The sequence below is a fragment of the Lacerta agilis genome, chromosome 9 (assembly GCF_009819535.1).
Source record: "Lacerta agilis isolate rLacAgi1 chromosome 9, rLacAgi1.pri, whole genome shotgun sequence".
NCBI lineage: Eukaryota > Metazoa > Chordata > Lepidosauria > Squamata > Lacertidae > Lacerta > Lacerta agilis.
The window spans coordinates 51,250,363-51,322,451 of NC_046320.1; the positions used below are offsets into that span (position 1 = coordinate 51,250,363).

Sequence of the window (72,089 nt, forward strand, 5' to 3'; positions counted from 1 at the left end):
CTGAAGACCTAGGAGGACATGTCTGATTCACCACCAGGTTGCTGGGCTCCACTCATCACAATGCTGTCCTTATTTTGATATCCTTTTTTGCTTGTTTCAAAACTAGTGTGCTCTTGGCGGAACAAGGAAATTTTGCTTCCTCCTTTAGAATCATGATTTCCCTCGGACTTGCAGCAGCGTTCCCTTGAGGCATAACTTCAGCTAGGCCCTGAAAGGGCTCTCCGGAAGAAGCCTTGGAATGGAAAATATTGTTCATAATTAATGTTACAGCTTCTTTTGTTGCGGCCAATGGTTTTGGCAAGTAAATAAATAGGCTGAAATCAATAATGAACGTTTCTGTAGGAGATGACATACAGTAGACATAGGAAGACACACAGCACAGTCTCTGTGAACAGGCTCATTTTATTGAACAGAATTCTGGTGCTGAACAAAACAGATGCATTGTTAGGCCTCCAAGGATCTTTCTTAGTTGCCTGGTGCTGGGATGAGGAATTGAGCAAAATAAAAATTGGGCTGGAGCCACAATAGATCCTGACTCTACAGCAGCACCATAAAGGGGGCCTTTTGTCATGGATCTCCAAACTACAACAGGGGTGGGAAACCCATGGCCCTCCAGGTGCCTGTTGAACTACAACTCCCATCATGGCCAGCCCACCTGGGGCTGATGGATTTGGGAGTCTGGAGGGCTACAGTGTCCCTATCCCTGCATTACATCTAATTTTTCGTTAGAATAGCAATGTGACAGTTCTACAGGATGACGCAAGGGCGCTGCCTTTGTGCCTTTTATGCAACAACCAATCATTTGAAAATCTGCCAAAAATCTGTTAGCCACTTAACTTTTATCAGGCTTCCTGAGAACTTGTAGACACAGGGCAAGGTCGGGCAGGAGAAAAAAAATGCTTACTGGGCACAGAACAGCTGTTTAGAAAGAGTGCACAGAAAGGTCAAACAATATTGCTACTTCAGCTCGATAATTCAACAACCAAGGCTGCAATAGTACATCTACTGATCTGGGAATAAGAATCACTGAAACCAGTGTGAGTTATTTCTGAGTAAACATGCATTGGGTTACATTGTTATATATTTGGATTAATGAAAAATGAAAGGCAAGATGCCCCGTTTCTGTAAGCAAGTTCAATACTACATAAATTTCAAGGAAAACCATCAAATTCAATGGCCAAGTTCAAATGTAATTACAAACCATGGTTAATATTAAATAAGGTTTTGTAACCAACAACAAACAATGGCATATAAAGCATGGTTAAGCCACTGGGCCAGATTCGGATGCTTGAATTAAGCCATGGTTTATAAACCATGATTTAATGTTATGTGCAAACCAAGCCAGTGTAATCTATTCTTCCCATTATCTGCTTCAAGTACTTTGGTCAGGAACCATTTAAAGGCAAGCACCAACATTTTGAGCTGGACCTAGAAGCAAACAGGTGAAGAGCTTTTGGGACTTGCAAGATATGATCAGTGTGAGCAATGCCTGTCAAATGCAGCAAGATTTCCATCTATCTGCATTATAATACTTGTAGTGGTGTAGACTAACACTGGGAAATACATCCCACTTCAAAGCAGTGTGATTTTTTTAAGCACAGCAAGAATTTGATAATGTAGACCAGCCTCGCCCCTACAATGTTTTAGACTACAACTCCCATCTGACCCAGGCATGGCCAATGGTCAGGGATTATGGGAGCTGTAGTCCAAAACATCTGGAAGACACTGGATTGTGGAAAGCTGATGTGAATATAGATACTCATGCTCATTACAGAACTGAAAAGCTGCATAAATGTGAATATCTATTTCTCAACATTTAAGTGATGTGATCCATGACTGTTACAAAGGTGACCTGCATGAGGCCATTCTTGGTCTCCCAAGAGTGCTGTTGAAAGAAAGACATTCATTTCTAAATAATTTTACCCTCTCTTTCCAATACAGTACTCTTTCTCAAACATAATTCTTGCCGGGCAGCATTTAGGAAGCCCTGTTTGGGCTATGTTCTATGCTTCTTGCTGAATTTTGACACCTTTCCGTCCATAACAGAACTTCCTAGCATCCACTCAGTTAATCAAATTTCCCGAGGCTTTATTATGTCCATCTGTGTAAGTATTACAACATCTTCCCTGGTTTTACTTAAGACCCTGGTAACATGATGACATAATGATGGCAATTCACTCTCCCCCTCTGTGATTCCTCACAGTAACATTCACCTCCTGTCAACTATGTCCTGCCTACTGGCATGAGATAAACAACCAGCTCAGCTTCTTCCAAGAAATGGATATGTCTGTCATGTCTAAAGCCTTAGGTGAACCTAAATGTTTCCCTGTTAAACTGCTGCCCCACTTTCAGACATGACACAGTAAACAAGTACTTGCATTCCTCTAGCTTGCAGTTAAGCACACATTTGGAACAACACATGTACTTTTAAATCTCTCTATGGCCATAAGGGGGGGGGGAGGTTTATGCCACTGGTTAAGTCCTGAATGTTGCATATTATATACACTGAATTTTCAGGGGTGAACTAATAATTACATTACTGCACAGATGGGGAAACTTGTTCACCCTGAGGACTGCATTCAGTTCTGGGGAACCTTTTTTGAAGTTAGATTAGACTGATCTTTTCGGCCCTGTTTTCCTAAGTCTGAACGAGTTTCTCCTGTGCTAATCCATAAATCTGATCTGTCCCATTAAAAGGGTGTACATTCGCATTATTCTTGTGTGCTTACTATCTCAAATTAGGAGTGACTGGTGGGGAAAGGTATGTTGCCTTGAACCTGTTTCCTGGTAGCAGTGTCACTGCTGCACACCAAGGTGGAGTTAGATCAGGGAAGTACGATGTGGCTGCACCAGCAGAGCCAATCTGGTGCTCTCAGTGATGCCCTCACATCACTCCAACCTTGTTGCCACTCTACCCAACAACCACACCATCCAGTATGTGGCGATGATGCTCCTGCTGGAATGCTATGCCTGCAGGGCTGTCCCTCCCCACTCTTGCTTCAAATATGCATTTTTGTATATGCATTAGATGCATTTTTAAAGACAAAAACACTTAGGCAGGAATAACCAGCAGCATAAATATGAGATGAGGGCACCTTGTGAAAAGGATCTAGGTAAGGGTCTCTGTAGACACAAGCTTAACATGGGTCAACAGTGTGATACAGCTGCAAAAAAAGCCAAAGCTATTCTAGGCTGCATCAACAGAACTATAGTGTCCAGATCAAAGGAAGTAATTGTACCACTCTATTCTGTCTTGGTCAGACCACACCTAGAGTATACTGTCCAGTTCTGGGCACCACAATTTAAGGATACTGACAAGCTGGAATATGTGCAAAGGAGGGTGACCAAAATGATCAAGGGGCCTTGAAAGCGGATTGGTTTAGTCTGGAAAAAAGGAGACTAAGAGGCTATACAATAGCCATCTTCAAATATCTCAAGGGCTTGTCTCATGGAACAAGCTTGTTTTCTCCGGCTCTGGAGGCTGGGACCCAAACCGATGGCTTCAAGTTACAAAAAAGAGATTCCGACCAAACATCAGAAATAACTTTCTGACAGTAAGAACTGTTTGACAATGGAACAGACTCCCACAAGAGGTGGTGGACTCTCATTCCTTGGAGGTTTTAAAGCAATGAATGGGTGGCCATCTGTCATGGATGCTTTAGTAGAGAGTCCTTCCATCTCTACAATTTGTTGATTCTATGAGTTGCAAAATTCAGGGACGTGCAAATACTGAAGGGTAACTGCATTCTGATCCACATATTAGTCTCAAAATTGCAAATCAGGTTGGTTTGCTGAAAATGCAGACTGAAGAAATCCTTAAACATCCTTAAAACATTTGGACAGGGGAGACTTTTTGTCACAAAGCCATGCCAACACTTTTGTCTTCATCTTTCACCTATTCATATAATTTCATTGCATACAAAGTGATGAAATGGCATATTATTTAATTCTATTTTTTGCTTGGGCAGTGTAAAAGTTATTACTCTGAGAAACTGAGTGCCAGTTCAAAGATGGGGAAAGAAAAAAGAGCCAAACCACCTGGTACACACCACTTGCATTATCTCCTATTGAGCACCAATAGCTCTCCACAGTCTTAGGCAGTTGTCCTTCTGGTTCTGCTACTTGAAATCCTTCAGCTGATGATGATGCCAGGAACTGAATCATTATGTAAGCAAAATGTTGTGTTCCACTACTTAGGATCTCACTAAGATTTTTGTTCTGTAAAATTCTGGTCAAAGGGACTGAAAAGGAAGTGCTTCCAATGAAGCTTAGCTTTTAATCTAGGATTCCAGCTTGACAGACTAGATCACGCGTGTTTAAGGGCCTATCCCTCGTCTGACAAAGGATGCTATAATAAGAACTCACAGGAGCATGTGCTTATGAAGTCTATTGCTGTCAAGCCAAATCTCTGCTGCCAACCACTGAAATCAATACATGGGGCACTTGAGAAGGAAGGACAACTCCAGTTGTAAGACAAATATTAGAAGGGGCAGTCAGAGAAGGAAAAATAGATTGTTAAAAGAAAACACACGACGGGCATCAATGGCGAACGTGCTCCTCTGCAATCTAGTTCATATCCAGTTTTTCATCTTACCAATACTGGTGGTATCCATTAAGACTGAAGATATCACACTTGCAAATAGTAGGTGATATCCATTGTTAGGGAACCCACTACAGAAAGAGCTTCTTCTTTTTAGCCCTCCTGCTTGCTTGCTGGGCTCTGGGAATCACCTTTAACAAAACACATCTCCCATAATTTTTTGGGGTAGTGCTTAAATGTACTGTGTGAATGTGGCGCTAATCTATTTTGCTTCCTCTTTTCCTTGGAATCACTTGTTAGAATGGAAAATTACATTCCCAACTTAGAAGTTACTACAGGGGCAATGACTGTGTGGCATCCAGGCAAAATTTCCAGCAGGATTTGGGTTGTGACGCAGGCTACTCCTATAACTTACTATGACTACAAGTACCGAGTAGAAAAGTTAAATTTAGTAACATTTGTGATCTTCTGCTCATCATGAGACCTTCTTGATAACAAGAGGGAAACTCTGGAATTGACTTTTTTCTAAGTATTGTGTAAAAAACAACAACAACCCCATTGCTAGCAAACACCAAATGACAGGCATTTCTACATGGAATCAGGACTAATCACCATTGCTTTGTGCATTACTGCAGCTGTTCAAACTAAAAAGCGATTTAAATTAAAAGTAAGGTAAAGGTAAAGGGACCCCTGACCATCAGGTCCAGTCGTGTCCGACTCTGGGGTTGCGGCGTGCATCTCGCTCTATAGGCCGAGGGAGCCGGCGTTTGTCTGCAGACAGCTTCCGGGTCATGTGGCCAGCATGACAAAGCCGCTTCTGGCGAACCAGAGCAGCGCACAGAAACGCCGTTTACCTTCCCGCTGGAGTGGTCCCTATTTATCTACTTGCACTTTGGCATGCTTTCGAACTGCTAGGTGGGCAGGAGCTGGGACCGAGCAATGGGAGCTCACCCCGTGGCAGGGATTCGAACCGCCAACCTTCTGATCAGCAAGCCCTAGACTCTGTGGTTTAACCCACCTGGGTCCCAAATTAAAAGTATAGTTTGTAAAAAATAATGCACCAATGTACATGAAATATATCAGTTCTGCCTAGAAACTTTGATATTCTACCCATATTTAACGAAAATGTATTTTCTACCAATACCTGAACAGTTTTGGCAATAGTAGGTAAATACATTGTACAGTTATATTTTTATGTAAATTGCACACCTCCATGCATGCATACATATGCAGACATGTCCGAAGTTCTCATCCTCTTGGAACAGCTGGGTATTTTATTATGGAAGACATTAAAATCAGCATTTTTAAAAGTCTACCTATGCATCATACTGACTTCCAGTCCTTTAAATCCAAATTGCATTTTATAATTTCCAATTTTGGTTTATGTGCTACTGGAGAGTGCATATTTTATAACTTATTCCTTCTTAAACTATTCATTTTCTACACAGGTTGAGCAAATATGAGTTAATCTCCCTTCAACTTCAAACTTATCTCAGAAAACAGAATGTTAAATAGGGGGAGGGGGAGAGAACAATTATTGAAAGGATTTACATTATTACTCAGGAAGGTACCCACCCCAGTCTACCAAAACTGTACTTAAATCCCAGTTTTTCAATAGTTTGTCATCTTACAAAGCTCCGTCAATCCCCCCTCTTTGCTTCTCAAAGATCTTCGCTGGACCATGAACCAAGGAATGGGTAAGATATTTGTATTGCTTAGCTGGTATAGGATTTTGAGGGCGGGTGGGAGCTTAACACTTCCTTTATTTTCCTCTCTTTTTTTAGTGTGGGTCTGTGGCAAAATTGCTGTGCTTGCTGCAAAAGCCTTGAGCACTTAGGGAAACTTTACTTCCATATTCAAGTACATGTGAGTAGTTTCCCTTCCCCTCCATCTGTTTACCTAACACTTGCATGATTTTAAATTACTTTCCTTCCAAAGAATTGTAGCCAGTTAACAGTGTCTTAATATAAGGCCCAAGCCTCTTCTTAAAACTCTGCTTGCTTGTTTTCTAATTCCTGAAGTCTTCAGGATAGGGGAAAGCCCTTAGCTGTAGGGAAAACACTATTTAATGTCTCTAAAGGGTAACACTTTATTTAGAGAGGTTAGGTTCCTTTGGGGTTTTTTTTTAATAGGAATAAACGGTGCCAGTACCCACCATGAAGTTGTTACAGTAAGTGCCACACTTTAACATGGGGGGGATGCTGGTACTACATACCTTTGAGTACCCCCAGAAAAAGCACTGTTAAAACGAATATAAAGGACCCCTGACAACTAGGTCCAGTTGTGTCCGACTCTGAGGTTGCGGCGCTCATCTCGCTTTATTGGCCGAGGGAGCCGGCGTACAGCTTCTGGGTCATGTGGCCAGCATGACTAAGCCGCTTCTGGTGAACCAGAGCAGTGCATGGAAACGCCGTTTACCTTCTCGCTGGAGCGGTACCTATTTATCTACTTGCACTTTGATGTGCTTTCGAACTGCTAGGTGGGCAGGAGCTGGGACCGAGCAGCGGGAGCTCACCCCGTCGCGGGGATTCGAACCGCTGACCTTCTGATCAGCAAGCCCAAGGCTCAGTGGTTTAACCCACAGCGCAACCCGCGTCCCTTAAAACCAATATGCTTAAGCCTAATTAATGTAGGACTTCACTGGAACCCCCAAGTATGAGGCCCAGGCTCTGAGCTTATGTTCTTTTTAAAAAGTAAGTCAGTAGCCCTCCTAGAAAGAAAGTTATGCACCTGCAAATATGCAAGAGGAACCCTTCTAAAATGAGCCATTCTGTAGGTCGTTTTAGTCAACGAGTGAGGTCAGAGCTGTGATTGATAAGTGAATTGTTGGGACACTGGGCAATAGGACTCCCTTGGAGACCTTAGGAACTGCTCTTTTCCACTTATCCTTTAGTGCACTTTTCCTGCTTCTGCCTTATTTTCTAGTCCTTGGAATCACTTTAGTTTGCTTTGCTTTCCCCCCAGCAACCAGGAGGCATCTTTCCAGTGCTGGGTTCACCTGAGATCAGAGACACTCTAGAAATTATTTTCTGAAAATACTACTGCAAAATAAGTGAGGGCAGATGGCCCTCATGGCAACAATTTTATGTTATGCCCCCCCCAAAAAAGAACAGCACTGTCTCAAAATGTGCAGCTAACTCATCCAAAGAGGCTGGCAACCCCTTTGGAAGGATGAGCTTGAAACCGCACAAATGTGAGCTAGCAGACACCGTCTCTGTGTGGGAAACTGGCCTATCACCAAAATCCTGAGGGAACACAGTAGTGCTTTCTTGCCAAAAGTGAAAGAGTTGGCTGGGTGAGGCTGCTTTCTCAGAAAGGGTCAAGGTGACAGGGGGGGGGGCATGCAATAGGTTTTAGGAACCTCCCACCAAGGATGCAACACTTTCATTGGCTCTTTTCAAAATGTCAGTGTACACAAGTACATGGACCACAGACTGATGTAACTAGAGTGGAGGAACATTTGGGAAGGTGCCTGATGTTTTACGTCAGGTCTGATGGGCATTATTTCAAAACATCTGGAGGGCACCAAGTTGTTGCCGCGTTCTAAGTGGCTGCTGGGTTTAGCTAAAATAAAAACACCCAGATGTGTATTTCTAAACATCTGATATAAAGGGTAATAAACCAAACTTTTTAGGGAGACCATAGGGAGACCTATGGATTTCTGTGTCACCTAGTTTCCTCAGTCGGTAAAGCATTGAGGGTTGTTAGTTTGAGCCCCACATTGAGCAGAAGATCCTTGCATTGTAGGGGATTGAACTAGATGACCCTCAGAATCCCTTCCGATTCTACAATTCCTTATTTAAAGGTAAGGGACTCTGGGGTTGTGGCGCTCATCTTGCTTTACTGGCCGGGGAGCCGACGTACAACTTCGTCATGTGGCCAGCACATGACTAAGCCGCTTCTGGCAAACCAGAGCAGCACACGGAATGCCGTTTACCTTCCTGCCAGAGTGGTACCTATTTATCTACTTGGACTTTGACATGCTTTCAAACTGCTAGGTTGGCAGGAGCAGGGACCGAACAACGGGAGCTCACCCCATCGCAGGGATTCGAACCACTGACCTTCTGATCGGCAAGCCCTAGGCTCTGTGGTTTAACCCACAGCGCCACCCGCGTCTGCAAATTCCTTATTTACTTGTTATCAAAATCATACTTCATCTAAATGGGGAACCGATGCACACAGCCCTATTCCTTAATCTTCATAACCCTATCCTGGGGTCCATTCCTTAGCTCCCGCAGGGGTGTGGCAAAATGTTGGGAGAATGTGACCAAGTTATAAAATGTTGAGAGCTTGATAATGTATAATATGTGCCATTCAGGCTGAGTGTGAGATCTGGCTTCAGGACAAGGGGGTCAGATTCTGTCACCTACTCACCTAAGACTCTTCTGCAGATAGGATATAAAAGATGGATAGACTACATGTGTACATAAATATACTACAATGGCTTGTGGCTTTTGTTGCATTTATCCCCCTTGTTTTGTTAAGATAGTGTGATGACTTACAGTTTTATGGAACAGATTTGAATATATGTATACATTCAGTATATTCTGCCATGACATTTCTTTCAAATGTCAATGAATCACGAAAGCTAGTTCTGTTGGGTGGAAAGTATTTCTGGCATTTTGTAAACAAGTATCTAAAATGGCATGGGCTTGATGAGTTCACCAAAAAAGTATTTCAAAGAAAAATGTGATCATCTTAAAATTCAAGTGAGGGAGATGCTGTTTGTGACATCCAATAGCAACAGACTCGTGTGTGTGTGTGTGTGTGTGTAAAGGGACCCCTGACCATTAGGTCCAGTCGCAGACAACTCTGGGGTTGCGGCGCTGATCTCGCTTTATTGGCCCAGGGAGCCGGCGTACAGCTTCCAGGTCATGTGGCCAGCATGACTAAGCCGCTTCTGGCGAACCAGAGCAGCGCACAGAAACACCGTTTACCTTCCTGCTGGAGCAGTACCTATTTATCTACTTGCACTTTGACGTGCTTTCAAACTGCTAGGTCGGCAGGAGCAGGGACCAAGCAATGGGAACTCACCCCGTCGCGGGGATTCGAACCACCGACCTAGGCTCTGTGGTTTAACCCACAACGCCACCCGTGTCACACACACACACACACACACACACACACACTAAATACTCAAGGATCCTTGGGCAGTTTCTTTGAAAGAGGAAAATAAAAACAGGCACATGAAACCAGTGCTTTTCTAAGGCCAGTATCAATCTCTGACCTCCAACTTCATACACAAGCTGGTAATGGCTGGGTATGAGGCAAAAACTTATCTTCTCTAGTCATTTGTAAGCAAGAAATAGCAGGTGTGTTTTTGTGTGTATATATTGCACATTAACCTCACCCCCCCCCCAAAAAACTCAGAAACACTGTTTTAGCAACTGGATTAAATGCTCACGAATCTTGTGTCATATGCCTTTCTACCTCTTGTGGTGTAATCATGTAATTTAAGCTGTTCCTGGCAGTATTGAGTTTTCAGTCCCTTGACCTTTTGGCTGCCTGTTGGAAACTTACCGGTTTTATCCTGTCTGTGATGGTTTCAAGTTCAGTTACACTGATGGACTTTCAATGCATAAAGAATAGCCTAACTGGAGTGGTGTTGGTGGGGAGAAGATCTAAAAGACAGTAGACTACCTTAAATCAAATAGCTCAACATTTTTAATATGACCAGTTTTATAATGTATATTTAGGAAAGACTCAGACCCGAAACTACATGTTTCCTTATACCTTTTTTCCCCCCAGGCTCATTTTAAGGACCTTAAATTGAACTAGCACAGTGCAGACTCTTCTTTGGCCCATGTTACCTCTCCAAGGAAGAAAACAGAGTTTCATTTGTCTATAGCAAATGTATGCAAGTTTTAAGAATGCTCAATATTTCCTTGCAGCTTTGCTATGTAAAATCTTTAGGTCTATGTAAGTACTAAATTGTTCCCGAAGAAAAGACAAATGGAAAAAGGAAAGATGGAGAAGATAAACAGAGTAGTGTTCTAGGCCCTAGTGGCTATTTCTGGGTTTCCTTTTAGTCAGGATGGGTTACATTCCTAATAAAACGAATACTCTGAAAACCCAGGAGGTCGCAACCGTGGGAGTAGCAATCCATATGTTCCATCATGTTTCACTGTACACCTTTAACAAGAAATCCTTTCAGCACGAAGGGAAGAAGTCACGTCATACATCATTTCCTCGACATCTAATCAGCGCAGCACAACAATATTTCTTAGCCTGCCTGGGTTGAAGGCAGTTCTAAGCTTACAGCACAAATACCAAAATATCAAAAAGCAATTCCCACTGGGGGGATTCGACGATTCTTCTGAATTCTCCAGACACCTGTATATCTGAATCAAGCCCATAACCTTGGGGCTGGGAGAACCCAACAACAGCAATGATTAAACCGGTACACGTAGGAAATTCTCGAAACTGTATTACAAGTACTAAAAAGAACAATACATTTAAGGTTTTATTTATTTGTATTTAACTATGTAGGGCTGCATTTTAACAGGGGAGAAAGAAAGAAAAAAAAACTTGGGAATTTGCAGAGGAAAGGAAAGCTCCCACTGAAGCGGATGGGAGGTATTTCCCCCTGTGCGAATTGTTAGTGGAAGGCACGTGGTTCAAACTGGGACCCTAGCAGGTCGCAAAGGATTAAGTTCCCCTTAACAACCCTCCCCACCCCGATCATGTAAGACCATAATGGGCTCTTGAGCTCTGAGCGGTGGATTCAGGAACACGAAGAGGCAAAACACCATGCAGGGTTCAGCAGGATTTATTTTGAGTTACATATGTAAGCAAAAGGCACAATCCAAAAGTTGGACTGAGCACTGAGAGACTGGCGCGTACTCATTATAAGGCAATACAGAAACCGAAAATAGAAAACCGAAAATTGGCTCAAGGTTCACATGTTCCCTAGGAGGGTAACCTCCCTAGCCTCCCCAGTCTGGGAATGTGTACCTGGCGAGCTTTGAATATACTTGGCAGGCTTCCAGAAATATAGCAACATCACCTAGCTTGTGAGCACACAGATCCGCTATTGTATGCATGTGTGTGTGCCTAATCAGCAAGAAAGCATAACTTCAATTAACCGGCAATAATACTTATTGCATTAGATAGGAAATACAAAAGCATAAATCAATAATACCCATGCAGGGGATGAGTCTACTAACTAGGAAATACCTTACATCTTAATGGACTGAATATAATGTTAATACAGGTGGCAGGAGCCAACTCCAGCTGCATTCCTCCTGTCTGCTCAGAAAGCGCATGCATCCCGTCCAAGGCTGAGAGCCCCCCTTGCTCACACAACTCAGAGCTGCCCCTCTCCCAAAGACCCATAGGAACATTACACAAATATGCAATCAATACATACCAATACATGTAAGGATACCCAACTCCAACAAGCCTGATGCCTCCAGTATGATCAATCAACAAGACCAGCTCTTAAGCCCATTAAAGGCTAACCACAATTAACGGCACATTCCTTAAAATGGGCTTTCCGTCCCCCTCTCTCGTGATGGTGTTTCTATGGTAACAGCCAAGGTGCTATTTCTGTATTAACAGGCCATTGTTTAATTCCAGACCGTACACCATTATCAAAACTTTGAAGCTGCTGGCCAGTTTTTGGCTGATTTCCCAGAAATAGTTGAAGAAGCAACATTAGGCACATTCCTTTGTCTCTCTTAATATTACAAAAATACAGAAAATATATTAATGCACAAATGCTGTGAATGATACACAAATAGACAAGCTTAGAAAGCAATTAAGGCATTCATAATCAATATGGGATATTTAGCTATTTGAACTGTCCCCTTCATTCCCTCCTTTTCTCTTCAGACAACTCGGACTTTCCAAGTACGAGTTCGTCTGACGGATCCTCCTGAGCCAAACTGCGATACAGGGTCATTTTATAGGGATCAGTTATCCTTTGCACAGAATCAGAAATACACTTTTGGACACATTGGGCTAAACAAGGGGCCATGTAAATGGATAACAAAATAACAAACAGATATGGTCCTCGGCCATGGAGACCAATTGTGAGCCACTATCATGTAGCACCTTCTCTCCATTTATAGGGATAGTAACATCATTAACTCTCCCGCAATGGTATGCATGTTCGTATTTAAAGCAATCAGGTTCAATGGGATGGGTATCAAAGGCATTTTTCACCTTTTGCATCTATGGGGCCTGACATGCGTACCAAGCAATTTCCCTTCGGGTCCCTCCCCGCAACCTACGCTCCTGTAGGTGCTTCAATAGGAAAAGAAATACCACCACCATGTAAAGTATAGTTAACATGATGCTAACACCTAGAAAACTCAGTGTATTCTCTCTTTGCGTGGTGTTCTCGTGGGGCATCATTTCTCTGCTCTCCACCTTTGGGGATCAACGCATAGGCCACACGTACCACAGGAAGATTTCCTGCTGTTGGAAGTATTCCAAGCAGCTTAACTACTGTTTCTTCCTGACCCTGGGTTCCTGGAACCTCCACCTGAGGGAGTGACCCTTCCATTTATTGACGAGAGAAAACTGACTTGCACCGTACACACCTCCTTTCTAATTCCTGACTCAGATGGTCCTGGTATATCGCTTGGCCCCTGTGGCTATAGCGATTCCTGTAGAGCAATACACCTCGTGTGTGATGCCCACCTTCCGGATTAGGAGGAACGGTCTATGGACCCACTCCTGTTCCCCAGTGGCCCTATAGGCCCTGCCTTGACTGGTTGGACAAACCAATGGTAGCACTGTCCTGCTGTCCAACTGTCCTGATACCGTTCAGCTGCTGATGTTTCCCAGTTTCTTCTGCCGTGCGTAGAGGTGCCAGCTTCCCGGGTGTGGCACCAGCAGGGCTGTCGTCTCGCGGACATCGAGAAATAATCAGGAATCACTGTCCAATCTGCTTCAACTTCCTTCACACGCGGACGGTGGACCCACGGGATGGTACCGGTAACTTTCACTGTCGTTGGAATAGACAGGAGAACAGTACGCTGCCCTCGCCAGGCCTCGCAGAATGGGGCGGTATGTTGACCCACACTCGGCTCCTGGTTCGATAGCGGCAACGGTTCCACCAGCACACAAGGCGTTCTAGCCTGGGTCCACCTGTTCAAAGACAAAAATCTGAGACAGTGATTGCACATCATGCTCAATATCTATAACATTTCTCGAAACAGCTGAAACTATTTCCGTTGTCTCTTCAGCACAGGATACTTCAGCTGCTTCTTCAACTCCTGAAGTTTCTTCTCTAGCTGTAATTGCTTCTGTGGTTACTTCTTGCTGCGCTGGAGCTGCACAAAGTACATTTTCCTGTTGATTTTTTTTTTCTGTTTCTGCTACTAGCACCTGCTTCACTGCCTTCTGTGACAGAACTCTTTCCTTCCTCTGATAAAGCACCAGAGTCCGAGGTGAGGGTGCTTCCACCTTTGGTCTTTACTGATGCAGTTGCTACTATTCCTGTGAATTTCGCTTCAGTTGCTAGCTCTCTGCTTCCAACCTCTTTTTTTTCTTCTCCTTTTTTCTTCTTCTTCTCGGGGGATCCACAGTTGACTCACTTTTCACAGTGTCATCCTCTGTTAACTCGGCCTTAGTGCGTTTTGATCCCAAAGTAAGCACATCTTCCTTGTCATTCTGCAAAGATCCTTCAGTTGCAGTTACAAGCGTGACATCCTTCGGTTCATTACTTTCTGGAACATCAACTTCAACTTTCTTCCGTGCCTGCCCATCTCAAGGTATGGCTGGCATCTGCTACATCCATTTGGATGACATTCACTACCTTTAGATCAGGTGCCGAGACTTCAACTACTCCCCTTTCCATAGATCTCTCAGCTACAGCTTGCTCTGTTGATGTTCTTAGGGCAGGGTCATCTTCTACTTCATTCATTGAAGGCCCCTCAATAACAACTGCATAAACATCTTGCATTTCCCTCTGCTCAGGAGCTTCAGTCCTGTCACCAATTACAGAGGCTTTATCAGAATTTACCTCAATACATGTTGCAAGGGAATCTGAAGTATCTTCTACCTCAGAGTTGAAACCGACCTCATTCTCCACATTCTGCAGGATCTCCTTTAGTCCTGGCTGTACGGTGGCTGCGGCTTCCGTTTCCATAATTCTTCTGACTGTTCTGAAAAGATCTCCTTATGCACCTTCTCAGGAGGAAATTTCACTTCCACTTTGCGCCCTCCTTCTCTGCAAAGACCTTCACACCAGCCTTGAGGGCTGCCTTTTTATGGGGGCTTCTGTTTTCCTTTCCTTAAGAATAATATCACCTTCTGCTGTTTCTACAGAGGATGCCATTTTCTTTGCTTTGTGGAGTCCTCTGCATCAAACGTCTTTGCAAGAACCTCGCTCCACTCTTTCCTTGGCAATCTCTACCGCAGACTCTATATCCACCTTCTCTGCAAGAACTTCTGCTTCCACCTTCACATCTGGCTTCACTGTGATGGCCTCCACACAAACAGATGCATTTGATTCTTCTGCCTTTGTGAAAGGCTCCAAGTACTCCTTTAAGTCTGCTGTCCCAGCTTCCACACTCCTTGGGAGGAACTCCATTTCCACCTTTGGACACGGCCATCCGTTTCTTTTCTCCACACATGGATCTCAGTCTCTGCATTCTGCTTGTAGACCTCCACTTCCACCTTTCTTGTGGGCAAGTCTTCTTCTACCGTCTCAGCACGGAGAGGTTCAAGTTTTTCATTTACCATTGCCTTTGCCTTTGCCTTTGCCTTTGCCTTTGCCTTTGCCTTTGCCTTTGCCTTTGGAAATACTGGTTTCTGATTTCAACTACAACATTCTCTGTGCTTTCTGGTAGTAAGCCAAGTGCGGCATGTTCGGCCATACCTAGGTCACTGACTTCAATTGCTGCATTCTGCACTGGAACTGCAGTTATCTTGCTTTGGATAGGTGCCTCAAACACAAAAAAACTTCGGCCCAGGGAGGCTCAGCTTCCTTTTGCTGCCCCATCGGCCGCCCTATTCCCTTGGGTCACAGGTTCCTTTCCTCTCTGGTGCCCTTTGTAGTGCCTCACGGCTATCATCTCAGGGGTCCAAACGGCTCCCAACAGTTCTGCTAGCTGGTTTCGGCGTTTCACATTGCGCCCATCTGATTTCAGCCACCAACATTCTTTCCATATAGCTTCATCCTCGTTAGTGTGAGGAAAGCATACTCAAAGTCTGTATAGATGTTTACAGTTCGTACATTGGCCAACCATAGTACTTGGGTGAGGCCACTAATTCAGCTGTCTGAGCTGACGTTCCCGGATCCAAAGGACCTGCTTCAACTGTTTCATATTTCGCTAATCTCCTCCCATTCTAAACAAAGCTGCTTTTATCGGAGAATGAAATTTAGGCTTGCAGCTTTGTAGGAGATCTCGACCCAACAAAGGGATGGGACACTCTGACATATTTAGGAATTGATGGGTCAGCGTTCGCCCCCAATCACGCATTCCATGGGTTGTAGAAAAGGTTTTACTTGACTGGTCCCTGTTGCCCCTGTAACTTTGATTGACTGCTGGCTGATTGCTGTAGTTGCCACTGGAACTACTGAATTCTCCATAAAATTGACCACTTGGTTCCCTATTTACATCTGGGCCATGAGTTCAGGGGAACCCTAAAGTGAACCTGGTCCTCCCTATTGCTGGTTCTCAAAACTTTGCCAGCCCCATGAGTACTGGACCTCCTTGTCCGCTATTCCATCGGTCTGTATGAGAGGAGTAGCGACTTTCACTGGTTCCTCTTCTTCCACTGGTTGGTTCCCCTTGGTTTCAGCCTTCGCCCGTTCTCCTGTTCGGGCCATCCCTTTTCCAATCCAATGGCCTTCTCGGCTGCACAACGCACACTGGTTTCTCCCTATACCAGTTTCCGCGCTCTCTGCCTCTTCCTTCAGTTGCACGTCCTCTTCCCTCAGTTGCACGTCCTCTTCCCTCAGTTGCACGTCCTCTTCCCTCAGTTGCACGTCCTCTTCCCTCAGTTGCACGTCCTCTTCCCTCAGTTGCACGTCCTCTTCCCTTCCTCATTTCCTCTTCTCCTTGTTGCTTCTCCCCTATAGCCCGTGCCAACATATTCAATTTCTTCTTTCTGTACTTCTCTCGTTTCCTTTCCTTTTCCTCATCTCTATTATCATATACACGCTGAGCAGTTGCTATCGTCCACTCCAATGAATGGCCTTCTAAACCACCCTTCTTCAGTATTTTCTTGCGGATATCTGGGGTTGATTGGGCTATGAAGGTAGTCTTTAATAATATCTCATTATTCCCCTCCTCTGGGTTTAGGGGTGTCCAGATTCGAAATGCCTCCTTCAGTCTTTCCAGGAACATGGCAGGACTTTCATCAGGCTTCTGGATAATTTCAGAAACTTTTGCCATATTGGTGGGCTTTCGGGCATCCCTAATGAGCCCTTGGATCAAAGTGCTCCTATAAGATTTGAGCTTCTGCCTGGCATCTGCCTCATTGTAATCCCAGTTGGGATCTGTGAGGGGATATTGAAGCAATCTTTCTCCCTCGTCTACTTTGTCGTCTGCCAGAAGGCGACGAGCCTCAGTACGTACTCTCTGCACTTCTTCGCTTGTTTGCAATGTCTGCTGGCAATCTTCCCAAGTAGGGGTAGTATTCAGGTCAGTGGTAGAAAGTGGGATATGCTGGAAAGTACTAGTTCTGGGCAGGGGTTCCCCTTCCCGTGGGGCAGGCCCAGGCGCATCCCATGCCTGGCGGAGCGGCATTAAATTAGACGTTATTCCCTTCACTCTTTCCATTTCTTTTAGTCTCCGCTGTTCCTCATAATTTAGCACCAGCTCGCTTGTGCTCAGGAAGGCTCTTAAATACTCCTCAGATTCTTTAATTTTTATCTGAGCCAGCCTCAAAAGCCCATCAGACCCACCTGCAGCAGCCTGCCACCTCTTCATGATCAGCCTAGACCTTTGGTAATTTACTGCAGTGTCCTCTGGGGTTCTGGCATGGATGCCAGGGGTACATGGCAAATCCCTCTGGTTGTTGGTTTAACTCATGGGTGGGATACACACTTTTCTTAGGCGTTTGAAGAACTGCCTTGGGGTCTGTTGCCTCTGTCTTCCTCCTTGTTCCTCTACTGCCCTTGGAGCCTGGCCTCGCGGCGATTGACTCGGTGGGGGTTGGAATGGAGCACTGGGAACATAAGGGTTGTCTGCTGAACAATGTCTACATCTGTTCTGTCGAGATCACTTGCTACTTGCAACCTGTGCTTTCTCTCCAGAGCATGGCATTATCTTCTTTTGCATTGTTCCTTCGGGTTCTGGTCTATTACACCCTTTCCATATATTACATATGGAATCTGATCCAAACGTGTTTGGATTACTGCTGCCCACAGTGGGTTCACTTTCACAGGATCATAGGATCCTCAGATGGCCATCCGGTGTCTAGTGTTGGCCAATTCCACTTCACAAAGACTTCTCATCTTTTCTTTGTCTAGCTTGATACCATAGGCATTGCCTTTGTTAGCTAACTTCCAGTTGTTCAAATGCACTGGAGCGGGGTCAGTGGGGTTGAAGAACCTCCCCCCATTTCCCGCGCCTTCAAACGTGCTTGCACACACACCCTCGCACCCGGGGTTCGTGGCCTGGGCAGTCTCCTGCACACAGGAATCTCACTACTTGCCAGTCCCGTCTCTGCCAAGGCAGAGATCCACACTCAGTTTTGGTTTCCTCTACGGTCCCCCACTCATACACTCTTTACAACCACACAGGCGCCTCACACACCACCTTCCCAACCTATCTCTGGTTCCTTCTGGACGTTTCACCTACGTCCAACCCTTTTTCCTCCTTTGGGAGCAGCGTTGGGTCACGTCTATACCTGTGCGTGCCCACTAGCCTCTCCCAGTTTCTAAGACATCAAGACGTCCCAGTTCCCTTTCCTCTTTTGAGAGCAGCGTTGGGTCACGTCTTATACCTGTGCGTGCCCACTAGCCCTCTCCCAATTTCTAAGACATCCAAGACGTCCTAGTTCCCTTCTGGGTGTTCAAAACGTCCACCCTTACCTAGGGAGCGGCTTTCAGTTGTCTTATGGACTGATCGGGTCCACTCGTACAAACCTATGTGCCTGCCTCCCAGAAGAATGATCAATTCTTCTTTCCCTATCCCCTCTCCCAGGGGGATCCTTACTTACCCTTCCCGCGGGTTGCCCTTCAGCGCTGCTCCTTCTCCTGTTCCTCGCGTCTGTTCCTTTGCGGCAAGGCGGTGGCCGCAGCAACGGCTTTCAGTTTCCCAGCCAAAGCTAGCCGGTGTGCACAGAAACTTTCAAGTGTTCCAACGACCACAAGCCACACCAGAAAAGGCACAGACCTGCCTTCATGTCAGCATCCAACACTCAAAGAGCCCCAGCCCACCCAGGGACGCCAAATGTAAGACCATAATGGGCTCTTGAGCTCTTGAGCGGTGGATTCAGGAACACGAAGAGGCAAAACACCATGCAGGGTTCAGCAGGATTTATTTTGAGTTACATATGTAAAGCAAAAGGCACAATCCAAAAGTTGGACTGAGCACTGAGAGACTGGCGCGTACTCATTATAAGGCAATACAGAAACCGAAAATAGAAACCGAAAATTGGCTCAAGGTTCCATGTTCCCTAGGAGGGTAACCTCCCTAGCCTCCCCAGTCTGGGAATGTGTACCTGGCGAGCTTTGAATATACTTGGCAGGCTTCCCAGAAATATAGCAACATCACCTAGCTTGTGAGCACACAGATCCGCTATTGTATGCATGTGTGTGTGCCTAATCAGCAAGAAAGCATAACTTCAATTAACCGGCAATAATACTTATTGCATTAGATAGGAAATACAAAAGCATAAATCAATACATACCCATGCAGGGGATGAGTCTACTAACTAGGAAATACCTTACATCTTAATGGACTGAATTAATGTTAATACAGGTGGCAGGAGCCAACTCCAGCTGCATTCCTCCTGTCTGCTCAGACAAGCGCATGCATCCCGTCCAAGGCTGAGAGCCCCCCCTTGCTCACACAACTCAGAGCTGCCCCTCTCCCAAAGACCCATAGGAACATTACACAAATATGCCATCAATACATACCAATACATGTAAGGATACCCAACTCCAACAAGCTGATGCCCTCCAGTATGATCAATCAACAAGACCCAGCTCTTAAGCCCATTAAAGGCTACCACAATTAACGGCACATTCCTTTAAATGGGCTTTCCGTCCCCCTCTCTCGTGATGGTGTTTCTATGGTAACAGCCAAGGTGCTATTTCTGTATTAACAGGCCATTGTTTTAATTCCAGGACCGTACACGTTATCAAAACTTTGAAGCTGCTGGCCAGTTTTTGGCTGATTTCCCAGAAATAGTTGAAGAAGCAACATTAGGCACATTCCTTTGTCTCTCTTAATATTACAAAAATACAGAAAATATATTAATGCACAAATGCTGTGAATGATACACAAATAGACAAGCTTAGAAAGCAATTAAGGCATTCATAATCAATATGGGATATTTAGCTATTTGAACTGTCCCCTTCAATCACAATCTGGATCAGTTAGAGATGGGCGCTGCACTGGCACACTGTATAAAAGAATCCTTCACTCAGGGGATAGATCTAGCTTGGATATCATCCAGTTTGGCCCTTGAAAATATGGATGGAGAAGGAAGTACTCACAGGATGATGGAGGATGACGAGGGGATGGTGGTCAGGAACCAGAGCAGCAGGACCCATCACCAGAGCCTGAGGGGCCCCTGTCTCCACAAACATGGCAGGCTCTGAGGCGTAGGGAGCAGTGGAAGCGGCACTCTAAGAGGCTGAGGCAGGCAAGGGCCCACAGCCCAGTTCCCTGGCCAGGTGGAGCTCGTTAGCTCAGGGAGGAGGGGTGTGATTCCTCAGCTGGAGTAAGCTGGAACAGGTGAGGGTCACTTGCCTCGTCAAGCCCCAGATGCTGCAATCAGCAGGCAAAAGTACAAAAGGGACGCAGAGCTGAGGGGCTGTGTGTCTGCTCAACTGCCCCATTGTGATTTTGTGGCTCACAACTAGAGAGAGGTGTGAGGTTAACCATCACCAGCTGAAACCCCATCCCTGATATTGCCCCTCCCTGCTGCAATTAGGCCTGAAAAAGCCCTTCTACTGGCTCCAACAGAAGGCCTCTTCTAGCCTGAATGCTGGTAGGAGTGGAGAGTGGGTGGGGTGCTCAATGTTGCCATTTTCATGGTTGCATGTGTGGACTAATTGAGGTGTGTGTGTGTGTGTGGTTGTGGTGCCACTACCATTTCTACAGTTCACAATGTATCCCCAGGACCCCAGAGGCTGGTGACTCCTGAAATAGTTTGACTTTGGTTGTGGCAGTAGCTTGTAACCCAAAGAAAAGCTCCCTTCCATTATATGCATTTGGTTGTCACTGGTTTGACTTGTTGTTGTGTCTGGGCTATCTTGCGTCTTATCTTATCTACCCAGATCTGTCCAGGCTCACAGCGTTCAGTCCTAGATGCTATCTGTCTACTGCAATATTTGTGTACTGAAATATTTGGGTATTAACCTGTACTCTAGGTCTGACTCTGGCTATATCTAGATGACATTGCTGGTATTTAGAACACCCTTCCTCATAGGAGCTGTCGCCTATTTTATCATCATAACAACGCTATGTGATAAGTTAAATTGAAAGAACGTGCCTGGCTGCAGATCACCCACTGAACACCATGGGCAAATAGAGATTTGAACCCAGGTTTTCCTGGTCTAAGGGCAGTAGCTCAGTGGTAGAGCACCTGTTTGTATGCAAAAAGTCCTGGGTTCAGTCTTCGGCATCTTGAGCTAGGGCTGGGTGAGGCCCTGCCTGAAAACCTGGAGAGTCACTGCCACCCAAGACTGGACAGTACTGAGCTAGATGAACCAATATTCAAACTCTGTGTAAGACACTATCCTGTGTTCCCATTCCCTTTTTTCAGGTGCCAAATTATGTAAGATGTACTTTCTAACCCTATGCATGAACACCAGCCAGAATCCAAACATTTTAGCATGAACCAAAAAACATACCATTGCTTGCAAACCTAACATTGGTATAGAACAGCATAAACACAGCTCATAGTCCAAAAATGAAAGGGGGGGAAAGTTGCTTCTAGGGGAATCCAACAGCCTGGAACGGCATCCCAAAATGCAATATTACCTTCAAAATGTAGTTTCCTGAAAGGCAAAGCATTAAAAAATACTACAAATAATCTGTAAGTGAAAAAGCTTCAGACTGCAGCTCCCTTGGGAAGCATAGCAAAAATTGGGATGTCAGTAAGGAGGCAGGAAGCTAGCTGAAAACAGACTCTGGTTGATGGAGCAGCGTTCTCCTGCATTTCTAAATGACCAGGCAGTGAGTGGGCAGAACTTTTACCCACCAGAGTTGTCCCTATTACTGAGGAAAACTAACCCGCTTGGGACTTCTTTTATGGTTAAGGGAATCTCTCACCCAGTGCAAAAACCTGATCCTTCATTCCCAGTGTCCATGGCTTACACAAGCCAAGTGTGAAAATGAATACGATCTTTCATGGGCTTGCCTGTTTAAATGCTATGCTTATAGCTGCTCATTTGATCAACAGCATGCAGCTAAAAGGAGCACACTAGGCAAGGGGAGATAGCTCAGCACAAAGCCCTGTGGGAGGAAAGGGGTTAGCTCAGGACAAGCCACAACACATGGCACCATCATCATCAAGGGAGTGGATTGGGTTGCCGGTGGAGGGTGTGCGTCCCTTCTGGTTCCTAGGCAGAAAGGAGCTCCAAACCAAAACAGTGAGAAAGTGATTGACCAGCAGTTTGCTGAACTTTTTTTTTTTTTTTAAGACCTTGTGGGTTTAAGAGAGGGTATGTATTTGAGTTAGCATATTACAGCTTTGCAGAAGAAAAAAGGCAAACAAAAAAGAAGTGTTGATTAGTGGATTTAAAGGGAAGACAGATGCACTACTAATGGAGTTTTTTTTATCCTGTAGACGCAGGTGGTGCTGTGGTCTAAACCACCGAGCCTCTTGGGTTTGCCAATTGGAAGGTCGGCGGTTCAAATCCCTGTGACGGGATGAGCTCCCGTTGCTCTGTCCCAGCTCTTGCCAACCTAGCAGTTCGAAAGCACGCCAGTGCAAGTGGATAAATAGGTACCACTGTGGCAGGAAGGTAATCAGTGTTTCCGTGCGCTCTGGCTTCTGTCACGGTATTCCATTGTGCCAGAAGCGGTTTAGTCATGACACGGAAAGCTGTTTGTGGACAAACGCCAGCTCCCTCGGCCTGAAAGTGAGATGAGAGCTGCACCCCATAGTTGCCTTTCACTGGACTTAACTGTCCAGGGGTCCTTTACCTTACCTTTTACCTTTTGTAGCCTTACCCTATAAAACTGCTGCTGAGATGCTAAGCTTCCTAACAGGGCTGGAGAAGTGTTAGGTATTTTCACACATTACCACTCTGGAATGGGTCAAAAATAGCCTTCTGCAGCCTGACACTGAAAGCCTGAGAGAGTTATTGAAACAGAGATTCCTGAGCTCAAAGCTGTCCTGATTCCAAGTAGCTGTGTGTGGAAGAAACAAAGGCTGCACAAGCCATTTGCAGCCAGTTCAACAGTACAGTTACCTCAGAATTGTCAACACTGACTGGAAGTGTCTCTCCATGATTTCAGACAAGGGTCTCTCCCAGCCCTACCTGGAGCTGCCGGGGATTGAACCTGGGACCTTCTGCATACAAAACATTTATGTTGTCACTGAGCTATGCACCTTAAGTCCACGGGCAGCTAGTGCATCCTTGCCAAGTAAAAAAGGCTAACAGGAAAGGAAGGAAGCAGGAAGATAGTGAATATGGCCTTTAGATTGCAGGCTAGAAACATGTGTTTTGTGTGTGGCAAGTTTCCTAGCAGAACCACACACAAAACACATTATGTTCAGATCCCCTTTTAGCATGGAATTAGTGCATTCATTTCTGTCACTTTTGGATAAAGAATTCAAAGCAGTGTACCACGCTTAAAAAAAATATCTCACCAATCAATAGCAAAGGTGTCATGACTCTGAAGAAGCATAAACTCAGGGTGAAAAGGAAAAATGAGCTAAGAGGAAGGCACATTCAGCAAACCCTTATCATGATCAATTCCTGCCCGGAAACCTATGTCCCCACTGTGGAAATACGTGTGGCCCCCAGAGTCACTTACGAACTCACTGTTAAGACCATGTTCATGGAAGAGCATCTTAATCAGCTATGAGTGATCACCAAAGAAGAAGACCAACTAAAAACAGGCTGTAACAAATACAGTGTATCAGACACCAGCAATTCTCAATTATCAAAGGTGGACGGAAAAATGAAGGTTTTAATTTGCATCCAACAAGACAATAGGGAGGAATAACCTCCACATATCGGAGGTTGCAGCAGGAAAAGCCTTGCTTCTTGTAGAGGTCCACCTGACCACATATGACACTTTCACGGGGCCCAGTTCAGTGGCTCTCAAGTGATGCAGGAATTTATACAGGAAGCGATTCTAGACCATTTAAGGCTTTAACAGACCTTGAACTGAGCCCAAAACAAATTGGTAGCCAAAGAGTTTTCTCATGACAAGCATTATGAGTTGACTCAAGTCTGCCAACTGGCAAGTGGCAGCATTCTGCAGCCACATTCAAGACCAGTTCCACACACAGTATGTTGCAGTAGTCCAGGCACAGGCAAACTCGGCCCTCCAGATGTTTTGAGACTACAGTTCCCATCATCCCTGACCACTGGTCCTGTTAGCTAGGGATGATGGGAGTTGTAGTCCCAAAACATCTGGAGGGCCGAGTTTGCCTATGCCTGCAGTAGTCCAACTTGGAAGTCACCAAGGTGCAAATCAGCCTTAGCCAACCAGGTGTCCTCTAGATGTTTTTGGACTACAATTCCCATCAGCCCCAGCTAGCAGGACAACAGCTAGATCTGCATTGTTCAGTTGTGGGCATAGCAGCTGAAACAGCAAAGGGACATGTTAGGCCATGGGATAAGGAATCCAAACACTGGATTTAAGGAAGCACATATGTCACTTGTTAAATATGTCATATGCCACTTAAAACTTTTTGCACACCAGCTCCTTAGCCGAATACCGGTATGTTCTGCTTTAAGCAACAGCTTCAGCAACACGGAAACAAAGCAAGGCTTCGGCGGCACCCTGGACAGCTCCATGCAGGATTCAGGCTGGAGATTCCGTAACAGCAGAGCGCAACAGCCATCTTGAGATTCAGCCTGTTTGGTTGGTTGTAAGTTGTTTTGGGCAAGACAAAGCAACTAACAAATTTTAACAACAACAACAACAACAACAATATAGCAGGTATAGCTCTATCTCAGCATTTGGCTCTACTTTCCATGAGAGCAGCCTTTGCATTTAAAGGGGTCCAGACTGCTTTAGGAGTAATAAATTCCAATGGAGTTGGTAGGGCAGGCATAGGCAAACTCTGTTTGGGACTACAATTCCCATTATCCCTAGCTAACAGGATGAATAGTCAGGGATGATGGGAATTGTAGTCCCAAACATCTGGAGGGCCGGAGTTTGCCTTTGCCTGGTGTAGGGTACCATGGTTCTACTAGGGTTTCTGAGCTGGAGTCAGAAGTGAGCAACATGACCTTTTCATGCTGGACAGGTAATGGCACAATGAGATCCTCTTGCACAAGTGATTCTGATCCTGAGGACAATTCCCTTCCCCACTTGAAACCGCCAGCCTCATTATCTGAAGATCACAGAGCTGGGTGGGACCACAAGAGTAATCTGGTCCAATCCCCTGCAATACAGGAATCTTTTTGCCAAAGATGGAGTTCATGATTAGGAGTCTCATGCTCTGATGACGGAGCTAGGAAGCCCAATTCTGGGGTCATGACATGGTCTTAGGCAGGTCAGAAATATGGGCATATTTGGACCTTATCATGTATTGGGGCAACATTGATCAAACATTTACATTGACACTTAGGTTCCATCGGCACAGCTGTATCTGCGTAATCTACCAATCATTTCCATTAGCTCCAGATGGAAGCAGCACTTGGCTGATTATGTCCTCCCTCATTTCTGTTTATGAATTTACTATTATGAAACTTTGCCTGTATTTGCTATCATGTGGGTGGCGTTCATTTTCCACGTCTGCAAAAGATTAGGTTACTGTTCAGCAAAACAATTGCAGTTCTAAGAAACTTAAGACTGTTCCACATATTTAGTGGTTCAGGGGCATTTTAACAGCCAGGACCAGGAAATTATAGCTTAGCAACAATAGTGCCTTTATTACATTCCCAGTAAATATTGCTGTTAAGATGTAGCCAGATATTTTGTTTCTAGGGTGAATCATATGAGCCCATGTGCAGATGACTGAGGAAAGAAGAACATAGATTCCAAGTTAAAAATAAACTGAAGGGAGGGTAGAATGAAAAGTAGAGCAAAAGAGGAAGAGATTGTAAACTGAACTGCTGCCACAAGAACATTCCTAAAGAAAACTGATTACAGTCAAGTTTGATAAAAACTACCTTTTCCCTACTTCTCTTATCTCATTTTATTTATCTCAGAATGGTATAAGTAAATCCTATTAATAAATCTCATTATGTTTCACTTGAATGCACAAAATCCATGCAAGCAGTGCCACCTGCTGGCAAAACAATGTAATACCTACTTAATCACTTTCTTTGATATACAGTGGTACCTTGGTTTACGAACTTAATCCGTTCTGGAAGTCCGTTCTTAAACCAAAGCGTTCTTAAACGAAGGCGTGCTTTCCCATAGCAGCGCAGAACACACTCAACAGGAAGCGAAACATGTTCTTATTCCAAGGCAAAGTTCACAAACCAAAACACCTACTTCCGGGTTTGCAGCGTTCTTAATCCAAGCTGTTCATAAATTAAGCTGTTCTTAAACCAAGGTACCACTGTATCTGTATTTGTGGCTTTCAAAATACGGCAACAGTATTACATCCCCTCTGTTAGCAGGTTTTCTGGTGTACCCAAAGGGGGTTCTACTGCCACTAAAAATGCATATTGCTGTTCAGAAGAGGCATTTGATGGGGATCAGGAGTCATGTAAGTTATACGTAGGGCTGCCTCTGAAAACAGTTCAGAAACTTCAGCTGGTGCAGAATTCAACAGCCAGGTTGCTCACCGGAGCAAGACGGTCTGAGCATATTACACCAATCCTGGTCCAACTGCACTGGCTACCAATTAGTTTCCGGGTCCAATTCAAAGTGCTGGTTTTGACCTATAAAGCCTTAAACGGCTCAGGACCGCAATACCTCAAGGACCGCCTCTTTCCATATGAACCTACCCAGAACCTTAGATCATCTTCTGAGGCCCTTCTTCATGTGCCTCCTTCTCGAGAGGCCAGGAGGGTGACAACACGAGAACGGGTCTTCTCTGCAGTGGCTCCCCATCTGTGGAATACTCTCCCCAAGGAAGTTCATTCACCTGGCACCTTCACTATACACCTTTAGGCGCCAGGCAAAAACGTTCCTTTTTAACCAGGCCTTTCCCTGACCTGATCTACATCCTATACCCTTTTAAAAATTATGGCTCTTTTTAGCGTTTTTTATTGGGTTGTTTGTATTTTGATTTTATGTATGTGATCCTTTATGTAAACCACTCTGAGACCTTTGGGTATAAGGCGGTATAGAAAGAAAATAAAATAAAATATGCACTGTTAAGTCTATGGTCTGTCACTTTCATAAAAAAAAATTAGGGATAAGTCTATGGCCTGTCACTTTCATTAAAAACAAAAAAATGAGGGACAAGAGGATAGACAGCAAAGCTTGATGGGACCAAAGTGTCTTATGCTACCCAGTAGTAACATAACTCAGAATAAATTAAAGCTATTGGGCCTCCTGAAGTGAAAAATTCCAAGTCTACATGACCAGTCTGTAACAGCAAAGAGCCATTCAAACATTAATGGCACAACCCAAAACTCTTAGTGTGATTCCACCTGCCCTGACACTGGAGAAGATTAAAGCTGCAGTCATATAAAAAAACATGCTCCATTAAATTCAGCAGGGCTTGCTTCTAAACAGAGATGTAAATGACTGCAGTATAAGAGTATTTCCAAGTAATGGGCCTCAAGATTATGCACAGGTAGGTAGTATAGACAATTTAATGTAGCATCACAAAAGTCTCACCTGGCACCTTTATTACATACCTTTAGGCGCCAGGCAAAAATGTTTCTATTTAACTAGGTGCTTTACTGATTACTGTTCTATGGCTTTTTAACTGTGTTTGTAGGAGGGCACTTAATGGTTTGTTATTGTTTTAGTATGTCTTTTGTGTTTTCATTTTGTATTTTTATGTTGTGAACTGAATGTAATTTTATTTTACATGTTGTAAACCATTCCATGATGAAGGGCAGTACAGAAATTTGAGTAAATAGAACAAACTGGACCTAGGCTATAAATGAAAAGATGACCCAGAATCATTCCTTGGAAATTCCCAGGAAATTGGCCCAGGAACATCTGGGGAAAAGTCTATGTTTTAGCAGAAAACTCATTACGTGGCCAGGAACAAGTCATTCTCCCCATCTGTAAAACGGAAATAATACTGGCCACCAGGCAGAGATGTTATGAAACAGTTATCAACTTACTCTGAATGCCAAAAATGCTCAAATATATGAACTCTGTATTAAACACAAAGTAATTTAGTAGAAAAGATGTTTAATATGTATTTCTTATCTTTTATGAAGAGGAAGAACTACATTCACACAATAATGGATTTTTCCTTCACACATGTATTCTCTTGCTGCGTTAGAATGAATATCAAAGTAAACATTGCCCGAAACACTGCTCTGATAGAACACACACCCCAACTGAGAAGATACTGCATGTGCAAAGCAGGTGAGCTCTGCTGCAGGAGCCTGGTGTGGAAAGTGGAAGTCGGTACCCAATATTCAAAGTTACACAAGAGCAACCCCTGCCCCTCCTGCACACTATGCAAAATGTTTTCCAACACCAACCACCTGTTAGGCAAGGGTGAGGTTAAGGAAGCAAAAGCTCAACTGGGAGCCTCCACAACCCTACAACTATTCGACATCTCACAGCTTCTCAATATGTGATAAGCTCTGTCAGCTTGGACTGCCTAACCCAGAGACAGGCACAACATTTTTTTCTGCCATCGCAGGCTGCTGTATCAGGGACATGTGGTATATGGCAGTCATGCATCACTGACAAACACATCTGTCAATTTGCATTCATGAAAACGATCAATTTATATTCCTCTAACCCCCACCCCCATTTACAAAACGAATTCTCTCAAAAGGAGCAAGAACAAGCCATGGTGGTACATGAATAAAAGTATTACTTTTGGCTTGAAGCCTTAGGGGTGCGGAGAGGAACAGGATTGAAGGACAGAGGTTTTACATTTAAGGTTCAATACAATTAGGCCTTTTTTTAAACAGTCATAAAAATAGACACAAATCTGTTAATAAACTAACCGCCCGTAACAAGTGTTGCTCTTTATACAAGAAGAAAAGGAGAAAGCAGCCCTTTCCTTAGTTCATTCTCTTTTTCTTGTCTCTCTGGACAGGAGGGGTGGGGCTGTGGAATTTTTGCTATTCATTCCTCTTCACGAAGAGAAGAAAATCCGATTTCTGCTTTGCGACACTCCACAATAAGGCACTAACCCATTAAGTAGCCCCTAGAGGACAAAGGGAATATTTGAACAGGAAGGGAGGAATATATTACTGATTGTTTGCTCTTCACCAGGGTGGGTTACAACATTTTAAAATATGTTAAAAACAGTTGCGATTACTCACAATTGCAAAAGCTACAATCACCAAAAATAGGGTGGGTTCTTAAAGTATACATTTCAGGTGTCAAAGGCATTCACTGAAAACTGTATAATGGAAGTTGCCAGAGTGGATAGGGCGTTTCAGAACTTAGGGACTGCCACAGAGAACACCCTTTCCTGGGCCATCACCACCTGGAGTTTCTGAGAGGGGTAGAGCTACCAAGAGGGCCTCCTCTGCTGATCTTAACACCCAGGACAGTGAAGGAGGCAGTCTTTCAGATATTTGGGGTGGGAGTGCTTTAGGGCTTAAAACACTAACGTAAGCATCTTTTATAAAATAAAAGAATCACTACATAAGTATAGGAAGCCACCCTACACACCAGATACTTCTGTGTAGGAAACCATCTGTGGGTCATATTTAATTATTGTACTCTCATGTGCTTGCTTCAGGTTTACATTGCTGGAAGTCATGGTTAGCGACATGATCTACATATATAATAAATTTGATGGTAATAAACATTGATGGTAAATGTTCCTTAAATCATTCTTGGTTTCCTTCTGAACTTTAAAGCTAGCCACAGGACTCTGCCTCAATCTCCCTCAAACTGGGGATAAAACTGATCTCCCTTGCAGGATTACTGTAAACAATATTAGTTGTTTGTGATATCCCTTTTACAACAGTACTTATATAGCTTTTCCAATAAATAGTATTGATTCCCTCATCTCAGACAATGTAGTCCGTTTAAAAAATAATAATAATAATTCAGATTTCATGGCCTGGCATCTTTCAATATTATGATTACTCCTCCAAAGTAGACATTTGCTTGTCTATTAAAAAAAACACCTCCGGTGTAATTCACACAGCTCCAAACAATGTTTTAAAAACACGAGAAAAGACCTTGCCATACCTTTATTTTCCCCTTAGTACTTACCATATTTTTCGCTCCATAAGACACACTTTTTTCCTCCTAAAAAGTAAGGGGAAATGTCTGTGCATCTTATGGGGCGAATGCATGGTCCCTGGAGCCGAATTGCGTAGGGGCCAAAAGCAGATCGTGCTCTCTTATTTACAAAGAGAGAAGGGGGTGTTGAAAGGAAGCTGCTGAACAGCTGTTCAGCAACTGATCGGGAGAGAGATAAGGCTCCCTTTCCAGCCCCGCCCCCTTGCCTGGGCCTCCATTGTTGAATGCAGAGGGAGGCTGTTTGTTTCCCCAGTGACATGTGACTGGCTGATTAGATTATCTGTCTGGAAACTGTAGAAATGGCTGTAGGACTAGAAGCTGCAGAACTGTGAGTTAAACCCCATAAGAACGGGGCTTCTCCCTTTGCAAAAAAAGCTGCACCACTTTCAGCTGATCCTCAAAAAGCAGGGCTTTTCCCTTTGCAATAAAAGCTGCACCACTTTCAGCTGATACTCAAAAAAGTAGGGCTTTCCCCCCTTCCTCCTCTAAAAACTAGGTGCGTCTTATGGAGCGAAAAATACGGTATTTCATTTTTGGATTGTGATAAAGATTAAAAGTAGAGGTCGAAAATCATAGGAGAAACAATTTACTTACGGTAATTTCATCCTCATGAATACTCTGGCCATAAAGAAACTCAACAGGACACTGACAAATCCAATAAAAAGCAGCAGAAATCTGTTCAGCTTTGGGATATTTGGTGCATTAGAACGGTCCAATATTATAAAGCCAAGGCCTCCCATTGTGAAGAGGAAGCTGGAAGCGAGCCCTTCCATAATGTACTGTCCATTTACTCTGCATACAAGACAAGGAAATATTTTAGTTTGAACAGCAGTGCTACAGATTATCTGGCTAATCTGTCACATTGTATAAAGTTCACAAACATAGGTGCATGTATATATTCTACTCTCACACACAAGAAAAACAGTCATCATGATACAGCGGAAGGTAGAAAATAAAAGAAATGATCAGTGTCACATTACAGGAAAACCTGCTTCCTCTTTGAAACCATTAGAGACATGATGCTATTAAACAAAGATGAGAAGTTCCCAAAAGCAGTGCAGATAGCTACCATACCCAGAGCTCTATAATTTACTGTGAAGCAATCCCATCCAACTTCTGGCTATTCCTTCAGCTATAACTATCAACACACACAGAGCCCGATTTCTTTCCAGAATATGTCAGGCACTTATTACTGGTTTTCCCTTTGCCATGGTACTTATTGTTGCTTTAGATCCCTAGTCCCCAAATAGGATGGCCCTACAACTCCTTGTAGGGACACGGGTGGCACTGTGGCCTAAACCACAGAGCCTAGGGCTTGCCGATTGGAAGGTCAGCGGTTTGAATCCCCACAACGGGGTGAGCTCCCGTTGCTCGGTCTCTGCTCCTGCCAACCTAGCAGTTCTAAAGCAAGTCAAAGTGCAACTAGATGAATAGGTACCACTTCAGTGGGAAAGTAAACGGCGTTTTCATGCGCTGCTCTGGTTCGCCAGAAGCAGCTTAGTCATGCTGGCCACATGACCCGGAACCTGTACGCCGGCTCCCTTGGCTAGTAAAGCGAGATGAGCACCGCAACCCCAGAGTCGTCTGCAACTGGACCTAACAGTCAGGGGTCCCTTTACATTTACAACTCCTTGCAGCTACATATGGTGTGTATTCTCTGACAATTAGTTTCAATGACTATTAACTCAGACAGCAGGAGGACTGTCTACTAAGTTAAACAACTTAATTTAAAATGATGCTAGTGTTTCTATTCATTTTTGTAGCTTGGTAAAGCTACAATGAGCTTTGATCACAATGTTCTAACAGCCAGCTCAACATGTAAACAGCAGTTCACTGTCAAAATACTCCCTTGTAATCTTTAGAGAAATGCATTTTGCTAGTATCGAGTATATTTTCTACCTGTAAGCCAAGAAGGCCACAGGCCTCTGGTGCCCATGTTCATCTGTCATTGAGCCAACACTGGGAGGTTCTACAATCACATCATAAATGATTCCTACAGAGAGGGAAAAATGTAAATTTAGTTGGAAAGCACGCACATACACAAGTACACCACATTCCGTAAGCCTAAAGGTAGAAAGAAAGTCGGAAGTTCATGATGTAAGGTCTTTTGTATGTGAAAAACATGGTGGGCTGCATTTAGTTTTAGACATACAAAAGTGTGAAGTAGAGTACACAGCTACTATTACCATATCACAAGTTTCAGGGAGAATGAGGAGGGCTGTGGTTGTGTAGCTTACAACAATCCTCCAATGCAATCCACCATTATTACCAATGCACTTACATGCGTGTACAATGCAATAAATGGTTTACAACAATCCTGTAATACAGCTCAATTATTAATACTTCAGGTTGCAGTCCAGTCTATTTTCTCTCCAGCTCTGCTGAAAGACCAGCTCAATCAGGAGTCTCCCTCAGCTGCAATATAGCAGCACCCACTCCATATTGCCGGGCTGCACAGCAAAGGGAGGCAGCACTGCAGAGCCTCTAGAGCAGGGGTCAGCAAACTTTTTCAGCAGGGGGCCGGTCCACTGTCCCTCAGACCTTGTGGGGGGCCGGACTATATTTTGAAAAAAAATATGAACAAATTCCTATGCCCCACAAATAACCCAGAGATGCATTTTAAATAAAAGCACACATTCTACTCATGTAAAAACACCAGGCAGGCCCCACAAATAAGCCAGAGATGCATTTTAAATAAAAGGACACATTCTACTCGTGTAAAAACACGGATTCCCGGATCATCCGCAGGCCGGATTTAGAAGGCGACTGGGCCGCATCCGGCCCCTGGGCCTTAGTTTGGGGACCCCTGCTCTAGAGACCTGCAGCTTTTGGTTCCTCCTCTCCTTTCAGTTACTTGCTGTGGTCTAAACCACTTACCGGTAGCCTCTTGGGCTTGCTGATTGAAAGGTTGAGTGCAATGGGGTGAGCTCCAGTTGCTCTGTCCCAGCTCCTGCCAACCTAGCAGTTTGATAGCACACCAGTGCAAGTAGATAAATAGGTACCGCTGCAGCAGGAAGGTAAACGGTGTTTCTGTGAGCTCTGGTTTGCGTTGTGGTATTCCGTTGCACCAGAAGCGGTTTAGTCCTGTTGGCCACATGACCCAGAAAGCTGTCTGTGGAAAAACGCTGGCTCCCTTGGCCTGAAGCGAGATGAGTGTCGCAACCCCATAGTCACCTTTGACTGAACTTAACCATCCTTTAACCCCCCCTTTTTAACCTTACCTGTGACAACCACTCGTCACAAAGGGCCAATTTCCAACTTAGAATGGGCCCACAAATCCCTCTCTCCAGACCACACTGCCCAGACCACCACCCCTCACACCAGCCTAGTGCTTTCATAGGACCATAGTATTGGGAGTCCGAAGATCATCAGGTTCAACCCCCTGCAATGCTCGGCTGGGGTGTGTCTTTAGAAACTTTCAAATATGCCAGCCAATGGTGCTATAGTGGACAGTGTCAAACTAGAACCTGGGAGGCCAGGGTCTGATACCCTGCTCAGCCCTGAAGCTCATCAAGTGACCCAGTGGGCCAGTCACTGTGCCTCTCAGCCTTAGCTACCTTATGGCATTGTTGTGGGGATACAAATAAGAGGGGTTGGGAAGTGGTTTGTTGCAGGGATTCCTCAAGAAGGAATGCCACCTCAAACTCCTTAGAGGGAAAAGGCTTCAGGGCATAAACAAATAATAAAAGAAATTAACGAAATGGAACAGTAGCATTTCTGCACCCGTCCCTGGGTCACTTTCATTTGCTAGTGTCTCTGGGGCTTTACTAAAACAATTAATACAGAAACACCCCTTCCATAGCAAGGCACAACTCAAGACCACCCTGGCAGGCGAACGGGAAGCCTGGCGAGAGACCCATTTGCTTTTCATGCCTTTCCCCCACACGTTTGCCTTTTTTCACTCCTAAATGGAAGATTACAAATAGAATAAGGGGCAACGAAGAAAGAACGGAAATGGTTTATTGAATATTTACAAAGGGATTGTAAACAGGTAAGAACACTGGCAGGATTACTGTAATAATAACCTGCAGTTTTCATAAGAGTATATCTTTAAGGTATATGAATGAATGAACAAATTAAGTGACCGTAAATTCGGATATGCAGAAAATATTAAAAAATCAATTTAGGTAAAGGGACCCCTGACCGTTAGGTCCAGTCGCAGACCACTCTGGGGTTGCAACGCTCATCTCGCTTTATTGGCCAAGGGCGCCGGCGTACAGCATCCGGGTCATGTGGCCAGCATGACTAAGCCGCTTCTGGAAAACCAGAGCAGCGCATGGAAACGCCGTTTACCTTCCCGCCGGAGTGGTACCTATTTATCTACTTGCACTTTGACGTGCTTTCAAACTGCTAGGTTGGCAGGAGCAGGGACCGAGAAACGGGAGCTCACCCCATTGCGGGTATTCGAACCGCCAACCTTCTGATCAGCAAGCCCTAGGCTCTGTGGTTTAGACCACAGCGCCATCCGCATCCCCAAAAAATCAATTTAAGGAATCGCAAAAAGAGGGGAGGAAAGGAAGTAGAGTTTTGAAATGTTAAAATGACTGTAAATTAATTGAGGCATAAACCTGAAAATTATATGAATATGGGGCAACGGAGGAGGTAGGAATGAGCTGCGCGTGTGCATTTGCGTGTATTTTTGTTTGCGCGTGTATTTTTGTGCGCGCCTGAAGGCCCACTGCGCAGAGCCTCCCGTCGTTCCCAAGGGAATTACCGCCCGTGATGAGGAAGTACGACACCACCACCAGCGCGTAGACCGTCATGGCCGAGGGCATGTGCACCCAGCTCGGCTTCTTCAGCTTGATGTTGGGGCACTCCAGCACCGCGAACGGAACCCGGTAGAGCGTCTCCATGTCGACGGCCCGCCTGTCCCGTCTCCTCAGGCCACGAACTCCCCTGGTCTCCCAACGGCAGCTTACCCCCGCGCATGCGCCGTTACGGAAACGATCGGCTCTTCGGGGCCACCGTCCGTACGATAACGAAAGCTGAGGCGGTTACTAGCTGGGTCCTGCAAGGGAAACAATACAAACACGTCTCATGAGAGAGGGGAAGGAAAATAACAGTGTGCCGCGTAAACGAAACCCAAAACGAATAAATGTGGAGAAAAATGAATCTGAATGCGGCACGTTATCAATATGGTTTTTAAGGCTCCTGCGGCGTGCGGTAAGGAGCGGCTGGGAGAGGATACTGATCTGCCGAGTCCTGGCAACGCTCAACGTGGCTTTCTAAACGGGTAGACGTGGCCCTGCCAGGACGCGCGCAAGCCACGCCCCTTCAAGTAAGCCGCGCCCACATTCCAAGTAGAAGCTGCCAGCTGCTACGTCACACCCTCCATCTTACTATTTTGTGCAGTATTTATTAGAAGGAAACTCCGCTTAATCTTAAAAAGGGCACAATACTTTTTCTTTTCTTGCAACCGACTAAGGAGCCATCTGCAGTGGCAGTATCATATTGCATTAAACAATCATGGGTGTCCCCAAACAATCCTGGGAACTGTAGTTTTTTAAGGGTGTTAAAAGACCTCTATTATCCTCAAAGAGCCAGAGTGGTTTAATGATCCATTCGTCTTGACAGGGAACTCTGAAATTGTAGTTCTCTGAGCCGGGTTTCCTACCAATTCTCAGCACCCTTAACAAACTAAAATCCCCAGAATTCTTTGGAGAAAACCATGGTTGTTTGACTTTTAAAATGTGGCTCCTTTGGGGGGTGGGTAATTATTGCGTTATTGCTTTTATTTATATTTTATATACTGTGATATTTTTATATGAACTGCCCTGAGACCTCTGGGCATAGGGCGGTATATAAAAATAATATGCATGATGCTGTTTTAAATGTACAGAGCAGATGGGGCATAACATGGCATTATCTCTCGAAAAGGCTTTGCTGATCTAGGCCCCTTCTAAACATTTTTTTAAAAAATCTACAACTCGCATAGATCCCAGTCAGTGTTGCTAATGGACAGCGACACTGGGAGTTGTATTCCCAAATAATTGCCAGACGCTTGGTTGGCAACGGCTGTCCTGGGAACAGTGGTTTCCATATTTTTTTCTGTCAAACCACTTGAAAAGGCTGAGGATGTTGGTGGAAAACTTAATGATTTTTATGCCTTTTGCAGGAGTTGGAATGTGCTGCACTAAGTGCTGTATGGTTTTTAGCCACATTAAGGTAAAGGTAAAGGGACCCCTGACCATCAGGTCCAGTCGTGTCCGACTCTGGGGTTGCGGCGCTCATCTCGCTCTATAGGCCGAGGGAGCCGGCGTTTGTCCGTAGACAGCTTCCGGGTCATGTGGCCAGCATGACAAAGCTGCTTCTGGCGAACCAGGGCAGCGCACGGAAACGCCGTTTACCTTCCCGCTGGAGCGGTCCCTATTTATCTACTTGCACTTTGACATGCTTTCGAACTGCTAGGTGGGCAGGAGCTGGGACCGAGCAATGGGAGCTCACCCCGTGGCAGGGATTCGAACTGCCGACCTTCTGATCAGCAAGCCCTAGGGTCAGTGGTTTAACCCACAGCGCCACCTGGGTCCCTTTAGCCACATTATGGACCACCTAAATGAAGCTCATGAACCACTGTTCAAGAACCCCCCTGCCCTGGAAAAACATCCAATTTCATCCACTTGCTGCTCAGTTATCCTTCACTATTTATAAACCTTAGAGCAGAACAAGGCAGTAGAATTTCGAGCTAAGGATTTCAAAGGTCAAGATCAGAACTAAGAATTGAGCAGTGAAGCATATTGACCGTATGTGAAACTCCCTTCATACTGGTTTTTAAAGACAGTCTCAAATACAGCACATTAAAGTCACCTAGCCTTAATGTTACTAGAGCAGTGTTTTTCAACTTTTTTTGGGCAAAGGCACGCTTGTTTCATGAAAAAAATCACGAGGCACACCACCATTAGAAAATGTTAAAAAAAAAATAACTCTGTGCCTATATTGACTATATAAAAAGTAATTCTCTTGAATTTTTCCCACAGCACACCAGGCAACATCTCGCGGCACACTAGTGTGCCGCGGAACAGTGGTTGAAAAACACTGTACTAGAGCATGAATAACTTTGGGCAAACTCTCTTGAGAAAGGGTGCAGTTGGTACACCATTAGAATGGTCAGGTAGTAGAGGGAACAGTAAAGAGTCCTTGTGTAATTTTGCCTAGAATAATCTCTGGGGGTGTTGAACAAGACTTCTTGGGTTTCATAACCTTTATGGTTTGTGCTTAATGTTTCACCTGCTGCTTGGATTTAAAACACATTAATGATATTTATATGGGGGTATTATAATTCTGTGACTTTCTGTGCATGAGTACCTGCTTTGACTTCTTGTTTCTTTCAAAAGAAAGAATATATAAATTGATTATTTTAAAAATACTAACCAGATGACAAAATTAGTGATAGTAATTGCAGTTGATAAGAATAGCCACAGCATGGCAGAGTTGCTCTCTAAGAGCAAGCCCCCTCTCTAACTTGAATCTTCTTTTACAGGTAGGTAGCCGTGTTGGTCTGCCATAGTAAAAAAAAAATCAAAAAAAAAATCCTTCCAGTAGCACCTTAGAGACCAACTAAGTCTGTTCTTGGTATGAGCTTTCGTGTGCATATGAAAGCTCATACCAAGAACAAACTTAGTTGGTCTCTAAGGTGCTACTGGAAGGAATTGTTTATTTTTTATTTTGTTTTGAATCTTCTTTGTTGCTCAGCTTGTCAACGCATCTATGTCTTTGCCAGAATGTACAGGATCAATATACATGTGGAACTTCATAATTAAAGATGCAGTTTTCAAGATTGAAATTAAGGTTAATGAGTTACATCTGGGTTGTTGTTTTTTTTAAGCAGAGTCAGCAGAGGGGAATAGCCAGTACAACACCCAAACCATTAGTGGCTAACTGGTGGTCCTCCAGCTGTTAACTAGACTCCCAACCCCAGCCACCATAACTGTGAGCTACAGCTCAGCCTGCCCCCTCCCCCCCGTGATTAAATAGCATTTTGGAAGTACAAACTTCAAGAAATTGTCAGGTGTATAAACATTTTATACTCAAATCATTATTTCCATCACCCACAAGATTTTCAATAAGCTAAGGAGTTAGTATACAGTACTAATATAAAGTTTTAAATTACTGAACAAAGAGGATTTGGTGCATTCGGCTATTTAGGTTTAGGTGGCTGTCTCAACCCATCAAATGTTGAATTGCTCTGTTTATACCCAGAAGAGTGGTGGATGACACCATCTGTTTAAAAGGCTATCTCTTTCCACCACATTCAGCAGTTACACTTTCCTGGGTCAATTTAAAGCCATTTCCTCTTTTAAAAACCAGTTTTCCCTTTCTCATTAGAATTAACAGAAAAGGCTCTGCTTAAACTACTTTAACATGCAACTCACAAGCTGAGGTAGTTTACTTTTAGCATGCCCTGCAGCATCACTCTTCTACTCCCAATGTTCTTCATAAATTCAAAACAAAATTAGAGGCATATTAATAGGGCTTTTTCATTAAACATTAAGCTTCTCCTCCCGTCTCCGAAAATCACCCGTTTATTTAAAAAATTCTACTGAAGCCAATTAAACTTTCATCATGTAAACGAATTAAGATTCAGGAGTTAGAATAAACAAGCAACCGTCAGATTTTAACCCTTTCCCTCGCACAAGAAGACACCTCCTGGGAGCAACCGCACCTCCCGTCATTGGGCAACTATGTTCAGATACACTTTTGCTAGTGTCAAAATCTCCAACCTCTTCCATACCTAGTGTATTTTCCCCAGCTAGACTGGTTGCTCCCAGGCACTGACCATGCTGCAAAAACCACAGTTGAAGCTGGCACTTCCACATGTGCTGAGCCATTGTTAGATTCAAATGAAAAATATTAGTGGACATTTAAATGAGTCTACATTCACTAAGAAGTATGAGTTTTGCCTTTTCAGAAAGCTGGTAAACAAAGCTAATTCCACCTGAGAAAACAATTGTGTATTAGCTCCACATGCTCTTTCCAAAAATTGTGACACTTATTGAGCTTGTTTATAGGAAAACGAAGGCTGCAACCCTAGTCAAATTTAGGAATTACTGCAAGTCCTATTGAAATGTATGGAAATTACCTTCAAGCAGAAATTAGCAAATGTTATAGACTACTAAACTTGATGGTAAATCATCTTAAACTATGTGCAAATGTTTTTCATCCATTCATTTATCCTCTGTCATTTTAAGACTTCTATGAGCAGGTCTTTAAAAAAAAGCACTCTGGTACCTCATTGCATTATAGATGTAACCATAATGGTGCTTATGTAGATGAGAGCTGTCATGTATTTTTTGTTAGGTCTGCCTTGATATTGCAGCAGTCTTTGGTCTTTTAATCAGCGGGGCATATAAGCGTTTTCTTAATGCCTGCACTGTTTTTACCACTAGCAAGGCTTTTATCAGATTGTAGTGATTATTCTAAATCATCTTTCTTGTTCACTCAAATGCAATTTAATAAATTAGCTACTTCTTGGTTTTTGACCTCATCTGCTTGTTAAGAACTGAAGATACGACACACTCAAAATTTAAGATTAGGAGCAAGATCTCCTTTCCAAAACATCATCATTTAATTACGGTGCTGTCCAACAGCTTTTAATTCAAGCTAAGTCTAACCGAATACTTGCAGAAAAGGTTAAGCAGACACCCGTCTTACTTTTTTCATCGATTAAGTAACGTTTGTTGGAAATGTAAAAATGTGGAAGGTACCATTTATCATATGTGGTGGACATGCCCAAAGGTAAAGGCTTTCTGGGAGTTAATTTATAATGAACTTAAAAAAGTGATGAAAGTTACTTTCATTAAGAAACCAGAGGCCTTCCTGTTGGGCAAGACTAACCCAGGCAAGATAGAGGGTTTTTTATGTATGCCACAACAGCTGCTAGAATTTTGATTGCAAAAAACTGGAAAGATGAAGAGCTCCCGACTGTAGAAGAATGGCAGATGAAGTTAATGGACTTTATGGAACTCACTGAACTGACCGCGAAGCTCCGAGACCAGAGGGAGGAGAAGGTGCAAGAAGATTGGAAGAAATTTAAAAGACTATTTAAAAATTTGTGAAAAATTAATATTTGAAGCAGAATCAGTGAATATAAATGGCTTTAGTTATAAGACGTTAGGTAAAAATAGTATATTAGAAGTAATGATGAAAGATGTATGTTATTAAATGTAGCAATAAGTTATATGAAGTAAGTTGTTTGAAATTGTAATAAGAATAATGATGATTGATGGGAAATTAGTTACAAAGTTACTAAAGTAAATTAGAACTGAACGCAGTTGAGAGAACGGGGGAAGTCCCCCATTTAAGATTCAAAATTAGATTTAAACATTAAGCATTGAGTGTCCCAGTGTTCGTGGTTTAGGTATGTATAAGTTTCTTTTCTTTTCAATGTTTTCTTTTTTAGTTTTTTCTTTTTGTATCTGTTGTGTTTTTATTGTATTTGTGTGATTTATTGTGATTTGTTGTTTAATGTGGAAAATCAATATTTTTTTTTTAAAAAAATACTTTTTTCATTTTTCCTGACAAGAAAATCAGAAATGATACAAAAGTCAACTCACAATGGTTTTAAGGGTATTACTGAATAGTTCCTTTCTAAGACAGAAAGGGAATTAAGAACAGCTTATATAACCATTACAGTTCATGTATTTCACAAGTATCACAGAAAGTCTCTGGTTGCTTTCAGAAGTGCTCCAAGAGCCTAGAAGGTAAAGGTAAGCACCAAACAACTTACTGGTACCTTGCAAGATCCTACATAAATTATGGGATGTATCCAGTGCTGTGTGTGCCTAGATCTGCTAGTGCAACAGGAATCTCCTCCCTCACCCCATGCCCCGAACATCTGCTTTGGAGGGTTCTTTAACCTTCCAGAGATTTTGAGATTGCATGGGGGATTGGACAGACCAAGAGGAAGCTCCATTGCCTGCACAGTAGCTCACTGACCACCAGAGCTGATATTGGATATTGTCCTATATTTAGTTCTTTTAAAATCACTTATGGCAGAAGGGTACATTTTAAACAAAACCAAAAAATACCTTCAATTATTATACAAGTTCTGCCACGATACAAGCTAACTACATCCTCTTTCCCACAGTGGAAGTAAGCTGAAAACAACAAAACTCATACTAAAGATCAGTAGTTTTCATCGCTTTTGGCCCATGAGGCACATTTAGAAATCTAAGGAATTGTAATAAGCAGCAGAAATGCAGGAAATGCTGCCAAGCAACTACCCCTGCCAAATAATCCTTAACTATAAGTTAAAAATTGGGAGCGATGGGGTCCTGATGGATGGCAAAGGAAATGGCTAAGGTTGCCATGTCGAAGATTCCAGGCTTAACGGTGTCACAAAAGCATTCCCTCATGAAGGTTTCTAGCATATCCTAGGGAACCTAGCAAGATTGACTTAACCTGAAGGTGTGTGGTGATTTCCTTGCTCATGCTAATTTCTCCCAGTGGATCCTCATGCTCCTTGTTCCATGCAACTTGTTTAGGATATGTATTTAATGCTTTTTAAAAAAAAACCCGAAGAGAGTAATTAACACAACCCCCCACCCCTTACAACTCCAGAGTTCACTTCAATACTGAACATATTTGATAAATTCTACAGGAAAAAATCACTACACATGAAAGTTAAATCTTCATTTATTAGGCAGACAACACAAATTATCACTTTGATTTCTGACTCTGTGCTTGGGCCTTCAGCACCTTGACAACAATCTTCTGTTCCTCAATAAGGAATGCTCGTTTGATTCTAGAGAAAAAGGAAAACACTTGTTACTATTTCAGCATTGCTCATTAGTTATCACACAGGCTATATTCAGAGAAGCCTCCAAATCATGCTCTGAGAAATCAGAACCAAGCCCTGTGCTCGCTAGGTCCCTTGTCCCCTTAGTGCAGAAACTGTGGACACTGGTAATGGAGGAACAGATTGCATTGTTTCTCTTTTGCCCCCCACCCCTTACTCAACTGGAGGGAATTCCTGGTGACCGATGATGACCAGGTGAACAGTTAAATATGAAACAGCTTATGCTGCTGATTGCTCACAAGCTGACATGGCTGGAAGTCAAAATAAGCTATTTCATTCTGAGACAACAAGCAATAATCACTTAGTAAAATAAAATCCACAACACAATTTGTAAAATATACTTGTCTTCTGTTATTGGTATCTCAAGCAGGGATGAGTTAGGTTGGGTTTAAAAAAAAATCCATTTGTACAGCACAAATTTTAGTCCAGATTTCTACAGTAGCAAAGTTATTTATTTTTAAAAGACATTCCTACACTGCCTTTCACATCAAGTCACAAGGCGGTGGACAGCAACTTTAACATGCAAGCATCAACAACAGATATTATTTTAATCAGTGCTTAAAGGCCATTAAAGTTGTCTAAGCTCAGGGTAGAGGTGGCTGCATGAAGAAGTGGCCACCGCTAAGGAGTTACAAGAAAGAAACTAGACAGATATTTGAAACTAAGAATTATAATTATAAATTACCTGTCACGAACGCATTTAGCACACATGGAACCACCATAGGCTCTGCTAACATGCTTCTTTGTTTTTGAAAGCCTCATAAGAACTTTAGGGCGAACAGCACGAACCTGTAAGAAAAAAATACATTTGTATAACCCACAGTCTGCATGATTTGCAGTCTTAGGCTTGTTAAAAGACAATCAAATGAAGAGACAATGGGCTTATTATAGTATGAAGCACTCTTGTTCTGCTTGTGGGCCTCTCACGGGCATCTGGTTGGAGACTGAGACCAGGATGGACTAGATAGGCCTTATGTCTGTTGCAGCTGGGCTTTTATGTTCTTAAATAACTAAGACATTATAAGCAGCTAAGAACATGCACTTTGTTTTTTGAATGGCAGACACACATAATTTTCTAAGAACCAGGGAAAATTTTAAAGACAGTACTTTTACACTAAAATTGCTTTGCTACTTAGTGCTTCCCTTAAGCAACCTTCCACAACGTTGAGGAAATCAATTTTAAAGTCTTAGTTAAAACAATATCAAATATAGATATTCTCTTCAGATATTCACTTCAGTAAATGCAGACACTGTCAATAATTAATTTCTCTTTCATTTCTTCACTACCTGTTCACTTGCCATCTTCAGCCACATCAGAATTCAATTCTGTACTGTTACAAGACTGTATGCACACCATTATGTTAAAAATAGCAGCAGTTTATTAGCATGTTAATTTCAGCAGTAAAGCATTTCAATTCTGTAATATTGGTTCACTGCTATTACCATGAAATAAACTATTCCTTTTTTGTCACAATGTAAAAGCAATTGCTACTTAGTTGTGGTAAATAGAGGACACATGAAAGAGGCAACTCTACATAGCTAATTTTAGCTAAAATGGAAGAGGCATTTTCTGTTTCAGATCTACCTAGACACCACTGATTTTTCTATAATGCTTGAATCAAGATCAAGTGCAAAACAAACAACAAAAGGGGCACACTTATAGTTTCAGCTCTAAGATGCTATAGCAAATCACCCACATTGTTATAGTCCAACAGTGCATTAGGCACTGGCTTGAGCATCATGCCAACGATGAAATTACAAATGCATTAACAAGCAATTGCCTATGCAACGCTTCATAGATTTTTACAGGCAAGATGGGAAAATTTACCTAAGAGACACATATACCAGATTTTCCAATATAAATTGGGCAATGAACTAGAGTTCCTCTCTTTATCTAGGATGCTAGTCAACACAAGTAAAAGAGAATACACTTACACCACGAAGTCTTCCTGGGCACACGCCGCATGCAGACTTCGGTGCCTTGCCAACTTTCTTGGTGTACAAATAAACAATCCTGTTGCCTGGTGTCCGGGATCTGCATCAACCAAAGAAACAGTCATTTAATTTAAGTGTTATAAAATTTATTTAACAATAATACAATCATTTAATAGTAGGATTTTACTTACAGCCTGGTCTTGTTAGAGGCTGTGTTGTAGGACAACCTACGTCGGTATGTTAGACGCTGGACCATCGTGTCTAAACAAGGAAAGAAAATACAGAGAGAAGGCTGCATTCTAAGCAGAGTACGAAACAGAGAACACACACCCACAAAAAAACCCCCAAGTGCCAGTGTTAAATGATTATTCTGTCATTCAAATGAATGATAGAGGTAACATAGTTTCTCACCAATTTATCCTCACCACCACCCATAGCTGTCAACCTTTTCCTTTTTTGTGGGAAATTCCCTTATTATAGCATTGGGAAACAGCAGGGAGGGTTGACAGCTATGTATATAGCAGTGGGGAACAGCAGGGAGGGTTGACAGCTACGCCATCACCCTGTGGGGTATGCTTGGTAGGCTAAAAGAAATAATAACTGGCACATGAAAGTTCTTGCCAATTCAAGTCTCATACTTTATTTGGTATAATTAATATATTGCTTGATTGCAAAACAACAACACCCCAAAGCAGTTAGCCATTTTACCACAGTTACAGCAACACAGTTTGCAATCAAGGTGGTGTATGATCACATTTGCCATTCCTCCAATGAACTAAATGTATTGCTTTGGGTTTATTTAACTGTACCCTCAAAACAACCCTGGAAGGCCAGTGAAGCTTAGAGAGACAACAAGACTGGTGAACTTCATGGCAAAATTAAGTGCTGTACTTGAACTCTTACCCAAGCCAACGGTTCAGAAACCAAAGGCACAACACTCTTGCAGTTTGGTTTCTCCCCCCACCCCAACCGCCAATTACCCCGCATTTTAAAGGGAGAACATCTCAAAATCGATTCCCCGGTGATTCTACATGGAGAAGGAAGAGACCAAACCTAGATGCTAAGTAGTATGTCCTCGGCCCTTTCTTTCTCGCAGTGTAAACTGGGCATCGAACGCGCCGTTGGATAGGGAGAAATCACATTTTATTTAACCCCCCGCCCGAAAGCGCCCAGCCAAAGTGCGAGAGACCTGCAGAGCCCGCGATTATTCATAGCTCTGCGCGGCTCCGGAAGGCCTCGCTCAAGCCTGTGCGAGGCGGAGAGGCCTCCACGCAAGACTCCCACCCAGGCGCCGGCCTCTCCTGGCTTGCCCGCCGACATACACCCCTCGTCCTTCACCCCAAGTTCCCAGGAACCCACCGACGTACCCGCAAGGCCCGCTCAAGCCCTCCCTGCCGCGGATGGAAACAGATTAAGTCAAGCTCCCCGAAAGAGACAGACTAAATCGCTCTTACCTGGAGTGGGAGCCGGCACCGGAAGAGGAAGCAGACGCTGGCGCGCGGGTCAAAGTTCAAGCGCCAGAGCCAAGACCCGGAAGTGCGTCGACGTTGTTGCTAGGACGCCAAGGAGCAGACCGAACTGGGCGCCGCCATCTTGTACGGCAACTGCAGGAGGAGGAACCTGAGTGTTTTCTTGAACTTGGGAGGGAGGAGTTATGCAGTTTTCTTATTTTTACCCTTTGCCATGGTTCCCAGGGCATCTTGCAAAAAAATAAAATAAAACAACAGAATGAAAACATACTAAAAAAAAAAAAACCTGCAGTTTTAATACAGCGGCATAAAACAATTAAAACTAGTTCAAGTTTTAAAACCTGGTAAATGAAATGGCATTCAAATGATAACGGTGTAGTCACTTGTTTATAAAAATGCCTCTTCTCTGATCTTCCACGTCATCAACATGGGAGGCTTTTTTTGCAGGAAGATTAGTGATATGTGGTGGATTTTTTTCTGCAGAAAATGTTCCGCTTTTATACATGGCTTCATAAAATTATTTAGTAACATAATGAAAACACAATATACATTCCAGTTAAATTGGGGAAATGGAATGGAGACAATAATGTTAAAATCTAAAACTTGTAATTACCATTTTTCAGGAATTTTACACACTTATTAGGGAGTAAGCCTCAATGACGAGTGGAACTTTGAGTAAACATGCATAGGATTTTACTGTTAAAATATCTAGATAATATATGGGAAGTGTATGCTATTGAGGTACAATATCTTAAAATATTTACAACCATTCCAATAAAAATAATTTCCAAGTAAAGTTGTGCATTTTATTTTAGTAAGACATTTAAACTACACAGTGCATTTTATTGCTTTTCCTATTCCCCATTCAAATATTTTAGTTCAAGTACTTTTGGCTATTGGAGAAACTTTTCAGATATTTACACAGCACATAAAATGAACAAGGCACACTTAAAATTTTGTAAGTGTAAGTTTTTAAGGTTTTTTTTAAAGAGCATGCTAAATCAGACCTTCAATTTAGGGCAGTTGTTTTTTTTTTTTTTTTTAAGCACATAGTACTGACGATGTCTGAAAGCACAACCCAAGCATATTTTAAGCAATGTGATATACCTGTGCAAGTGATTTTTCACTGATTAATGTACAGGGGGTGGCAAATGGTAGCACATGGACAAAATCCAACTAAAGTGGGCCACTGGCTTGCCCCTAAGATAAATAACACCCTTCTATCCTGTCAAACCTGTTATGATTCATCAGGTAAGTCCTAGGCTGAGGAGATAGCAGCTGTTAGAACTTTCCAGCCAGCTGTGCTCATTAACCATAAACTACAAAGAGAAAGGATGGGAAATAGTAGGAAACAGAACTTACATGGTTGCTGGGCAACACATAAAAGATCTCATATTACTGTTATAATCATGAAGCAAAAATGATAGTCACGTGGTTGCTTAGCAACCACTCCCTTTCCAAGCTTTAGCCCTGCCGACATGAATTTTGGCTTAACGCTTATATTTCTGCCATCATTATACTTGAAATTTACTATGGCCTTGACAGAAACAACAGCCGCTGTACTACCGCCCTGCCCAGGGATACCTCCTCCCTATCAGCTTGTTTAGCAGCCTTGCCTGCTCAGAATGCTTTGTATTAAAACCAGCTGATATGTCAACTGTGAGAGCTTATCTAGACAGAGATAGCCTTGCGCTTGGATTACTGCAATGCATTGTATGCGGGGCTGTCTTTGAAAATCGTTTGGAAATTTCATTTTGGTCAAAATAAGGCAGCAAAATCGTTAACCGGGATTGGAATGTATGAACACATTACCCCAGTGTTTTGTCGTTTGTCCTGGCTTCCAGTCTATTTCTATTCCCAATTGAAGTATTGGCATTAGCATATAAAGGCATAAAGCCCTTAATGGCTTGGGGCCAGGTAACTGTGGATTCCTCCTCCATTTACTTACCCAGACTTTGATATAGTGTTTGGAGACCCTTCTCCAGGTGTCCCTACCAGATGAGTTGTGGTGGGTGGCTACTCCAAGCAGCTTTACATTCTCTCTCTCTCTCTCTCTCTCTCTCTCTCTCTCTCTCTCTCTCTCGTCTCCACTATGTACAACCTCCGAGAAAAAAGAGGTCACGGTGTGTTGCATGGTGATTGCTGCCCTTTCTTGAAGAGGGCAAGTGAACAGGTAGTGAAGAAATGAAAGAGAAATTAATTATTGACAGTGTCTGGATTTACGGAAGTGGAATGCAATTCAGAAGTGCAATTTTCTTCTTCAGGGGGAAAAGTATGTTTTGTGACTACAGTATCCTGAATCAGGAATGTGAGCATTCATTCTCTTCTGTTTCATCGCTATACAGCCTTCTTTTTAAGCGAGCAGGCAGCCATTGCAAAGCAACTACAGGGATTGGCAGTGAGACCCCTACTAGAGCATTGGCCTTGGCAGGTGCCCAATGAGGCAAAACCTGATGCCAGCCCTAAGCACAAGACATGGTTTATTTATACTGTCTCTTTACATGTGTTTCCTGTGAGACCACCCATATTTAATTTGCAAAGGCACTGAGGTTCTACCTTCATTTTCATGGCAGCAATGCTAATCACCTAATGCCAGATTTATTATTGCCATTGCTATTATCATTATTACATATTAAGAAACTCTACCTTTTGCTCACGTGCTATTGACTACTCTAGGTTTTGGATATCGGATGATCCATTCCAGATAGCCACAAAAGTATGTGCCCGAGTATAACATGGGTGCAACAGGGCTTTTGACTGATTTTAAACCTTCATCCTTCTTATCACACTCCAGAAGACTATTTAAACCTGTAGTGTAGAACAATCCTCTCACCTTGCAGTATGTACAGGTATGCCTCTTTGGATGGGGTCAACAGGTTCCAAAGTAAGCTGTCTTCCCAGACCCTGTGATGTCTGATGCCATCATTATCTGCTTCTGCTTTCGTCTTTTAAATAGCATGCTTTCAAAAAGCTTTGATGTGTGCTCATGGCCTTATTTATAAATTTGTAACTTACAGTTTGTTGTGAAATAGCCTCTCTGTATGATATCTATATAATTATTATTTTGGTTAATTATTGGCTGTTTTCAAATGCAAATTTTAGACACCCAACATTTCTCAGCCTCATGAAATAATGAGAAGAATATGTATATGAACTAGATATGCAAGCTCATTTTAAAAGGAACACATTTTAGACCACAAGTGAGTTTCAGAGCAATTAGAGTATTTAATTTGAACTTTCTGGGTCCAGAGAACCCTAAGGGGAGGAAAGAAACCAATTAAATTAAATTAAATAATAATGCCCTAAATAGAAAAATGTAACAGGATCCAATTGTTCAAGAACAACACTTAAATTGCTGATAAAGGAATTTGGAAATATTTTATAAAGGCAACACTTTGCCGTTGTATTCATATCTTTAAACAATAGTGCTGATGTTAGTTGGACATGACAGATTTGGGCCACATGTTCAACTGACAGAAATCCTAACATAAGAAAAGAAAAGAAAAGTCCTAGAAATATGGAAAGGGAGGTTTTTCCAATTTGCATAAAAACTTGACGGAAGTATTTTAAATATAACAAACGCAGTGCGTTTTACAGAAGTAATGGGGCTACCATGAGCTACTTTAAAGTAATACTTTAATGGTTCCCTCCCCCCAAAAAATATTTGCCCAAGTGCCCTACATGTACTTTAGGAATGCATACATAACTCTGTGGAATGTACCACCCTAAGTGAGCCTTACAATATAAGGAGCCAAATTCCAGAGTACTTGCCATTTCCCAGTTCCTCCATCTATGTGTGCCATTATACCAAATAACTGTCTCGTGAGGAGGAATTAAAGAACCTTTTAATGAGGCTGAAAGAGGAGAACGCAAAATATGGTCTGAATCTCAACAACAAAAAACCTAAGATCATGGCCACTGGTCCCATCACCTCCTGGCAAATAGAAGGGGAAGAAATGGAGGCAGTGAGAGATTTTACTTTCTTGGGTTCCATGATCACTGCAGATGGTGACAGCAGTCATGAAATTAAAAGACGCCTGCTTCTTGGGAGAAAATCAATGACAAACCTAGACAGCATCTTAAAAAGCGGAGACATCACCTTGCCGACAAAGGTCCGTATAGTTACAGCTATGGTTTTCCCAGTAGTGATGTATGGAAGTGAGAGCTGGACCATAAAGAAGGCTGATCGCCGAAGAATTGATGCTTTTGAATTATAGTGCTAGAGGGAGACTCTTGAGAGTCCCATGGACTGCAAGAAGATCAAACCTATCCATTCTGAAGGAAATCAGTCCTTGGTGCTCACTGGAAGGACAGATCCTGAAGCTGAGGCTCCAGTAGCCTACTTTGGCCACCTCGTGAGAAGAGAAGACTCCCTGGAAAAGACCCTGATGTTGGGAAAGAAGGAGGGCACAAGGAGAAGGGGATGACAGAGGACAAGGCGGTTGGACAGTGTTCTTGAAGCTACCAACATGAGTTTGACCAAACTGCGGGAGGCAGTGGAAGACAGGAGTGCCTGGCGTGCTCTGGTCCATGGGGTCACAAAGAGCTGGACATGACTAAATGACTAAACAACAAAAGTATGCATGATGTCTGTTTTGTGCTTCAGTTCTAAGGCTGTCACTGGGGGTGCCCAGTCCTTTTCAATGGACAGCGGCTCCATGAGCGGAGAATAAACTTAGAACTGCTTCCTTCTATTGAAGTGAATAAGGAAGACGTCGTGTCCTCCTAGCAACCCAGAGCTAATTGCTGGATAATAGTGGAACACACCAGAAACAATTATTTGTTGTTTACATGCCGTACCAAACTGTAGATTGTTAGCATTCTCCATATACATGGGTGTCAAGTCAGTCATAGGTCAAGGGCCAAAGATATATGATTCCCACTCAGAAGGGTATACATGTAATATCAAAAAGACATTTCAAAACTTTGCTTATACACACACACCCCAAAAGAGGGGTGGAATTCATTGGGGGCCTATTTATTTTAAAGCTGCAATGAACAAGGTCTTATTCCACATACAGGCAGCAGGACATGGAGAAAATATTCAGATGGCACATGTAACTGGTGTTAGGCTGGTTAGGAGGAGGCAGTCCTTCAACTAGTCTGGTCACAAACCCATTTGGCACTTCATAGCTAATTACCAGCACCTTGGATAAAACGATAAATTTAAAATAATTAAATAACCACAATCTGTGCAACTAAGAGGCTCAGCTAGGAATCAGGAAATCCCCAATTTGAATCTCACCTCCGCCCGAACACCTGAAGTGCCCGCCCCCTTTTTCCTCTCCCCACACCCACTGCAGTTTGCAATATTTACTAGGGGGGTGCGGGCGGCAGTAGTATTTATAAGATTGTTGTAAAGATTGACAAGATAATGTGGCAGACACCTGGGCTGGTACACAGATAGTACAAACTGATGCATGTCTGCTCTGAAGTGAGTCCCATGTGGCTTTCTTTCAGGTAAGTCTATTTCAAATTGCAGCCTAATCAGCAATACGTATACTAAGTATTATTATTATTATTATTATTATTATTATTATTATTATTATTAACTCTAGTGCATTTCTGAAAGAATCATACACAAAAAGAGCACCATTTTCCTTTCTTTATTAGCCATCTAACAGTTGTCTGCGTTGGCATCTATTCACACACTTTAAATTAACCACTCCCCAGCATGGACCTGTGAAGATTAGGTGATGTTAAAAGGATCCAGGGTTCATTTCCACTTCAATGATGCATGTTAAACAAACAAAAATATTTTGTAGCAAGGAGGTAAACAGTTTAGCAGAAGGCAGCCCCTCACATACATACAAACATACGTAACATTGCATTTGGACTGGAACTTTTTTCCTGTGGTTTTTTTTTTTTTTAATGTCACAACCCCGTAAGAAAGAGAATTAAAACCCTGTTATTTTAATTTACATCTACCCACAAGATAAGTAAAGTTATCATTGAAATTCTAATTAAATAGGATGATTGACTAAGGTAGGACATCAAAGAAAAGAAGTGAATATGATAAGTCGAAGTCTTATTAATTAGTCCGCATGGAAGAAATTCCAGAGACGTCAAGCTGAGGCTGCTGCAAGGAGGAAAAATAGCAGACAAGAAAATGTGTGTTTCTTTGAAGTTAGGAATGGAGATAGTGATGGAGGTAATTGTGTCTGACTGGATCCAGTAATGAAGAGCCGTAAATCAGACCTAGGAATCGGAGGCAAGAGTCTGGTAACGAATATGGTTGCCCCCCCTGCTGTGAAGAAACAGAATGCAGAGCTGACTAATTGACCCAGTCTATCTCCCAGTAGCTCCCTGTTATTATTTATTAATTTTTAATTTCTGAATTATTTACGTCCTGGGAAATTATTTTTGACAGCCTGTTAGGAGCGCCAAAGCTAATGGAGGATGAAAGGGCTGCAACCAGAATTAGCAGGGATGCAGTCACAGGCTACTGGATTTAATGATTTTGGAAAGGAAAATTGATTTCACACAGCGTGTCACTTTATACTACTTTAGGGATACACCAGCTATTTTATTAATTGAGGAATAACCAACTCAGAAGTATATTTGAAGTGTAAATTAATCGCAGGCCTCAGCTATTTATTCTTTCCCCACTGCATACACATTTGAGGGAGAGCAATGAGTTTGCTTAAAGTTGCTAATTAAAACCAACAGAGGTGGAGATCCTATTGAACCCTTGTTGGGGCTTCCCCCCCCCACCTGGCAATCATTCCATCCCAGGAAAATTTGTAGACCTTCTGCACTTGCGTGTTGAGGTCCCCAACCACCCTCCAGTAAATAACTCACACCAGAAACATTAATTTTGGTTTGGTTTTGGGGATAAATTTTGGCCACCACTTTATTAAAATACAAGATATGTGAGTGGTTGCGTAGGCATTGGTTTAGACTATCTGACCCACTGGGGACCGAACTGACGACAGTCAGTAAGGGAAAGCATTTTGGGGAGAGAATAGGAGCTGGGGGGTCAGACACAACGACTCTCCCCAAATGCTCCCAGGGGCTCTTGCATGGCCCTGGCCCCCGACCGGGGGATACGGACAAAAGCATTGCGAGCCCCTGGATTCCTTTAACGGAATTCCCACGCAGCAGCAGCAGCATTGGAGGGGCAGACACAGCCAATCATAACCCCTCCAGCAACGAACACGAAACCAATGCCTAACTGCCAACCTTACAAGTTGTGACTAATTGCTACGCAGTAGGCGAAAACCAGAAGGCACCAGCCAATCAGCCAACTGGAAAAATTCCTACCAGGCCCCTGCACCAACGGCAGACGACCCCATGACAGGCATAGCAAGGTCAATGCAGAGGCCTAAAACGAGGGAGGGGAGGGCGGGCCAGGGGCGTCGCTAGGGGTGTGTGGTGGGGGCGGTACGCCCCCGGGCGACAGGGGCAACAAGCGGCGGGTGGGGGTGACAAGCGGCGGGTGGGGGTGACAAGCGGCGCCCCTCCCGCCACTCCCCACGCAACGCCGGTCACCCTGGGAGCAGCAGCGCTGCACGGACGGGGTGCTCCCTCGGCCGTGCGCTGCTGCTCCCGGGGCGACGGAGCGAGCGGCGGCACGTGGGGGTGACAAGCGGCAGCCCCTCCCGCCATTCCCAAGCACTGCCGCTCCCTCCGTCACCCAAGGAGCAACAGCGCACGGCCAAGCCAGCACCCCGTCCGTGCAGCGCTGCTGCTCCCGAGGTAACCGGCAGCGTGGGGAGTGGCAGGAGGGGCCGTCGCTTGTCACCCCCATGCGCCGCCACTCGCTCCGTCCCCCCGGGAGCAGCAGCGCACGGTGTGTGGGGTGCTGCTGCTCCTGGGGCAACGGAGCGAACGGCGTCACGTGGGGGTGACAAGAGGCAGCCCCTCCCACCATTCCCACGCGCTGCCGCTCCCTCCGTCACCCTGGGAGCGGCAGCGCACGGCCCGACGACGGAGTGCGCCTGCACGCGCAGGCGCACTCTGTCGTCGGATCGCCGCTTCCACAGCCTCCTTTTGAGCCGGAGAGCTTAAAAGCGAGCTCTTCGGCTTAAAAGAGGGCTGCAGAAGCGGCGGCGGCACTCCCGGAAACGCCCTGGGGGCGGAGCGTCATGACGTCACAATGTGATGTCGCGACGCCCCGCCCCCGGGGCGTTTCCTTTGCCGCCCCGGGTACCGCGGAGCCTTACTCCGCTACTGGGGCGGGCGATCCGTTGCAAGCAGCAAAGAGAAATAATACAGGGCGTGCCAAGGATTTTAATCCAGTAACTGTCCATCAACCAAAATTGCAACGTTAATTTCTCCCCAACAGCAAGTAATGCCCCAATCAAAACAGCGACTAACTCAGAACCAACCCACACTGGAAGGGTGGATTTTCTGGCCCCCACCGCAACCCGTGCTCTCTAGGATGGAGAACACACATTTTCAAGTTACATTCCTTTCTCCGGATGGAATTTAACACCCATCCCTAGGACTGGAACCAGTCGGGATTGTACAGCGCTATTTCAGGCTGTTAGCTTGAGCAGGAGGACAGGCACTGTGATAAAGTCAACAAACTGCCTCAAAGTCAGGGGCGTTCCTAGCCCCTTGGCTGCCCACAAAGGGGGTGCTACAGCAGCGGCTTCAGGACTCTTTGCAGCCCAAAAAGGCTCCCCAAGCTCCCGCCCGGCATCCCCGGGCGCGGGGCATCGCGGCGTGTGCGTCATGACGCACGCACACATGGCGACGCCCCGCCCCCGGGGGGTGCCGGGTGCGGGCTTTTGGAGCCTCTGCAGCCCGCGAAAAGCCGCTGGAGGGCGGGGGCTATTTTGGGTGCTGCCGGGGCAGAGCCTCAGGAGTGGCCAGCGAGGGGGGTGACACCCCGACTCGCTGGCGGCCCCTGCGGCTCCACCCCGGCAGTGCCGAAAATAGCCTAAAAAGAATTTTTTTAAAAATAAAATTGTAGAAAAAAAGCCCAGTGGGCGGGGCAGCCCCCCATGTGTCACCCCAGCAGGGGCGCTGCCCGGGGGCCCCCCGCCCCCTGCGACGCCCCTGCTCAAAGTTTTCTGATGGCTTTCTAAATACCAGAAAGCCACGGTCTGAATCAGGTTACAGCCACTGGGCTGTTTGCATGCTGCCATTTCTGTGCTTGTCTGTACTGGCCAAAGTTAACTGTCATGTCAAAAGTTCAATAAATCGTAAATGCAAACAATGTGTTTAATGTGGCAGAGAGAACCCCCAGCCCATAGGGCTAGTCCGACCCCTTTCTCAAGAGTATGTCAAGGAAACAGTAACATTTATTCATGCATTGCAAACACAGTGATCTAGTGATCATCATTAACATAGTCCAGAAATGTTTTCTGATCTCAAATCCACATAGAACGAACATGATTCCATGGAAGAAGCTGGGACAGGAAAATATTTTCTTGCTGCCCACTCTCCCCCCACAGGGGGGAAAAGCTCTCCAAGAGTTTACTGTAGTATCATAGCAATGTCCCTATTTTCCAGGGACATCCCAGATTTAGAGAAGCCATCTCAGTTTCTGAGTTGATCCTGGAATGTGTCACTTTTCCTTGGGATGTCCTTATTTTCATTGGAGAAATGTTGGAGGGTATGGAGTTATCTGACCCCCAAGCCATCTTAAGGCAATCCTTTATAGAGAAGGGTTTTTTAATGTTTAATGTTTTATTATGTTTTTATATATGTTGGAAACTGCCCAGAGTGGCTGGAGCAACCCAGTCAGATGTGTCAGGTATAAATAGTAAAATTATCATCATGGAATGGGGTGTCTCTGTTTTCATTGAAGAAATGTTTGAGGATATGTCATAAGAGGGTTTGGGGCTGTGGAGCAAGAACAGTAAGGGTACTTCCTGCTGCACAGAGATAGTTGCTTCTTCCTACTGTTTCTCTCTCTCCAAACTTACCCCATAGTTAGACACAGCAGGGCTTGCTGGTTTCTTGACTTCAGCAACTGCTTGTCTAAGCTGCAAGCAGAATAGGCATTGTTAAGGAAGAAGATAAGAAGAGTCCTGCTGGACCGGACCAAAGGCCTATTTATCCATAAACAGAGAATACATGTTCTAAAAATGATTCTTTTTGGACTTCATCTGGAGATAATTGTGGAAGCAAAGAAAGGTTGTGCTGTAAGGAGTTTATAAGTCGTTTAAGCACATCCCCTCAGCTTATTCCTCAGAGCAGTTCATGAGCACTGTGAACATTCCTTTTACTGACAAGAACATGCAAGGCTAGTCTGGGTTTATCTGTTACTTTGTGGATTATACCACTGGCAATTAATGAAGGCAGGAGGATCAACTCATAGAAGGAGTTATGTGAGATGGCTGACCTGTGGCCTACGCTTCAAGCTCTGCGTCTTTATCGCTCCCTCACAGATCCACAATATTCCTGCAGTCCCATTTGGGTGCATGGTTTTACTTACGATTAAGACCTAATCAGAGGGCCAGGGACATTAAAACATTAATACAGAGATGAAAGGAATCCTAAATTAGGCCTAATTAAAAGAGCTATTTTGTTTACAACAAAACCTTCCACAGGGAAGGTGATGCTAATGTCGCCAGATGCACGAGGATGGGCCAAAGCATGAATTTTTGGCCATCAACTTTCACGGTTTTAAAAGAGGATTAGACAAATTTATGGAATGTAAGGTTATTACTGGCTACCATCAATGATGGCTATGTGCTACCTGCCCTGTTGGAGGCAGTATGCCTTTAAATACCAGTTGCTGGGAATTTAATTAGGAATTCCCAGTTGCTGGGAATTAGATATTCTGCTTGCAGGCTTCCCATAGGCTTCTGGTTGGGCACTCTGACAGACCCTCCAAGTGTCCCTATTTTCCAGGGACATTCTTGATTTAGAGAAGCCATCCCAGTTTTTGATTTGATCCCAGAATGCCCCACTTTTCCTTAGGATATCCATATTTTCATTGGAGAAATGTTGGAGGGTACGTTCTGAGAACAGAGTGATAGACTAGATGGGCCTTTGGCCTGATCTGTCAGAATTCTACTTAACTTCTTAATTCTGCCTGTACTTATCCTAATGCAACTATATTAACTTCAGTTTGGTTTACAGTGGTGCTAGCTTTTGGAGGCATAATAGTTACATAGAATGCCTACCTACCATTTAAGATCTTCTTCAGACCCCCTTCTCCTGCTGTCTGTGACCTCCAAGTTGAGGCAGATGGAGGTCAAGGAGAGGGCTTTTTCTGAGATGATACCAAAATTATGGAACTCATGTTTGCTGAGCCCAATTTTTGATATTTTTATGTGCAATTTTAGGCATGCCTCTTTTTCCTTGCGTTTCTAATGATGTCTGAGATCCCTTAATGACTTTAGAGTTGCTATTTGTCTCTGAAGTCATCTTCTAATCTCATCTCCGTGGTTTACTTTTGTTTAAAATATATTTTTATTGTTTTTATTATTATTGTGAACTGCCTTGAGTATGCCTGACAGTGAAAGGCAGGATATTAAGCCCTTACAAATGCTTGCTGGTAGCTGTCATCATGTAAGATAGCTGTCACCATGTTACTGCCATTTTGTTGCCACTCTTGTTGGAGAGTGTTGTGGGACTACTACGGTACCATTGTGTTCTCACTGGCTCCAGTCCTGACGTGGCTGCCATTTTGGGGCATGCTCTATTCCTGCAAAAAGTGTGGCTACTGTACTGGGTTTTTATAAGGCCAGTTTACAGAAGCCAAGGAAAGGGAGACGTAACAAGTTGTAATGAGAAACTAAGGGATCTAAGTGGAATGACTCTGAATCTAGAAAGATAACAGGTAGTGTTGAGACCAAACATCTGTCTGAAAGAGGGCACCCTCCCTCTTATCCTATCTGAACATTCCCTGTTCCCCAATACAAGCAAGGCATCCATGTCACATAACTTTTCACACAGAAATTGGTGTTTTCCTAATATACACTTTGGTTTGCCTGACCACGTTTACCCGCTAACGGTTGTTACCTGCTTATGGTTTGTATTTTGTTCTGGGGGGTTCCCCGTCCCTTTGCTTGTAGTATCACTTTGCGAGGGGTTGTGATTTTTGTATCGCACTCTCTGGCATCAGCCCCTATAATAACACCTGCCCTCTGGAGGGCAGAACCCCTTTTCAGGGGATATAGGGGGATTTCAAGGATGGAGAAGACCTTCCTGATTACACATGAATCCCAGAATACAGCTGAGGGTATAGATGTGATTCATTTCATACTTCCTTCTACCCCATAGAAATATTCGGTGTATTATGCTTCACAGTTCTGGATCATTTGAGATATAATGAGGAATAGATTGGTTTTTTTAAAAAAAAAATCATTTATTTGATAAGAGCGTGACTGAACAGCTTATGTGATGTCATGGAATGTTCATTTGGAAAGATTCACACTGTGAAGCGTGTGCTATTGGCAAAATGGAAGTGGACAAAGGTTCTTTGGAGTCTAGAAACTATAGGACAGAATTGCTGGGGCCATTAGACTGATGGAAAAGTAGGAAGCCAGAATTTTGGATTCAATTTCAAGCATATTTTTAAACATTGGTGATTGAGAGGCTGAAGGCTCTAATTTTCAGTACTAGAAACTGTATGCCCTGTTGCTTACATGGCAGAATAATCACACACTTCCCTAGATCATTGAGCTGCCTCCTCTCTGTTTCAATATTAAAACAAAGGGTATATTTTTCTGTGCTGTGCAGTGTTCTGGGATTTAAGCTCACAACTCCAATTAAGAGCAACTAATTCCCCACACAGAATATTTACCCCTAAGAGTTGGCTTGATATAATGAGTCATGTGTTTTGCATTTAAGCTCTTAATGCCTAGAGGATTTTGCTTTTTAAAAAAAAAAACCTTTCTATTTTGATCACTTCATATTTTCATCATTTGAAGAGCAGCTTTTTACCCCTGGCAATTAAGTATATACATTACTAGATTAATAAAGTGACATAGATAGCTCCCATTTCCCTCTCTTTCCTCCACTGCCGTATCTCTCTTGAAAAGGACAAAGAATGGGATAGCCGCTTCTTTATCACTTACGTCCTACACAACAAATTTTAAAGCTAGGCGGAAGAGAGAATATTGATTCAGAGGTTAGCGGTATACATGCAGGACTGATATTCAGCAGAACTTGTACAGTACAGCTCATCTTATTTAAAGATGAACTGTTTCACAACAACCAGAGCTGACCCAAAAACTGGCACTGGCAACAAAAATCACACATACCCATTGAGCCTCAGTCCCCAGAGCCAGTGTGGGATAGTGGGTAAGAGCGGTAGACTCATAATCTGGAACCGGGTTTGTGTCTCCACTCCTCCACATGCAGCTGCTGGGTGACCTTTGGCTAGTCACACTTCTCTGAAGTCTCTCAGCCTCACTCACCTCACAGAGTGTTTGTTGTGGGGGAGGAAGGGAAAGGAGAACGTTAGCCGCTTTGAGACTCCTTCGGGTAGTGATAAAGCGGGATATCAAATCCAAACTCCTCCTCCTCCTCCTCCTCCTCCTCCTCCTCCTCCTCTTCTTCTTCTTCTTCTTCTTCTTCTTCTTCTTCTTCCCTGAGCCTTAATCCAGCATTGCCACCCATTGTTGTGTCCTCCATGCACCCGATGTGAAGCTTACGCAGTTCTGGTGGCAAGAGGGTGCCACCTGCTTAGCAGCCGGGAGCCATCTTAGGTGGCTCCAAATGCAACGTCCAATCTGATGCTGACATCACACCAGGCATTGCATTTGGAGGCATCTAAGATGGCACCTACCTGATGATGGTCCCGAGCTGAGCAGGACTTTGGATGGAGGCAATTTCAGGCAGGTGCTCCACCGCCTTTCTGAATCAGTCACCTGAGCCTGATGGCATGTTGTCGCTAATGATAGGCTGGGTCTGCTAGCAACAGTGGCACCACCAGGGTGGACCTTTGGAGCAGAGGTCAAGAGGCTTACACAGCAAGATAAGCAGAAGGGCTCAAAATGCATGCAGCAGGTCCTTTGTAAGTGTAGTGGTATATCATTTATCATTTAAAGAGGGCGCCCCTGTAAGCCCATTAAGTCCTGAGTTTAAAATTATGTAACTGTGCATCAAACATTTCCATATTCCTGCCATTTTGTTTATACTACACACTAAAAGAAGAGAGCCCCAGAAATTAAAGTTCTGTAGCAGTGATGCGAGTGGGTTTAGGTGTGGGTGTACTATGGATTTCTAGCAGCTCACTAAAGTACAGTTCCTAGAAAACTTAACCTAGAAAGCTTAACCTAGAAGCTTGCCTCTTTGTTAAGCTAGACTGCCATTGATTTAAGTACATCGACTTGAGCAAATTTTATTTTCTCCTACTTTCCACACTTCTGCAGCTCACAATAAACAACAACAAAAGAGCAGCACTAGAAGGAACATATGGGGGGGAGGGGGAAAGAACCAAATTAACATGACACCTCAGGGTCAAACTTCTCCCTTGCAGGAAACTGAAAGGAAAGTGGCAACACTAATGACTCTCTTCTGTTTAGAAGACTCTTGAGGTTGTTTTGTTTTTTTTAGCACTTGGAAGGAAAGTATTAAATTTTCATTAAAGGGACGCAGCCAATTTGGACATAGAGGCTTTTCGATTAAAATAAACGAGTTTGTGGTAGAAATAATACATTGTGCTTGGGTGATCCCAGAAACATAAGCATGCCATGCAACACAATAACCTTCTATTGAGCCTTATGAGCTTTCAGGTTGTGTCAGTACACATTAAATCCAGGTTGCTCCAACATGAGCGTTGCAGTAAACCTGTGAAGTCTACGGGGTATTTATATACCCTTCATTAACCCAATATCACCTATCATTGAGCAACGGGAAGAAGGGTCAGTGTTAAATGTAAATTTTCAGTAAATGTATATTTCTATTTAAGAGCAGGTTTTTAGAGATCCAAATAGCATTAGCTGGTGAGGGCTGAAAATGATCGTGACTGGGAAGAGAAGTGTAACTTTTTCCTCCCCTGATGCTTATGGAGGGATTTGCTTGCAATGCAAATAGCAGCTTCAGAGGAGTTATTTTTTTGTCAATACAGCAATAAGCTGGAATGGGTTAAACTTCTCCCCTGTTTCACTATGCATATTTTTTTCAGAAAGTATGATTTTTTTTTCTTAAGTTCACCGATGAATGTGAACTAAATCAAATTTCTCCCTCATCCCTACTCCCAAGTAAGTGTGCATAGGATTGTTGTGCTCTTAATAAAGCCATTTTGCCAAGTCAGCAGCTATGCAGTAAACGTGTGCAGAAAATCCCAGGTTGCACTGGACTGAAAGCAACACATATTTTAGCTCCTTGTTCTATTTCCTGAAAATGCCCCATACGTGAGTATTACAAAGATAAGGCTTGCTTCTATGTACAATCTAACCTGGCTCTTTGGATTCTCTGAATCTCTATCCTTTTCCTTCCTGCTTCCAGAATCTGAAATGGCTTTCTTGCCAATATGATAGTGGTGGTGGTAGAAGTTTGGGCTCAGATATAAACAAAAAGAGCAACTATTCATGTAATGAATTGTTTGGCACAAGAGACATTTTGAGGACAATAGCGCTGCTGCAGTAGGAGCCCTTTTCTTCATGCACGCTTGAGGAATATGCATTATGTAACATGAGAAATAAAATAACACATAGACGGCAGAGCTCAAAAGAGTGTTAGAACACAAATTGAACACTACTTGTTAAACAAGGTTAATTTGTTCCTATTCCACTTGAAATGGCTTCAAACACTTCTAAACTAGGTCATTTGATTGCTATGAAAATACATGTACAAGGCAGCTGCCTTTTTAGCAACAAGTTTATTGGAGAGTTTTGATTGCATCCCAAAAGCTTGTGAGATATTTCTGACCATATCAAAGAAAACTCAACTGCATTATCAAGGCACTCTAATGAGATGGTTTGTTTAATTGAAATGCTTTAAATTACCATCTGGTACAGCATGAAAAAATCATTATTTTCATTAGAGGAACTCCTCGTTAGCTTGAAATTGAAGTTACAAAATAGCACTGCATGATCTACTAAAAGTATTGTAAAGTATGCTCAAATTCGGGTTATTAAGAGACTTTTACATGCCAATTTCGCTTCTGCATTCATTAAGTACCATCTCCCAACTTATAATTTGAGTTTATTTTTTTTAAATCATGCATAGGTGGGGGAATGAGGTAGTGTGGGGGTTATTCCATAGATAAATCATAAATTTGGGTGCTGTAGCTACTTGGCATGAAATGAAATGGGGGGGGGGGAAACAAGGCAACCTCAATACATATTTGCATAAAATTTACAATAATATGATAAGCAGAAGACAAGAGCTAGTACCCACATTACATTTACTCCTATCGCTATCATTTCTATAGCAGTTTAAACATGCAAAACTCTTTACACATTTATCTTGTACTCTTGTTGGTGACAATTCATAAGATCACTATTATTCCCATTTTACAGATGGAAAGCAGCCAGACAGGAAGTGCCTCTTCTAGACATATTCAGAGAATTGAACCCAGCATAAACTTAGTAATTGTGATATGTGATGTTTTGATTGTCATGTAATTGAATCCTGGGAACTGTAGTTTGTTTAGGGTGCTTTGAACCGCAGCACTGAGTGGTAAACTACAGTTCCCAGGGTTATTCCTGGGGAGAGGCATGTGCTTTAAACATTTTGTGTATATGCATCCAGAGTCTTAACTTGTGTCCAGTCCTGGTGAAGCAGAGCCTGGTGAAGAAGATGATGCAGGTCTGGCAAGTTTGGGGACAATGGAAAGGGCAGGCAGGAAACAGGTAGGATCCAGTCAGAATCAAGTAACTAGGATGATCAGAGCCCTTTCTTTTCCCTGGGTGTGACTATGCCCTCAGTTAGAAATTATGATATGCACAAGGACTGTGGTTGCTGTGATGGACTTATAAAAGGCCTCATTTTCAAAACAGCTCAGTGACTGGTCTTGTCAAGATTGCTTTTTTACTTATTCAGCTATAAAATATGCACATTAGGTAAAGGTAAAGGGACCTTTTACAGGGACCCCTGACCATTAGGTCCAGTCATGTCCGACTCTGGGGTTGCGGCACTCATCTCGCCTTATTGGCCAAGGGAGCCGGCATACAGCTTCCGGGTCATGTGGCCAGCATGACAAAGCCGCTTCTGGTGAACCAGAGCAGCACATGGAAACGCCGTTTACCTTCCCGCCGGAGTGGTACCTATTTATCTACTTGCACTTTGACGTGCTTTCAAACTGTTTGGTTGGCAGGAGCAGGGGCCGAGCAACGGGAGCTCACCCCATCACGGGGATTTGAACCGCCGACCTTCTGATCAGCAAGCCCTAGGCTCTGTGGTTTAACCCACAGCGCCACCCACAATATGCACATTATGCAGCCACTATTTGGGCAGCAAGTTCCAAGAGGGAACAGTTCTCCTGCCTCCTTGTCATATTTTTTAAAGGAAGCTCTGATACTTCAGTATTTCAGTGTACTTCTCCATAGCTCGAGACCTTAGCACATCACAAGATTTCTAATCCATTTGAATATGAAACCTCTTCTTCCATTTCCTGCTTCGGGCTGAAAGAATTCTCAGACAATGATAAGTGGGGCTTCATACTGGCTGTATTTGGACAATCACTCCTTGGCTTAATAAGTTGAAATATGAATGAGTCTTCTGCCTGCACACACACAGTCCTTTCAGTTGAGCTGAAATTAAGCTAGGAAATCTCCAACTAATCTTAATTTCCTATTTTTGTCCAAACTGGGAAATGATGGCTTCCAAAACCTTGGTTTGAAGTTGGTTTAGGCTCCTGGCTTGTCCTGAAGCTGGTGACCATGGTTTCAATGCAACGGGAAATTACGGTTAATTGAGGACTTATGCGTTGCATCCAGTCTTGCTGCAAAAGGAATAGCCGAGAGGTTGCACATGCCAGCAAAATACTTGTTCATATCTCTGCGTGGTAAGAGATATGATTGTCCAAATTGGGCCTATGTCCTTGTTCAAGGCACATCCTTCCATTGATTCCCCCTTGAACAATCCCTCTGAGCAGGAGTTCTGCATAACTCAAAAGCTGTCACAGTCCATTGTTGAGCACTGGTTGGCTTGCTCTGCTAAAAATGAGGTATTTCACTGACCCTGCAAATTTCCATTTAAGTAAAGTTTGGCACCAGCAAAGTGTCCAGGGTTAAAATTTATCTTTTCTATTTTCTTTTCTTTTTTAAATGTGGGTTTTAGGATCCCTCTCCCTCTCCTCTATTGAAGGCAATGGGGCCATTACTTGAAGATTAGCATTAGCTCTGTTTAATAGGCCTTTTTTATCCCAGTTTACTTTGAATAAAGAAGATTCATTTGTTAGCTTAAAAAAAATCCTGAGACTTTAATTCTTTATCATCACTCCCCAGAGATCCCAGTAGGAGTCCTCTCATCATCGCTGATCAGGTCTGAACTTTTGTGTGTGTTTGCTCTTCACCGTTCGATGCTTTCATCATTTTAGACAGAACCAGCAGGCATTCGGCACTGCAGAGAGGGAGTGAGTCCCTTCAGCACTACGAAAAAACACATACTGTATATATATAATTCACCCAGGCTCAGTTCCCTATAACTTCCCAAAAAGGACCCTCATTTGCATTTGATTAAAATGAATGAGCTTCCTATGTTAATTATAGGGATAACAGCAGTAAATGCATTTTAGTAGGTTTGACTGAATTCACTGAGCACTATAAAGTTTATTAAAAGTAGATAAGATCTTTAAGTGGACTGAGCTCCACTGATGACTTCAAGCTAACTCTTCGCATTACCTGCCAGATAAAAGGCATTTGGTACTTTCCAATGGCACAAAGTCTGCCTAGCCTAACATATATAGAAGCTCATGAGATAATTTGGGTCGTATCTAATGTGGCTCTATGTTAAAGTCACTTGCTTACTTGTTGCCATAGCGGAACATTGTTGCACAAGGAGAAACACAAGCACATTAGCAAAAATTGTTGCACAACAGATTGCACAAGAACCAGCTGTTGTACAACTAGCTTCTTTGTTGCAAATGTTGCATTGTGCAGCCTTTAAACAAGAGCTCTGACAGAGAATTTTGGATATAGCCCAAGGTACTTTTTGAAGTGTAATGTACTTTGGCTTGCGAGACATCATATTAACAGATTTTGTGCAGGGATTGTCCCCATCAGGGCTTGAGAAGGTTGCAGTAGCCACCACACAATGATTAGCACAAACTTGTTGTGCTTGCTGAACTTACAAACATGCACACTTTTGTTGGGGAGAAGAAATGAAATCCATGCACCCTCTCCTTCTCTCCCTCCAACTGATCCATCTGTTCAAAACTAGGAGAGTGGGGCAGATCCACAAGAACTATGATGCTATTAGATGTATGGATTGTTGTGGGCTCAATTTGTACTAGTGTAAACCACTTCATTAAAAATGTACCTCTCTACAATAATCATAGCAATCATGGTTCATTTTTATTTAAAGTTGCATCATTATGAAAGGCATTTTCTCCTGTAGATGGCACTCCATAGCTAAGTAAAACTGTGAGCCCTAACCCAATATTCTATCCATTGGACCACAGTAGATATTTCTATATCTGACGAGATAGTTATGGGTGGTAGGCAGAATTGTCCATCATCTAATAGCTACTTAGATCCATGTTGATTGATTGTAGGTGCCATGAAACCATTCTTAGGAGCTCTCAGGTAAGCCTGATTCTGGGTGGAGCATGCAAAACCTCTTCCATCAGGTGATCCTCACAGCCCACTTGGTTTTCATATCACTGCAAACTGTTGCCAGGATGGTCTTGACTGTTGCAGCATGCAGACAGATCACACTGTGTGGACTAATGTGTGCTAGCATCCTTGAGCAGCTCGCCCCCAGGCGATCCTGTTTAATAGGCCTCCATGTTGCCATCATATTGTGAGAAACAGACCTCAACTAATTGGTGTGTTCCAAGCTTTGCTTTCTTTTTGCTATTGAGTCAGAGCATTGAATCCTGTACTATACCACTGCTCTATTTCTGTTCAACTGGGGATGCGAGCACAGTGCTAAGGGACGAAATCAACCCTTTTTAATAAACAATTAAGGCAGTCATACTCACTTAGGTAGCACCTCTCTATTTGTTCTATTTTTAGCATTAATTTGGAAGTCCACTTTTTTTGTTAGACACAATGGAATCTGAATTTAGAATCACTATCAACCTGGTTTTATACCCAAGCATGTTCCATCTGAGCAGAGATGGGTATATCTGCCAACATCAGTTTCTCATTTTTCCAATCTTAAATCCTGTTCACCACATTTTCACACCAGTTTGCAATTTAAAAAAAACAATCCTCATGGAAATTCATCAGTGAATTTCTCCTAATTAGTACACATTTGTGTGCAATTGTTCCAAATATTTACATTTTTTTGCAAGCAAGCCCCCCCAATATAATGCATTTTTGTATGTTATTTCCACAAACATATGCATTTTAATGCAAAATTCACCTATGCATATGCATTTTTGTAGACATCGTATGGCTGGAGAGGTGCATTGCAAAATTCAGAGATGTCCAAATTTTGAAGGCTGGCTTTGTTTCAATTCACATATTGTTTCAGAAAGTGCATATTAAATACAAACTGAATCAAATTTCTCCCCCATCCCCACACATGAAATCTTTCTTTTTGATATCATGCCTTTTATATATTATATGTAGATTGAGTTCTCAGTAAATCATGCGTAGTTCTAAATATTGTGTTAGGAGTTATGAGCAGCCGTTTGTGAAGTTCTGAAGTGAAAAAATATTTCAACATTGAGACTTCACAAACTGCTGTTTCTCAGTCTCTTAAAACAATATTCAAAACTAATTTTACTTAGGATGAAAGATTTGGTGGCACGGGTGGGGGTGAGTGAATATCAAGATGGTTCCACATGTGAAAGCAGTTTTGGGATTAAGCAAAGGCCAGCTTTTCAAAGGTATGTTTGAGATAATGAAAAGGGGATGCTCACATGGGGCACGATCAGATTCCTGTGCCAGAATGTGAGCTATTCCCAAGTGTTTCAGCCATTCACTAGGGAAAGCCAATATCCAGATCCACCCATAATTTCTTTGCTCTACTGTATCAACAGTATTTATTTCACTTGTATATGCAGCTGAACTATTCCTCTTGTGCCTGTGGAACTTCGCATCGACAGAGGGCAGTAGAGGATGAAAAGATACCTGCGTTCCCTTTGTCTTCCATTCTTATGTGCCAGTTCTCCTTCAACATTCTTTTCAAAAAGTGCTCTTTCATGCTGTCAGACAAGGAACTGGCTACAATCTCAGTTTCTGCAACATCCCTCCTTCCATAAATACACACTACCAAGAGTCTTAGACTGATATGCTGGAACTCACAGGTGCAAAAAACCTGCCCCTCTGGGAGGAACTTTAAGGGAGAATACTTGCAGATATTGATTTTCTCCCATAATTGCAGGACTTCTGGGGATGACTAGCATACAGACATTCCAGAAAACCAGACGCTAATAAGCCAAAGGTCAACAGTGGCCATTTCCATGTTTGAGCAGTGCCGGCTCCTGTTTTGGGAGGGCCCTTGAGGTAGAGACTCCATCGCTCCTCTCCCTCCATGGGAGAATCTACCTTCTCACCACCATGACCACCAGCTGCTCCTTTACTTCCTCATCTTTGCTGCCACCCACTCACTTGCTAGGCAGGGAGACAACAGGCAGTGTCATCAAGTGTTCCTTCTTTTCAGCACCACCACTGTCAGGGACAGAGCAAGAGGCAGGTGAATAAGCTGGTTGCAATGGGGGAGCAGGACCAGGGAAGCTCTTGCCATATGCCTGACTATGCTTTCTTCCACAGTGGCCAGAGTTCTCTGAGGGAAAGGATCTGTTTTAAATGTGCTTTAAAGGTAAATTGTGAGTACATGCCCCCCCGAGGCCTTTGGTCTGATCTGGAGGGGCTCTCCTTACATCAGTGTTTCTCAAAGTTGGGTCTCCACCTGTTGTTGGACTACAACTCCCATCACCCATGACCACATTTCCTGCTAGCTAGGGATGATGGGAGTTGCAGTTGAACAACAGCTGGAGACCCAAGTTTGAGAAACACTGCCTTACATTCTTAACACGGTGCAGTGGAGAGTATCTCACAAAGGCATCTTTGTGTGTCACGCACACACACAAATACAGTATACATATAGCCAGTGCTTTTGGGGGGGGGTATGCATACCCCTAAACATTTTGTGAATCTAAGTTTGGCCTCACTGAGGGGCAGCATTTCAATATGAGTAGGAAAACAAGAATACCCCTAAACATTTTTTTAAGAAAAAAAGGCACTGCATAGCCTATAGCGAAAGGAAAGCACCCAGATGCATGAGCCAGGCCTGTTGTGGGCTTGTACAGAGGCCTTGTGGTCGCCCAGATGATGTTTTGACAACAAACCATCTCTTCTTCTGTGTAAGTGTTTCAAACCATCATTGCCAGCCTCAGCACTGCCAGAGGGTTTGCCAGAGAGCCATGCAAGCATCTCCCTTCTCTCCCACAGCTGAGTATACAGCTGAAATTTATAGTCAAGTCACCATGGCACTTTTCTTCAAAGCTACAGACAGCCCCACCAGTGATGCTGCCTGGTGTGTGCTTGGGTTCCAGCTACGAGCATTCTACCTCCTGCAGATGTCTCAGCGCAGCCAGCTCAGTTGCACGTTCTCCCAGGAGGAGACGGGGCTGGTTGGGACAGTAAATAATTAGCTTTGCTGCCGTTGGCTACAGAAATGATTATGAATTTTTAAGCGCGGCAAGCGATTGAAGAAGTTTCTGTTTGCTTTCCTCCAGCCAACTTGCAAACCTTTGCTCCTGGAGGGAGAATATTCCCTAAAGCAGCTTGACATTCAGGTGGGAAAACATTTAAGGTGGGAAAAAAAAGCTGAGCCGAGGGTAAGTTGCTCAGAATTCAGGGCTGGCGGGGGAGTGGGGGGTCGTGTTATGAGGGAGATTCCAGAAGTAATGCATGTTTTTTTTAAAAAAGAAGTTTCTTAATTGTGCAGTCCTAGATCTATCAATTAACAGATTATACCTGGAGCAGTTTGCTTCTGGGAAGATAAATTTGAGTGGGTTATGAGTAAAGGAACTCATCTTTGGAAGATTTTTTCAGTAGTTTTTTTGTTATTGTTGCCTTAAATCTTTTTAAAATTAAATGCTGGTGAAAGGCATCACTTTGACAGCTTAAGAAATGAAAGTTTTCTCTAAATCCCTATAAAAATTCTCTCACGCAGCCCCCTTTCCCCACAGAATACTTCTGGTCTGACCTCTGTTTGTATCACAATTTTTATTCAGTGCCATGGAGCAGGGATATAGAAGCTATAGAAAAACACCTTCACTATACCTACCACTTCAAACAGCCATGGCTTCACCCAAAGAATTATGGGAGCTGTAGTTTGTTTTTTAAGGGTGCTGAAAGTTGCTAGGAGAGCCCCTTTCCCCTAACAGAACTACTATTCCCAGTTCCCTGAGTCGATGGATTGTTAAACCATACTGGGAGTTATTGGTCTGTAAGGAGAATAGGGAATAGGATTCTTTGGGAGAAAACCATGGCTGTTTAAAGCACTATGATACTTTTAAAAATGTGTAGTGCAGATGGAGCCCTTAGCTGAATACAACCCACTGTTAACAGAAATTGCAATTCAGATTGTTCTCTAACTGGTGACAACCTTTTTATTTTCCCAGGCACTTACTCTTTAATCTGTGCAATGGTGCTGCCAGTTTTATCCTCTTCTAAATTTAATTTCATGTTTTAATTGTTGTGTTCTATGGAGGCAAACTACCCTGAGAATATTGAAGAGTGGCATACAAATGTATTAAGCAAATAAAGAAATAAATAAAGATGACATCATTTTTCCATCCTGTGCCTTTATTAGCTGCATGTTAGGCATACATATTCACTGCATACACTCCTGAAAAGGCCCCTTTCCTCACAGCCACCTGTCATATCTTGCTAAGCAGTGGCATGCAGAGAAGGGCCTCAGTTTATCTTAGGGTAAACAGTAAGTTACAGGTAGGAAGGTGCTGCCTCTCCTTCAGACAACCAAGATGCCCGTCTGTGAAGGGCTTTGAAGGTCAGAATCAGGACTTTGACCAGGGAACTGAAACAGGCCAGAAGCCAGTGAAGATGATGGACAGAATATGTCAAGTTGGTCCAGCTGTAATATATTATTACTAGCTTGTAACTGTTAACTCTTTTAATGCTGGAAGAATGGGCAGCCTGTTTTAAGCATATTATCATTCTATTAACCTGGGGGGGGGGAATCTTTTACAAAATGGAGACACTTCAACTAAGAAAAAGAACGGAACCCAAATGTTTCCCATTTGCAGAGTTGGCCCAACGTAATTCCAGCACTTCTGGTTTATTTATTTTGTTAGACTGAAGTAAAAGGGTAGGTTGTTTTTTTTTTAAATAAATAAATAAATATTTGATATTCTTTTTTTTGTTCTTGGTATGAGCTTTCGTGTGCATGCACACTTCTTCAGAAAGCTCATACCAAGAACACACCATGCACACGAAAGCTCATACCAAGAACAAAATTAGTTGGTCTCTAAGGTGCTACTGGAAGGAATTTATTTATTTTTTATTTTGTTTTGACTATGGCAGACCAACACTGCTACCTACCTGTAACTTGATATTCTGATATGCTTCTACCTTTTATTGTCATCTGCTTGAGGCAAAAGTACGAACGACTGGTGCTTTAATTTTTTTAAAAAAATGATTATGCCAAGAAGAGCCCACCCCCGATGATACAGTTGTACGATAACTTTAACATAAACTTTTCCTAAATGTTTGGACCAGCTTTGAGTCAGCAGGGCTCATGTGGCACGAGCTAGCTTAAAGGTTACATCCTAGACGCCATGCGTACTTCCATCCAGCTTCTTTTGAAAATCAAGTTGTGAACCAGGTTTTGAAGAGGTGCTGAAGTGTGTGCTCTTAGCAAAAGAATAGACCAGAAAGTGAAATAACAGAGAGTCTTATACAGAAGGGGGATGCTCAGATGAAACTAACCAAAACATTTCTTTCCCTTTCCTCTGGCATAGGACTCGTTCCCATCAAAACTAAAGGTTGTGCCCCGAGTTGTGCAGCCTGTGGAGAGAGGCACTTTGATGTGAAAGATAATCCTAGTGAAGTACCGGATACAAATGTCTCTGTGGAAACAGGAGGAACTTCCAGAAGCAGGAAAAAACATTGTCAGAGAGAGGGTTTATTTATCCCTTCTCCATCATCACTCAGACAGTCTGGGTGGTTTCCTCTTGCAGGTCTATGTGCTGTGAGGAGGGTTCCGTGCTAATCATGAGGCAAATGTTGACAAATGTCACATGTTCATCAAAGCATAAATATCCAGTCTCTCACTTGGAGACTGGATCAGGCTCCAGACCCAGCTGTTCATGACTTGGGACCAGGGATGCGGGGAATCTGTCAGTTTTGGTTTCACTCAGTTTCTGATTTTTCAAATCTTAAGTATCCTTTTCCACATTTCCACATTAGTTTGTGATTATTACTTTTTAAGTCCTCGCGAAAATTCATCAGTACTTTAGTGTGGATTTCTCTGAATGTACAAATTTTTGCAAGCCGTTTCCGTTTTAATGCACCTTTTACCTCCAGTAAATGCGTTTTTGTATGTATTACTTGGCTAGAACTGCATTGCTAAATTGGGAGAACTGCAAATTACAAAAGTACAGCTGTGTTTCATTTTGCATGATAAGTAAGTTCTTCTTACATGCAAACTGGACTGAATTTCTTCCCCATCCTTACTAGTGACAAAATTTGTTTCAGGAAAGCCAATTTCTGTGTATTAAGTCTAAACTTCATGAGGCTGTCAATATTTAAACTGTCGGTCTATACTAGGGACAGGGAGTAAGCCCTGTTGAATTCAGTGGGGTTTAGCTCTGAGTAGACATGCATGGACACACACTATCTGTTATGTGTTTCGGATCTCTTTGTGAGGTTGCCCCTGAGATTGCTTCAGAAGCTGCAAAAGGAAAGCAACTCATAAATGAAATAAATAAATCCCTTAATCTACCCTATCCTTAGGACTTAAAGTCAATCAAATAACACACTTAAAAAAATCCCAAAGACTGCATATTACTGCAAAAATATACTACATGCAAACTATAAAAGCAAGCATAAGCAAATTGAAATGCCTACTGAAAGCCAAAACAAACACATTCATTTACCGGTATTTAAACATTGATCCTCAAAATGGTTAGGAACAGTTTAAGAAATATATGTAGTTAATAAACAGTATACCTCCTATTTGATATAGAATCTTGAAATGAAAGCTATCCCACACTAATCCCTGAAAGGTCGCCAAAATAAGAGAGAGATATATCACTCTTAGAAGGAATTCTAGGTTGGAATTTGATGGACGTCTAGAGGAAGTGATTTCAAAAGTTGTGAGGAGAATGAAAATGGTTGTGTGGTCCCTTGATACTTGGATCAATAGTTCAGTCACTCTCAGTTGATTTTTAGGGCCATAATAGAGAATTTAGAAATATGGTGCAATTATAGTTCTCTGGGTCTAGACCACTTCTCTGTACTTTTCCAGATCTGGCTTAACCTTGGCTGGGCAAATACAAAAGCCCCAGGCTGGTCAGGCTCAGATTTTGACAATCCTGGGCACAAAAGGCTCAGATCATTTTGGGAATATATATACTGAATATGCGAATCAGCTCTAACTCGGCTGGGGCAATGTAGTCTTAGTTTAACGTGTGCATCTTAAATATTCTGTTGTGCAATAGCAAACAAGCTACATCTAAATGAATAACTCCTTATTAAGGAAGGAAAACCACAGACTGGGTA

General features: G+C 43.2%; 2 protein-coding genes across 3 annotated transcripts; both read right to left on the reverse strand.

Annotated features, from left to right (window-relative positions):
- Positions 1-28,117: 28,117 nt before the first annotated feature.
- OSTC (oligosaccharyltransferase complex non-catalytic subunit) lies at positions 28,118-35,055 on the reverse strand. Its single transcript, XM_033160261.1, has 4 exons — positions 34,883-35,055; positions 32,068-32,161; positions 30,763-30,960; positions 28,118-29,113 (listed from the first exon to the last, which is right to left on the reverse strand). Exons 1-4 carry the CDS (start codon positions 35,019-35,021, stop codon positions 29,095-29,097), a joined length of 450 nt encoding a protein of 149 aa, XP_033016152.1. The 5' UTR covers positions 35,022-35,055; the 3' UTR covers positions 28,118-29,094.
- A 6,729-nt stretch (positions 35,056-41,784) lies between these two features.
- Positions 41,785-45,447, reverse strand: RPL34 (ribosomal protein L34). 2 transcript variants are annotated; one of them, XM_033160833.1, is made up of 5 exons: positions 45,352-45,447; positions 44,089-44,158; positions 43,898-43,997; positions 42,648-42,751; positions 41,785-41,908 (listed from the first exon to the last, which is right to left on the reverse strand). In XM_033160833.1, the coding sequence occupies exons 2-5, from the start codon at positions 44,151-44,153 to the stop codon at positions 41,824-41,826; spliced, it is 354 nt and encodes a 117-aa protein (XP_033016724.1). In that variant the 5' UTR covers positions 44,154-44,158; positions 45,352-45,447; the 3' UTR covers positions 41,785-41,823. The 2 variants fall into 2 exon arrangements, with proteins under 2 accessions (XP_033016724.1, XP_033016725.1); XM_033160834.1 differs by lacking the exon at positions 45,352-45,447 and adding an exon at positions 45,265-45,350.
- Positions 45,448-72,089: the final 26,642 nt, after the last annotated feature.

Bases quoted from the DNA above. Each gene is read 5' to 3' on its own strand.
- OSTC (XM_033160261.1), bottom strand. From the start codon at position 35,021: ATGGAGACGCTCTACCGGGTTCCGTTCGCGGTGCTGGAGTGCCCCAAC. The intron at 32,162-34,882 runs GTAATTCCCTTG...CCCTCTCTGTAG, and splicing joins GTACTTCCTCATCACGGGCG to GAATCATTTATGATGTGATT. The intron at 30,961-32,067 runs GTAGAAAATATA...TCTTGTATGCAG, and splicing joins GTGGCCTTCTTGGCTTACAG to AGTAAATGGACAGTACATTA.
- RPL34 (XM_033160833.1), bottom strand. From the start codon at position 44,153: ATGGTCCAGCGTCTAACATACCGACGTAGGTTGTCCTACAACACAGCC. The intron at 42,752-43,897 runs GTAAGTGTATTC...TTTTTCTTACAG, and splicing joins GCCCAGGAAGACTTCGTGGT to GTTCGTGCTGTTCGCCCTAA. The intron at 41,909-42,647 runs GTAATTTATAAT...CTTTTTCTCTAG, and splicing joins GCTAAATGCGTTCGTGACAG to AATCAAACGAGCATTCCTTA.